Source organism: Watersipora subatra, chromosome 2, assembly GCF_963576615.1.
Source record: "Watersipora subatra chromosome 2, tzWatSuba1.1, whole genome shotgun sequence".
In the NCBI taxonomy this organism is placed as follows: domain Eukaryota; kingdom Metazoa; phylum Bryozoa; class Gymnolaemata; order Cheilostomatida; family Watersiporidae; genus Watersipora; species Watersipora subatra.
In genome coordinates, this window is record NC_088709.1 from 7,030,750 (window position 1) to 7,102,838 (window position 72,089).

The 72,089-nt window shown below is 34.4% G+C and overlaps 3 protein-coding genes across 3 annotated transcripts in view; all 3 read left to right on the plus strand.

Moving 5' to 3' along the window:
• Nucleotides 1-3,051, plus strand: part of LOC137387822 (uncharacterized) — an 8,179-nt gene extending 5,128 nt beyond the window's left edge. The window contains exons 4-9 of the mRNA XM_068074332.1: nt 221-289; nt 546-621; nt 819-946; nt 1,695-1,761; nt 1,933-2,141; nt 2,529-3,051. Coding sequence (XP_067930433.1) covers nt 221-289; nt 546-621; nt 819-946; nt 1,695-1,761; nt 1,933-2,125 — 533 coding nt within the window. The 3' untranslated portion in view covers nt 2,126-2,141; nt 2,529-3,051. The remainder of the gene's footprint in view (nt 1-220; nt 290-545; nt 622-818; nt 947-1,694; nt 1,762-1,932; nt 2,142-2,528) is intronic.
• Nucleotides 3,052-29,585: 26,534 nt separating this feature from the next.
• Nucleotides 29,586-43,048, plus strand: LOC137387776 (uncharacterized). Its single transcript, XM_068074290.1, has 7 exons — nt 29,586-29,642; nt 34,881-34,925; nt 35,691-35,741; nt 38,106-38,172; nt 38,948-39,084; nt 40,115-40,175; nt 42,352-43,048. Exons 1-7 carry the CDS (start codon nt 29,639-29,641, stop codon nt 42,536-42,538), a joined length of 552 nt encoding a protein of 183 aa, XP_067930391.1. The 5' UTR covers nt 29,586-29,638; the 3' UTR covers nt 42,539-43,048.
• A 4,704-nt stretch (nt 43,049-47,752) lies between these two features.
• LOC137387392 (polyprenol reductase-like) lies at nt 47,753-57,583 on the plus strand. Its single transcript, XM_068073805.1, has 2 exons — nt 47,753-47,799; nt 56,454-57,583. Exon 2 carries the CDS (start codon nt 56,463-56,465, stop codon nt 57,396-57,398), a length of 936 nt encoding a protein of 311 aa, XP_067929906.1. The 5' UTR covers nt 47,753-47,799; nt 56,454-56,462; the 3' UTR covers nt 57,399-57,583.
• Nucleotides 57,584-72,089: the final 14,506 nt, after the last annotated feature.

Here is a 72,089-nt window from a genome sequence, read left to right on the forward strand (position 1 = left end):
AGAACAGTGGTTGGGAAGCCATGGATTATTGTGTTGAGTAAGTTGTGACTCTAAAGTCATTGAGGATACTAGTTTGGAAACCTATGGAAGATTCTAGAAAAAGTTGATTAAAAAGTAGTACTACCTATAGTACTAGCCCAACACACTATTGATAATAGTACACCAGAAAGCTGTTATACAGTGTTTCATGCATGATTTACTAGTGCTCCAATCATTTCAGAAAGCTGCAACGCTGGATTCAACATGGCCGTACTCAATAACACAGTGGCACAAGCACAAGCACAAGCAAGTAAGAGTTTACACTAGTCACTAGTCAGGTGTTTTAGTCATCTTTGCACAGAGCAGGCATCACCAAGGCTTTTCTATTCACTAAAACTACAGTTCAGAATACATGTTTTGAGTGAAATGCTGTACGAGATGACGGAGTCATCTTGCCTATCTTATAAGTTGTTTGTTATTATGAGTTTTCAGTCAAACTCTGTCAGGTGTTGCCTGTGGCAAAGTCTGTACCTTCATACTGTATAACTCAAATCATGTATTTTCAGGTTGTGAAATAGCTCTTTATGATTTCTACTGCGACTTCCGGAATCTTCTGAGAGGAAGAAATAAGAACTGTGCTGGGTAAGCAAGCTATAGGCCTACATGAAATACTAAACTTGAGTATGCAGCTATTTCTAACTGAACAATGTTTAGGGTTTCTGGACTCTACAGAAGCATCTCTGTAATCACAGACAGTGAAGTACTGCTAGACTATCATATGCTGTCTGTATGTCACTAACAGTGTAACCTTCCTTAAAGTAGTTTGTGTATTCCTTTAGAGCAAGGCAGCAGTTTAATGACTTGAAGCACAGCTGTGAGAGTACAGATGTTGTACGGAGAACCTTTCAAGTAGTGAAATACACGCAGCTGTTTACCAAGGCCTGCAACATTCCATTTCCTGATAATGGTAAGCACCCACTTCTCTTTCGCTGCTTTTGCACTTCGTGTAAAATAATTTGTTTTTTTTTTCTGGAAAATCTTTGTTGAATCTTTTTAGTATGGCTTTTTCTAGTTGTATTGTATTATGAATAATTACCTCTTTTAAACTAATAATTTTCATTGATGATAAAAGTGTCTTTTTACCATTGTCCTATATATTTACTAAGTAAAAATATTTTTGGTTTACACCCTGGTACATGCTGGTGGATTAATCATTTTTAACTTTACTATAGTTCAAAATTCAGTTTACTTTAGTATTGTGGTTAAAATTTTGTTTTTCATTACCTAAATTTAGACACTGCTTTTTTCTAAGCGGGCCTAAATTAGCTGTTTGCTTGCAAACATTATCGCTTTTTTGTGGTCTGTGAGCAGGTCAGTGATTGAAATTTTAAACATTCTACTCTCTGAATATCATGCTATTTGGATAAGAGTCGATTTTTTATCAGAAAATTGTTCAGCGCACATCTGTACATAATACTTAGTAAAACTTGTTACTGCAAGATGCTAGATTATATAACACACGGGTAATTAATAGCCGGATAAATATATATGAACGTAAAATATGGCACAAAACAGCATCGCTAAATGAAGTAACCAGCTTTTAATAAAACTCGAATGCATGAATAATCTTCCATCCTCCTTCTTCACTCTATGTCCTGGAACAATTACAATGCGCTAAATACTTTGTCTAAAACATCAATTGATTTATTTTGCAGGTTGCAATAAATTCGAGACTTCTTTGAAAAAACTCTTCAGTGGAAAGCGATCACTTAAGCTCAAATGGTAAGGTTCACATAGTGATTACTTTAATTCTTATCGATGAGTTGCTATTTTCTGTTACATGGATGTTGAGTTGATGACAGTAATTGTCGGCCTTTGTGTAACCTTTGAGCACAAAACATAATGAAACCACAAGTCAAGGCGATCTTATAAACATGTTCGCATAATCTACAGCAATCAGGATGCACACTGGAATGGTATGAAGGACCTTCAGGACGCACAGAAAGATGGCTGCAAGTTTGCTATGAGTTTTGAACAAGAGGTCCTCTATCAAGTTGCGCCTCAGATTTGCTTAAATAACCGACGAAATGCCAGCCCTCCGAGGTCAGCAGGAGCGATTGTTCCAAGGAGATGTGGCAGAGTTTAATTCTTCAATATACAAGGTGCGTTGAGAGATCTTTTGACTTTTTGTTACCCTTGGCTTTGGCATTAGAAATTGTCATGTCAAGGTCAGAAGTCTAGGTCATAGAAGTCAAGGTCATAGAAGTTAAGGTCTAAAAAAAACTTTTAAACTTTAAAGAGTTTCGACTTATTTGTGATTTTGTTATCATTTTGGTTAAAAAATAAGAACTCATTAGGCATAAAAATTGCATTGTTTGGTAGTGAAAAGGAGAAATGTCAACTTTACTTATTATCAATTGTTATTTGACAACAGGATGATCTTTTCTTTAACAAATCATTTTAGTGCCAGCATGTATCGAGTACACAACAGACCACCCAGGTGTCATAGTATAATCAACTGTCTAAATATCGTTATTTATTACTTTTAGGTTGTCCACCTATCAGATTGAGCAACTCCTGTTTTAGTATCTCACAATTACCTCACAGTAAACGATGAACGCGAGAGAAGAAATGGTGGGCACCTTCATCACACCTTCTCTTTACTTTGACTATACATACCAGCATCACTATATTTCTTGTAACTTTTTATATTTGAAGGCAGTTCCTTTGTCTCACAACTAGTTATATTACCTCGAGCTTTGTTAGCGCTTTAGCATATGATGGCATATACTTGTACTTCTATATACAAGTATATTTTCTATGATATTTCATTCTCTGGAACCTCGTTAATGTTCATGTTGAAACAAAAACAAAAGCATACTATTAGCATTTTTGATTTCATTCATCCTCATGTAAAACAATCACTATTTATTTTTTCTACTGTATAAATTGATTTTTGTAAACTGTACAGTTTTATCTTCAAGTTTAAAAAACTCAAATATGATTTTACTAATTGGTAAATGTCTAAGGATCTATACCAGTCAAGCAATAAAGTCATCTATTTGTTACCAACATTAGTGTCAGTTGAGCTGAATAAGTGTGTGTTATCTCAGTCTCAGTACAACTAGTACCTGTAGATATTCCATCAAATATAGTGTGTAGGCGTCAATAAATGGTAAAAATAAAATCAATCATTAAAATACAAATAGCCAATGCATGCCACATGCATATGTATGCAATAATGTGGTATGTATGCATATTTATGCAGTGTTGCAGTATTTATACAGTATTGTAGTATGTATGCAGCCTTGCAGTATGTATGCAGTATTGCAGTATGTATGCATGGGTTTACGTAATCACACACATTTTAGCTGTGAGTTGTTGATAAAAAGAATAGCAATCTATTAAAAGATTATGTCTCTCTTTAACATTTTTATACTGATTTATGTATATTTAATATAACGATATTTCCTTTGCTATTATTAGCTATTTAGCAAAACTAACAATAAGCAGAATTTTACTGAATCTTAAAAAACTTTGCAAAAACCTGATTTAGCAAGATTATCTGTGTCTCTACAATGTCCAAAGTATGCATAAGTGCAAAAATGTATGGTCATAACATTTAATTTATTTTGACAGTAACATTTTCTACTATAAATATAATGCTGAATAATTCCAGTTACACTGTTTAGCTAAATATTTTTAACTTAGCTGATTAAAATGTAATTTTAGCTTGATTGAGTTTGAACCACCAATTTAATAGTCGGGTGGCAATTAAATAAACTAACAAATGTGAAATTAGCACAAAATTGGTGGTGACATGCTGATAGGTTTTAAGTATATATGAGCTATATTAGGCTATCTTCATTAGCAGAAATCTCTGACATTAATGATTAGTTGCATGCTGAGTTTAGTATGCTGGTTCAAAAAGTTATAAACCTCAATAATTTAGTGAACTTTTAAATTAGTCACTTACAAGAGATGGTAACCTTGTTATCGAGCAAGATAATCATCCAGGAATGGCCACTAGAGTAGATGAATCGATTTCTTAAAAGACAGTTGATTAGAGTCTAGTGAGAAGTTTAAATCACTAATGTCAGAGATTTCTGCTAAGGAAGATAGGTTTTACGTATATATGAGCTATATTAGGCTATCTTCCTTAGCAGAAATCTCTGACATCAGTGATTTAAATTTCTCACTAGACTCTAATCAACATGTCACCACCAATTTTGTGCTAACTTCAGACTTGTTAGTTTATTTAATTGTCACACGGCTACTAAATTGGTGGTTGAAACTCAATCAAGCTAAAATTACATTTTAATCAGCTAAGTTAAAAATATTTAGTTGAACAGTGTAACTGGAATTATTCAGCATTATATTTATAGTTGATTACACAAATGTAACTATCATCTGGCAACAGCCATTTTTCCGCAGATAATAAAAATTTTCACATTCAGCATTAATAAGAAATTTCAAACATGGCAACAGTTCACAGCATCAAATTCGAACATTTCTCATGATAATCCTTACTACAAATTTTAAAATAATATAGCTGTGTCTGTCTGTTCGTTTGTCTATCCGTTTGGCCAAAGCCACTCTAATAGTGTTAGGAAAAAGTTTGCACTACACAGGAATCAGAGGAGAGTATTCAGATTTCTAGCGAGGCATGCTAGCTAACACACTGCTTATGCAGATTTTTAAGTACCGTGTAAATCAAAGATTCCCGAGTATGGGTGTTCGCATTCCTTAGGGGTGTGAGCTGCTGTTCGCGAGGGTACCAGAATCAATGGTAAGTACTGGTTATTCAACTTTCTCAAAAAGAGCATTGAAAATTCTTGTTCCGTTTTCAACAATTTAGCTACGCGAGCCTAGATCTTCATAGTTTATATACATCAAAAATAAATACCATAATGTCATCAATCATGGAAATCATCTGCAAATTTCACTCACCCACGAGGAATCACGTTTTGATCAGATAAAAGCAGAGAACAGACAAGAAATAAGTTAAAGACCATAAAGTGAGTTGTCTTTTTATATGTTACAAGTGTGTAAAACATTAGACTCTCTATAGAATGATCTTTCAATAACATGTTGTTTTCATATATTTCAAATATGTCTGTTTTTTTGATTATGTTTTGGGCCATCTTGTTTAATTCAAAACAAAGGGTTGCGAGATTGCCCTTGCTGGTCTTAATAAGTTTAGCAATAAACGCAAATAGGGAAGCGATGAGGGCAATCAAGTCTACCAAATATTGGGTGGAATATTTATACCGTATTGACATAAGACTATTAGCAAAAAATGCATCTGCTCAGAGAAGTAAAGAGAGATAGCCAAACGAATATCCTGAAAGAATGTCCTTACACATTATGATGCTGAAGATGTTTACCTTGCCAGATGCATAAACAGTGTCGGCCCACCGTATTAACCGTATTTAAAATAAGGGTATAATCCTCAGCTTCTAACCGCCGGGTTGCAAATGCTATGTGGTTTTGTTATGAATGAAGTGAAGGCCGTGTCAAGGGTTGTTAGTGCTGTAAAAACGTTTTATTTTATTGCAAAAACGTGTTTAAATTATGGAATTAAGACCAGCTGAAGGCCCGAAAGATTTTCATATTCTGAACTAATACTAGACCAGCCCATCTGGGTAAACACGCCCACGTAATGCTGTCTCATTTAATACTGTTCTAAGACAGATTAAAATGAGGTTGAGGACCATCCCTTCCGCTATCTTACATTAAAAACAATGTTTCCTAAAGTCATTTGAAAAATTGATTTTAAATATCAATTTTTCAAATGATGAAAAATTGATTTTAAAAATCAATTTTTTATCATTTGAGCAAACAAGTGTTTCCGACAGACAAACTGCACTTGTCTCTTTTTTGCATTTCATAAAAACCTGGGGCAGTCTATTTTTACTATCTTTCTCTCTTTTCAGAAAAGAGCTCCATCAAGTCACTTTCAGAGCTGCTGCCATGTGATTTGTAGGGAGACACAAAATTTTGCTAAAAACTTTTTGTTTTTGTATAAGTGAAATTTTGTGTCTATGCATGTTAATAACTATCATAATTTATTACGCTGGGAAAATTTTTGTGATCAAAAACAATGCTTTAGTTGTTAGCATGCAATGTTTAACTCGCAACTGTGTGGTAAGTTTCTAAATTTGGTATAATTTTCTATGCTGCTCATAACTCTGTCTAAGGAGGACTCATGCCTTCCGGCCTCGGTCCGCTGACATGAAACCACTGATAGTACTTTGTTCATCCGCCAGCTCGTTAACCTATTCAGTTGATAATCTCTGAGCCTTTTAGGTGAGGGCAGGTAAACTGGGTGCATTAGGGTATTAGGAGGTCTATAAAGCAAGAATCATGAAAGAGACAGAAAGATATGACGTAGACAGCTTAAGAGGTTAGCATTGCTGTGTGCAATTTTTTATGGCTAGCTAGCAGAGAGCGTCCACCTCGGGTATATTCTGTCCAAAAAGGCTAGCCATCTTTTATTTCTGAATTCTTAAGCAATTGTGGATTTTGAATGATAGAATGAAATTTTCAACTTGATAAAATTTTATAAATACCTTCTAAAACACAAATAGTATACCCTATTAGAATTTTTCAAACTTTTAATGGGTTTTAATGTTTTTCAAAGATCTTGGCAAAAAAAGATATTTTTTTTAATTTTTGGTTATAATTTTTATTTGCTATAAATTTCATTTCTCAGATTACATAGAAAAGCATGAACAATTAAAAATAACTCGAATTCACGTTTGACGCATCTTTATGGTAAACCATATTAAACAACAAAACCTCGGTATGTACAATATGAGTATTGGACAGATGTGCAATGCTACTAAAAATCTATTAATAATCTAAAATATGAATTTGAAACTTTTTGCTTGTTTACAAGCTTAAATTACAAAAATTTGATAAGTAGGGTAAATAGCGTCACATGACAAGCACTAAGCTGTGTGTGTCGTCATCTCCTCAAGTTGGAAGCGCATAAATTCTTTATGCCTTGTCTGTTAAATGCTTTGTAGTCGTAGTTAAGTAATCATGGAATCCTCCACAAACTTGAACCGTTAAAGTCTGAAAGAGTGGAGCTAAGTAAGCATTGTCGTGGCAGCACTTGTGGCAGCACTTAGACAACTGTGACGATTTCATCAGTACCATTCTTGCTTCAACTCTGTTTTTCCTTCAGCCTAAAAAAATTGGAATTGTCCCGAATTTTTAGTACTTCTTCTGCAACATCTTCTCAATATAATTTGAGGGCTTTTTTTTGACACATTTTAACAAGTTACACAAAAGCATATTCATAAAATAAAAGAAAATGTAATAATAGTTGCTTTAAAACAAACAAAGAATATTAAATCGATTTAAATGCTTGGAAGCAATGAATTTAGCTATTATTTGCATGAATTTTAGAAATTATCAACTTGAAAAGTTGTTGATGAATTTACCATGAACATTAGCTCATCACGTGAAGAATCCAATTCTAGTGCCTGCGGCAGCGTTTTGGGACAATTGACGTTGATCTTGGAAGACTGGCAAACCGTTGATTATCTAAGCAAATCTGAGGCGCAACCTGATAGAGGACTTCTTGTTCAAAACTCATGGCAAACTTGCAGCCATCTTTCTGTGCATCTTGAAGCTCCTTCATACCATTCCAGTGTGCATCCCGACTGCTGTAACATTCCACAGTGCTTCCTCGTTAAAAATCAAGTGAAGGTGAAGGTAATTAACTCCCCAAACGTACAAAAATACTTATTTTTTAAGCAAGTGTAAACTTTCAGCGAGGCTTCAAAGCACATGAAATTGTGGGTTTTTTCATTTTGTTCAAAAACTTCTATAGGCATTTAGAGCTGACCTCATAACTCTGAATATTCTGAAATTACATATTACAAGGTACTTAGACATGCGTAGTTCATTTCAAACTATTTTTAATATATTTACATTATTTTTAGTATTGCTATTTTGTAAACAATATATTATTATATTATAAACAGTATTTTGTATACAACGTTTCAAACAAAAAAGTTAAGCAACTTTTGATCTAATGTTTAGATAAAAATTTATTTTGAATATAACAAAATGAAAAACATAGTATATATAAATTCATAATTTAGTGCAATAAACTTTGCGCTGAGTAATATTAAGAAATGAATTAAAATAAAGCATAATTTCAGTCCAAAAGGAAAAATGAGTACAACAGTTTTTGATAAATTCTGCTAGTTACTACCTACAACTGGTGCTGCCAATCCGCTGTCAAGACTCTGTGTACCCAACCAGCTCCTTGGACACTAATGCATACCACAACTTACCATTTCACTTTTAACAAATTCCTTCCAGAAAATAACATCTTTGCTGCATCTGAAAACCTGTCACAACCTGTAGAATAGATAGATCCATGTCAGGGAAACGGCGTGTCAGCTGATAACCATGTGTCAACTGCCTTATTCTACTAACTAAAGCTACACAGCAATGCATTTTAAAGCATAGCTGTAAAATTTGAAATTATCTTTCTAAAATACACCGCCTAAAACAAATTTACTAAACTTTCCAAATATGACTGCACAAAATGATTTAGAATTAATGTTTGAATTTATTGTTTGCAACTATAGTGTTTTCGTTATAACGCAGAATAAATATTTTTGAGACAATAACAGTGTAATACATTTATGTAACAGCAAAAGAACTTGCTAAAAAGCGAGTGAGGAAAAATGAGCAGAATCTTACCATCATCAGGAAATGGAATGTTGCAAGCCTTGGTAAACAGCTGCGTGTATTTCACTACTTGGAAGGTTCTCCGTACAACATCTGTACTCTCACAGCTGTGCTTCAAGTCATTAAACTGCTGCCTTGCTCTAAAGGAATACACAAACTACTTTAAGGAAGGTTACACTGTTAGTGACATATAACAGACAGCATATGATAGTCTAGCAGTACTTCACTGTCTGAGATCACAGAGATGCTTCTGTAGTGTCCAGAAACCCCGAACATTGTTCAGTTAGAAATAGCTGCATACTCAAGTTTAGTATTTCATGTATAGCTTACTTACCCAGCGCAGTTCTTATTTCTTTTTCTCAGAAGATTCCGGAAGTCGCAGTAGAAATCATGTAATGCGTCTTCACAATCTGAAATGAGTTAATAAATTAAGATAATAAATAATATGAAATAAATCACAGAAATAAATTAATATGCAATTATTTAGCATGTTTAATGATTTAAACCTTCTCGGTGTTTGTAATATGCAGGTAACCGAGTCTAGCAGTGTTTGTAATATGCAGGTAACCAAGTCTAGATAAGTACCAATCAGTTGTTTGGCAAACTATCAGCATCGCCTGTAAGTACAACCTCTAGTTCTTTGCTTTTCTTTAAGCATTTTGCCAAACTCTGAACATTGTTGTAAATAAGTTACTCCTTAAGCTTAGTTATTATATATATTAATTTATTGACAATAATTTTATTTTAAATAAGATTGTTTTTCAAATTATGCCATACAACAATAATATAACAAAAACGGACAAGGGTTAGCCACTGAAATCAAATAAAATGTTTGACATATAGTGCTTGAAATACCTTCTCTACTAAGAGAACTAATATTAGGTAGAAGAATATTTAAGCGGCTAGCAGACTTTGAACTTAGTTGAACCCTCTACATGATTGTATGAAAACTAGAATAATAGGCAGACTGGTATTAATAAAAAGACATACTTGATGATTGCTGAACTTCTGGAGGAGAGTCTGAGAGTACTGCCATGTTGAATCCAGCACTGCAAAACCCTACAATAATTGATGGATATTACTAAAGGGCTGACAAAATTACTAGGTCTGAATCATAATCACCAGAGGCTGGATTTAGGAATTAAAGCGCAGATGATTGTTGTAACACAAGTTAAAATTTTAATACTTTAAATTAGGCGTAATTAAACGCAGTCCTAATTAAAATCTTAATTCCCATTTTTTGGTTGTAGAAAAACTCATAAATAAAAAGGAAAAATTACTTGAATGGAAAAAGCAAGTCTAAATAGCGTTAATTCATTATAAAGATGTCTATCAGTTGTTAGTTACTACTAGTTAATGTTTTAAGGCAAGACATTTTCTAAACTACAATAGCCAGTGTTGGGTGAAATCTATGGATACCCAAATCTATAGCAGTAAGTTGCTACAGCATTGTACGTGTTTGAGGTTACACGACTAATTGCAGTGGATGATATACATTATTCTATATAGCTACAGTAGATATGAATATTTTTCTTAACTTATAAATAATAACACTTGTTTTTCTGAGTATAAAATACAACCTACTAGTTTCAAATGCTCTGTTTAGGTTTAAAAGTCTATGTGAGCTTATTTTCATGTTTTTTTTGTTTTACACAAACGACCATATTTACCGACTATATCTCATGCCATTAACCATCATACTTCTTGCATTGCAAAGCAAGCACTATTTTACCATCTATTCGGGCTGTGATGTCTCTTTCTGAATGGTTCCCTAAGCACCCATACAAATGACTTAAGGTTACACTAATCAAGAAAAGTACCTAGGACTAGCGTGAAATGTTTTTTTTTTACTCATGAACTCATGAGCTGGATTAGGATTAAATTATATGAACTCATTACCCTCTAGGTCATGGACAGGTTTTAACACTTAAAGCCTATATTCTGTTGCTATTTCATCAAGCAGTCAAGCAGCAGTAGACAAATCAAAAGTTAATAAATAATACAAACACATTTTTCTTCACTGCTTTCTCACCTCTACATAGATGCATTTGTACCTGAGGGGCCCTCAGAAATTATGAGCCCGCCACAAACTTTAAAAGACATTTGCGATAGCAATTATTTAATTTAATTTTTGCTAAATGCCACCGCAAACCCTACACCATTAGATGCACTAATTTCTAACCATCAATATGCAGCAAGGTTCTAATAAGCAGCAATTGTAAATTAATTTTCTAACGAAAATGCATATCTGATCTTTATCAACACCAAAAGATAGTCTTGTCATTTGTTTATAGTAGTTTCAACTAATTAATCTTGTGATCCAATTACAACATAATTTGAGCAACTCCTGTAATAATTGATGACAATTAAAAAGCCATTGCGGGTGTGTGAAGTGGCTCGGTTACCGATAGTGCTTGGTGAGCCAACCTTTGTTATTGTTGTTGCCTTATCTTGGCATGCTGCTAACCAACTCTGCTAACCAACTCTGCTAACCAACTTTTCTAACTCTCCTATTGCCACAACGTGGTGCCATGCTCTGATTATCTGCTCTGTTAGTGTTCTTTTATTAGTTGGCTCATCATTTGCTTTTACACAGCTCATTTCCTGCTACAGATTTTCTTCAGGGTTTAGGTCTGAGGATTTAGCTGACCATGTTATGGTTGTCATGGACATGTCATGTTATTGTCATCCATCTTTTCACCAATCTTGCACATTGATGATGTGTGTTGTCATGAAGAAACATTCAGTCATTTCCTTGAAACTGAGTTCTGGCATTTAGCAACATCTTTGTCAGCAGTATATCTATATATCGGTTAGTAATCATGATTCCATCAACAACTTAGAGGTGACCAATACCATAACCTGTCGTGCATCCCCTAACCATAACACTAGCTTGATCATTGATAATACAGGGTGATTTGATGGTTGACAATATAGGGTGATTTGATAGTTAAAAATATAGGGTGATTTGATAGTTGACAATATAGGGTGATTTGATAGTTGATAATACAGGGTGATTTGATGGTTGACAATATAGGGTGATTTGATATTTAAAAATATAGGGTGATTTGATAGTTGACAATATAGGATGATTTGATAGTTGACAATACAGGGTGATTTGATAGTTGACAATATAGGGTGATTTGATGGTTGACAATATAGGGTGATTTGATGGTTGACAATATAGGATGATTTGATAGTTGATAATATAGGATGATTTGATAGTTGATAATATAGGGTGATTTGATAGTTGATAATATAGGGTGATTTGATAGTTGATAATACAAGGTGATTTGATAGTTGATAATATAGGGTGAATTGATAGTTGACAATATAGGATGATTTGATAGTTGATAATATAGGGTGATTTGATAGTTGATAATATAGGGTGATTTGATAGTTGATAATACAAGGTGATTTGATAGTTGATAATATAGGGTGAATTGATAGTTGACAATATAGGATGATTTGATAGTTGATAATATAGGGTGATTTGATAGTTGATAATATAGGGTGATTTGATAGTTGATAATACAAGGTGATTTGATAGTTGATAATATAGGGTGAATTGATAGTTGACAATATAGGAGGATTTGATAGTTGACATTATGGGATGATTTGATAGTTGATAATATATGGTGATTTGATAGTTGACAAAATGCACCTAGAGCTAAATTCTTCTGCTGGTAATCTTCGCATATAATTGTTATTTGCATCGTCTGAATGGTCCAAGCGCTTCCATCACAGAGCAAGACTTATGCCTCCTGCTACTGCCTCCACATTACACGCTCTTTCGCGCAGTTTTATTATGCCTTCCTCTTCTTTGCATTGACTTTTGGTTTTCTTCTTGCTTTACATTCTCTCAGCCAATTCTCCAACAACTTGGTTCTTACTGTGGAAGCAGCAACATTAACATCAGCTGACTCTTTCCACTCTCTGCGAGGTCAGTGCTTGTCAAATGTCAGTTTCTGAGAGACAGTCATACCAAAGTTGAATCCTGGCATTTAGTATTAGTTTGCTTTCTTCTGTTTTCAGATCTCTCTTTTCGTTCATCAGTTTCTAACCATTGTTTAGTACAAATGTTGACACTTGTTTTAAAGCATCTAACCTTTGAGGCAATCTTTTGAGGCAGTCTAAGAATGTCTAGCCTTATAAATACGGGTAACCAAATATTGCTTCCCTGATGTGAGGTGTTGCAACATTTTGATACACAAAACATTGCAAGCAGTTTTATGAGTTTAAATACAAACTTTCGCAACCAAAATGACAAATACATGTAAAAAGAATAAAGCCATTTATAATTAGCAAACTTCATACTGCTGTGTGATGGCAGAATACACAACATAAAGTGATGACCTAATGTTTCACCACTAACAATAATTGTGATCACGCACTAAAGATACATGTATAAGATTGCTTTAACACCAGCCAGTGCCGGTTCGTGCCGGTTGTCTAGAAGACATCCGACTCACGGATAATCCCATCGTGTAAGAAGAGCAAACAAGCCACTGCCAAAACTGTAGTCAGCCAAAAACAGCCAAGCCACAAGCAAACTGTAGTCCCAGACCCAAACGGTGAATGATTTTAGGGTGGTTTTTAATTTGAGTACGCAATGAAATCAGCCTTTACTGCAAACCAGGCATTGTCATTTAAAGTTAGCGCCAGATTTGTTTTAACATTTGTGCACATTTTTTGTCATAAGTTTAAACATAAGTAATAATTCTGTTGATAACTCCTCAGAAAGGTGCTTTCAATAGAATTGTTACTCACGTTCAACTATTATATCAACGGCATAACGATTAAAGAATCTGCTTCAATTATTATTTCGCTGCTATAGTAATTGAAGAAGATTATGTTAGCAAAAGATCATCCTTCCAATAGTTACCCATTACTAGTGATGAACTAGGCAGTGCACAATAATTGGTCAACTTGTTGAAAATGTCAACGAGAAACTTTGTAGAAAACAGTTAACAAGATGTAAATGTTAACTCACTAAAAACATATCAGCTATAGAGTTATCTGACCCTGAAAATAAAAATGTCAAAATGGCCACTTTTGGTCCAAACTCATCCTGGTGTGAATGAAAAAAATTGGGCTGATGGCTTGTATAGAATCATTCAAAGATCAGTCAAAAAACTTGCTTAGCGAATTAGCTGATGTGAATGTAGCTCAACATAATGACATCTTAACATTACTTTTACTATAAAAATGAGATTGAAAGGCTTTTTTATTTTGATAAAAGAGAAAGTTCTACATTTGATAATGCACAATATGTAGTAATTACATGTAAATGGATTGACGTGACTTCAGCAAGGGTGCCGATATGAACACAGGCATGACTTATTGGGTAGTCTCATAATTTCTGATAACGCTGTAGATCAGGTTTTGTTGCCACGAAAATTTCAGTCTAGAGTAAAAATATGTAAAAAGGTCTCTTACCAATAAGTGCTAGAAGTGCAAGCAACCTCAATGAATATCTTGAGCAATCTGAAATAAAAAGCCTTTGTTATTGGTGGCAGAACACAACTGCTAATATGGTACCAAAAGTTTTGGTCTGGTGACTTCAGCTGCTTGTATTGTTAGCACTCACTCATTTACTAATGCTAGCCATATAATAATAATACCGTCAGCCTTATATTTTAGCTGTTACAGAAAAAACTCAGCAATAGTATGAATTGTCCGATAGCTACTATCTGAATTTATGAAAGATGGTTCAAAAATATTTCAAGCTGTATAAATAATTTAAAGTTTCATACTTTAGCAGTAAAATAGAAGGTTATGCTGCTAATTCTTTTCAGTTAGTATTAGTCACATCATTCTGTTAACAGTCTCTAGCGTAAACTAGTAAACATCTGTATACTGTTTATGCGCTTGGCCCATTGTTGCAAGCTTGCTTCTACTTAATGATAAATCTGACACTTTGTACAGCCACGAATGTGCCAAAACATTAAGCAAATAAATATAAAAACAGTGGATATTTTTCTGTATCTCAAGTCATGATGACCGCTGTGTAGAATTGACACTTGAACGTTATTTAAATTCTAACTAATATTCCTGAAACTAAAGGAAAATTAAATCTTACTAATGCAGTTTAGTAGCTTTTACAGACATGGAACGACTTTTTAGTCCATTTCATTAATCGATGACAACCACTTAGTCGATGACAACCACTATAGTTGGTACACTTGATTAGAAGGCTGTAGAAGAATGTTACGGGAAGTTATGACTATTTCAACTTACTCATATTTGCTGAGTCTGAGTAGAAGGTCTGTAGGTGATAACTTGAATAGATATCCGGTGGAATAATCAGCAGAAAGATGTGCCTTGGGACTATCCAATTGTATTACTGACAGTTCGACATAATCATACTTCCTCTTATACATGAGGTGGATACTCTCTGAGGCAACTAATCCCCTTCACGCATCTATCAATAGTTAATCAGTCAAAAAGGATTACTTGTGGCTTGTAACTTCTCCGCTCCATCCTACCAAAAACTCCGTTACCTCTTGACCTCTAGATCAGTGCAACACAAAGGCTAGAACAGATTCTTGAAAATTTTGAGTTCACTAAAGTATTTAATATGCAAAATCGCCACAAGTTTGGTAAACCAATTTGGAAGAGGAGGTGTGTGACAGGAGCGTGATGATGTGGTTCCTCCAAGAGACAGAGGGACCCGAATACATACCCCATGAGTCAGCTTGCATAATATTCACGAAAGACACTTTAAGTACAGCTAGTTCGCTGGCAGTCCAGTGCACTGTGAGACATCAGTATGAGTAATAACTATGCGTACACTTATTCTGTGATGCAGCAATGTGATCGAGTGACGCTATTGGTAGCATATTTCGGCTGGGAATCTTAATGTCTGGAGTTGATTCTGTTTTGGTGCAATATTTTTCTAACTGCTCTTAGGGTGGTGACCGACAGACCTTGGCTCCTACTATAGTAAGGAATAATCATTTTTCATCTGCCATTCGATAAGAGCTGGAGCCGGATACAGACAGACAAGCTGGCAATAATTCTATTTTTTAGCATTTAAATACAACGAGTGAAACCTCTAACTTATTGCTCGACCTAATAATTATATATCTTTTTAATGCAGAATTACATCCTTAGAAGTAATCCTTGACAAAATTTTTTGGTAGCTGGCATTTATTTTTTAGTCTACTCGTGTTCACATTAAACTAACACAGAATTAGACCTGTAAACACTGAGTGTAATATGTGCTTTAGAACTTTGTTGACGCTGCTTTCTGATTGCTAAAATATGAATACTTTGATTGCTTGAACTGATAAGACTATGAAACTGCTTGAAAAATGCAATAAAGCAGATATCTTGTCAAGAATTCCATTTAGATCATCTCTAACTTGGTAGATAATAGCAAAGATTGAACCTTTAAACAATGTGTTTAAACAGAATCACCCTTGAACATACAAATGTACGTGCTATTTTAAATTGAGGTTTACTCCGCGTTGATACTGGAGACTGCATAAACATTACTTTTTATATTGAGCATGAAGTATTGTTTATGGTCTGTGAGCAAGTCCCAGGAATAAGGAAAAGTAGATCAGTGTTTCTACTGCAATTTTCCTTCGTCTTTTTTGAAGTCCTATTAAACGTTGTCTGGCAAACTGTTATCACTGAATGTTTGAAGCGTATCAAGTAATATATTACTTTAGCATCAGCCTAACAGTTTTGTTCCTAACACACATATTTTTTTTAAAAACAAAATAGTTTTTCCAAATAAAAGCTTTGTAGATATAAAAAAAGTAGCGTCTATAAAAACCAAATCTTTCAAAAAATAAAATGTATTAAATACAATATTCAACATTCATGTAATTTTTTTTACGTAAACTATGCTGAAACACTTATTATATTCTTGTGAGTTTGCTAATTTCTGGCTATCTTTATGTAGTGTCTCACGCCGTAATGACAGACTAGTTTAACTTTGCAGTCTTGTGTCAAAATTTTATTCATCTCCCATAAAACAAGTTTATAGCACCGACAAAAACATATTCTGTTATATGACCTCTGATGTGCCAATCAAGTTTTCATTTACACTGTAAAGAGTTTTAGGGATTATTTAGTTATACCCTTCGTTATTGATGCTCCGTTAATTCTCATGCTGCCGCCGCGTATATCTCTATGACTGTTTTGTGCTGTTAATCCTTCAGCTATCAGCTTTCTTTTGCTATTAGCAAAAGTGAGGGCAAAGTTCAAACTGTTATATTGATGTAAATATGATCTAATGAAGTATTTAGCTGGTGCATTAATCAGTTATGTGCACCATGAGAATCAGCAAACCAACCCTTTCATAGTAAACAATTATAAGTCCCTGAAATTATGCATGGTCTGCAGGTGATAACTTGAATAGATTTTTTTTATGAAACCCTTTTTTATGTATTTGTCTAAAACTATATCTCATTTCAAACAGCTGAGAGAAAATTTTTAAAGTAAAATTCATTCAATATGACAATGCTTTATGCTACCGTTGACAATTTAACCATTGATTTAACTGTACAAATTATATGATGTTAAATGTTCTCTTACATATTTAAGATGAGCAGGCAGAAGCTAATCTGTTAGGAGAAGCTAATCTCCATTGTTTGATGTGGAAGTGATCTAGCAATACCGGTAATAGGTAAATTTTGAAGTCTCTTCATGATATTAATCCATATCATACATATCATATCAGACATGTTTAAATCTTGAAAGAAATGTCATTTTACTCGTGTTTGCTGCATCACTTAATACTTAATAAGTTAATGTGATATTTTATTGCATAATTTGCAGTGAAAGGAATGTGAGAAATCGCAGTGCTTTTTATTGTTGTAGGCAACGCTATAGTATGCAGTTTATAGACTCACAAAGTTTGAATGTATTATATTTACATTTTTAACTGATTCTTCATAATATTTAACATCATTTATGACACACTTTGAGTTTTACTTTGGCAAACAAATACTTTCAGCACTGAAAAGTATCGTTTATGCACAAAATTAACTTACATCAAGATGTCAGTACCAAAATACTTTTTATTTTATTGATAGAAAATTCAGAGACAAATCAAATAAATTTGAGACAAGGTGCATCTGTGCATTTATAAATCTATACACTCAGATTTTGTCAATAGCTTGCTTAAAAATCTGAGGTTGGAATTTTTAAAGTCTGAGCAGCTAGCAACAGTAAATACTTAAGGAGTAAGGAGAAGTGCCAGCCAATTTTCACCACAGCTACTTCATCCGTCAGCTATAACACAAGTATGTCATAAAACTGGACTGCATGACAGGTAATCCACTTTGATAAATTTGCTATAGTTGGCACCAAATCTGTTCATTCATGGTAAATTGAGGCAAAGTGGCGCCGTTTACCGCTACCAAGAAGTTAGTACATGTGTGAACTTGTCTCATTGGTTCACCGCAGTCTTTAATTACTAATTGCGTGTTAGGGCTTTACAGAAGCAATCCTGCGATGAATGTTTGATCTTGGACTCTTACTCAAATATGTTCTACTCAGTTTTGGCATAGACCAATTTAGTTAAAAAATATTTGGTAAAACTATTTAATTACAGAGACAGAAAAAAGTTTGACTGTTAGAGCTATGTACAGTAAATGTCTGAAATAAAACAACATATTTTAGGTTTTTTATAAGCGATAATTTTGCTAAATACATGTATATTACGTATCAGTTAACAATTGTTAAATAGAAGGTTGTATAATGAATGACAAATCAACCAATCAGTGCCAGCGAAACAGACATGTGATCAAGTATTAACCTATTAGTGCCAAATAAATAAACACACGATCGAGTATCAACCAATCAGCCGTAGATGAATAGACTTGTGATCAAGTAGCAGCCAAGCAATACCAATCAGAGCTGCGCGATCGAATATCGGTAAACTTGTGACAGAAAAACGTAGTAAATCAAGTATGAGCCAATCCTTTTCAAGTAATTTGAATACAATCAATATCAACTAATCAGTGCTAATACACAATCGACTATCAGTGTTCACAATAGAGTAAAAAACAGCAGTTTTATTAATATTTAAATAGCAAGCTCGCTGAATCTAAAAAGCTTGCAGAATTAAGCCACGTCTTGTTCTTTTTAACCTTGCTATACAATATTTTTCCATAATGCTTCTAAATACAGTTATGCCAAGTTTAATTATTTAAAATTTGCACTCTTTATTTCCTTGATAACTCGATGCCAAAGCTATTTTATTAAGGAGAAGTTTTCAAAAATTCTTATGTGCTTATACAAATAAATATATATAAAAATATACATATATAAAATATAGATCTTGACATACACAAATTTTTCAACTTGCATAATAAAAACTTTTATTTGGCTTTATAGATCATGTTGCACATGTGTATTATTAAATTTTTCTAAATATAAAAAACCTTTAATGCTGACTCAAATTTCAAGGTTGAATAAAAGTCATACATCAGATTTAACTCACCATAAGTGGTTTTAATATAGGGCAAAGATGGTAATAACAGCTTTTAATTATTTGTAAAAGCTGTTGGCAATGAGTAATTTGGATAATCTTGCTTGATGCTGATCTTGTTTGTGGTCAGTCCCAAGTTTATCAGCTGCACTTCTTTGCAGTTTGGAATATTTCACCTCATCTATTAGATGTAATCGGATTATAGCTTATCCTATGTAATGTGTTTATACTCATGTAAGTTTTATTACTTTCGGGTACATAAAAGTTACACAGTATTTTAGACAGTAGCAACATTCTACTTATCACAGGAAGTCAGCAAACTAAATGAATTCTACAAAAGCTGCTTTCGGATATGCCTTGCTGAGCATTCAGATCACCTCACTGCTGAGAACGCTATAGTAAAATTCTTCACTATTTAATGCATGTACTAAATTTATAAAATGTGAACTGGTTATACAATAATGTGTAGTAATGTACAATGCAAGTAAAGAATTATTTGTGGACAAACAGTTAGAGATGCCTTATAAGACAAGTGGGAGATGCGCACCATGAAAAGATGCTTCATTTCAAATGGTGAACCAACTACCTTATCCATTTTATTGCACATTTACAGAAAATAGTGATGTTTGGTCCTTGTTATTAACCATCGACAGATAATTAAATGTATTTTATAGAGCATAAGCTGGTAGCTGAATGGTTTTTATAGAATATTGACTAGTGATTGTCTCTTCTCAATAAATATTAATGGATGATTTTCTCTTCCCATAGAATATTGACTGATTGTCCCTTTTCAGTGAAGGTTTATTATTATAAGCGCAACTACAACATTATTCCATGAGCTTGACTTTGCCCAAAGTCCTATGGAACTCAACATAATAGCCTTATTTCATCATACAATTTACCTAAATAGTTCTTCTGAAATAGTAAGTTGCCAGTGAGCCATATAACTTTTGTTGGTTCATTTAAACTGATATATATCATCCATACACTTACTCAAGTATTACTTTGTAGGAAAACTTGATGTTTACTAATATGAATCTTTTTACTTTGGTGAAAATGTCAAAAAACTCTTTTGACCACATTGTTTTTATTTAAAAAATAAAATTAAAAAATTTGCTTTTACCTTAAAGGTTTACTTTCAACAAAGTTCAAATTACAGTTATACAGTATCAAAAAGTTAGCCATGTCTTATTTTGCTGTGTTGTGAGTGCTAAATATGTAGAAATGTGATTACAAGCTCTTAGAAGATCAAAAACGAACAGTAAATCGCAGCCATTACAAAAATGCGGTAGTTTGGAATCTCTTTATTTTGATGACGTACTCAAACATTGTGGTTATTGTTTGGACATATGATGTTATCACGTGAAATTATAGGCAAAAAAAAGATCAATATAAAATGCCTCGCAACACTAGTTTATGACAAACACTTTGGGTTCTACCGGAAAGCGCATATCAAATATAGATGCTCGCTACTTTACAGTTTCGCTTCAGCCTGGTCTAATCATCTAGTCATAATATGATTATGTGACCCATACTTCCTGCCAAATGGCGCAAACAGTTTCTGCAGCATTTTTTGACTATCACAGGTGACCAACAGGCTCCTCACGTTTATCAGAGGATGATATGCACTCCTTCGAGCTAAGGATAAAAAATTGAGCAAACTTTTGCAGTAGGTTTGAGATACCAATGCTCAAAGTGACAGCATTACATTGATGATAAAATAGACGTATAAGGACAATAGACATGGTTTTAATAAATGCATGAAGGATATTTGTGAAAATATTTTGATGACTAAAGTTGCATGAAAGTGTAAGCAGAAGCCATCGTGTTCAACTATGTCCCAATTGAGCCATTTTGGAAAGGGGTTCCAATCTACGGCAATTTCGTGATGGCTGCAATAAGCTGTTTGCTGTTAAGCTTTTAAAGGCTTGTAATAACATTTCCACATATTTTGTTCTTACAACACAGCAGACCGAGACACGATGAATTTTTTGATACCAAATAACTGTAATGTGAATTTTGCTGCAAGTCAACCTTTCAGCCTACTAAGAATCTTAAGGTTTTGAGCATTTTACAGTTTAATAATTATTGAAGGACACGCAAAACTACTCTAAGCTTTCTTACTAATATCCATAGTGTTGCTTTTTTAATTTATTGTCTGACAAGGATGATGTCAAACCTGTTAATTATGATATCCAAAACTGCCAAATAGTCATCTAATGAAGTTTTTGGTGCTTAGATGCACAAACATCTACAGTTTTGGGAATGAGATCAAGAGGGTCAAGGGGTTAAGCGAGATAAAGCAGCAGCTGTAACTCTGATTCATTTATTTTTAAAACCAATGAGTCGCCGCTGAACAGCAATAAAGTCATAAATACGTACGTTTGCTGACAACTACCTCATAGGCACATGTGTCTGCTGAAAACTACCTCATAGGCATATATGTCTGCTTACTACCTCATAGGCACATATGTCTGCTGACAACAACCTCATAGGCACATGTGTCTGCTGACAACTCCCTCATAAACACATGTATCTGCTGACAACTACTTCATAGACACATACATCTGCTGACAACTACTTTATAGGCACATGTGTCTGCTGACAACTACCTCATAGGTACACATGTCTGCTAATAACTATCTCATAGGTACATATATCTACTGACAACTAGCTCATAGGCACATATGTCTGCTGAAAACTAGCTCATAGGCACGTGTGTCTGCTGACAACTACCTCATACGCACATATATCTACTGACAACTACCTCATAGGCACATGTGTCTGCTGACAACTACTTCATAGGCACATATGTCTGCTGAAAACTACCTCATAGTTACATTTGTCTGCTGATAACTATCTCATAAACACATGGGTCTGCTGACAACTACTTGATTAGCACATATGTCTGCTGAAAATAACTACATCATAGGTAAATGCCTCCGCTGTTAACAACTACCTTTTAGACACACCCCTTTGCTTTCGACGACTCATAGACACATATACCCACTGCCATTAAATGATACCTGCCCTAAAGTACATTCAGAGGGCTAAAAGGTCATAAGCTGGTTTAGCCAGCAGAATCACGTAGGATGCAATCAGCAACCAACTAGAACCATGTATGTAAAGTTAAAACTGTTTCGAAGGCATGAAAGATTAAATTTTAAGAGAACATGTAAACTTTGCAGCCTCCAACTGACTAACTAATTGTTGTAGCAACTCTCTTTTAATTTACTTGTTCCTTTGTGCTTTTTATTCTTTCTAGAGAAATATGGCAACTTTCATTAAAATTATATTTGTGGTTGTCTGCTACCTTGACAAATCCGATCTCAGTCTAAGATTCGTGACACATGTATAATTTGATACGATGCAATTCTTCTACTGCTGCTCGTGGGTATGAACTTAAAAAAGACATACAACGTGCCACAAGCATACTTGATAGCCAATATGTTGATTATATTAGTGATTTACTACTTTAAAATGCAAGCTGAGTCCGTGATTTGCTTGCCAAATGTTTGGAGATATGCGTGTCTACATATTAACGGATACAGTAGATCTTGCCATGGGATAGTCAGAGACACCTGGTACACCCACAGCTCTGAGTAAATTTCGTCGTAACACTCTATATTTAAATTTTCAGGTAAGTATGCCAAGGGATACTTGGATATACACTACAAGCAGTAGACTCTGTCAATAGACCCTTTTCAGTCTGGTCTGAGATGAGCTTACAAGGCTGCATCACTGATATCAAGTATCGTTCTCCCTCCTGCATATATTCTATACCAATTAGTTTTAAAATTACATAATTTGTGTTTTTAACTTTTATCATAAGATTTTATTAAAATTAGTCTGTTATAAAAAATTATAATCAATATTAAGTATGGTTGTTTACATTTTATGTTAATTAACCGTTAAGACAAAATTTCTAATCAACTTCATATAGGGTTATTTGAATGTCGGAAAAAAAGTCGATTGCATACAACAGGCTATTTACTTTTAGAGCATTTTTCAAAAGTGACATTTGTTGTACCATTTAATAGGATGGTAACTTGTGTGATTGTCAGAGACAAAAGTGTAAAACTTCAGTTTACAACAAGTAAAATGGAGCTTAGATAAAGTAGACAACTCCATTTTTGAACAGAGCATGGCAAAAGTTTTATCAAAATACATGCTATTGCTGAACATTAAAAAATTATGAGTTGCTCAAATAAAAGTAATCAGAAAATGTTTTTTTATTACAATGAATGAACTATTTTAATGTATTTTGTAGTAAAGTATTATTTGAATTTGTGTTTCTTAAGTATGTAAATAAACCACAGATGTTTAGCAGAGTTGGTGATTTCAAGATAACACGCAATAGCGATCTAATGAGAGCTTTAGCTGTCAACCATCAAATTAGTGGGAGATATATTATATGGTCAGCGTTGTACGCCTTGGAAAGGGCCAGACTAGTTTCTGCTATATTTGCATAAGCCGAGCTGAAGCCCGTCAACACACGCTCGCTCGTCAATCAGACTAATCGGCAAATGATGAGTAGATCATGTCGAGAGTTACTTATCTCAAGTATGCAGTTTCGGCATAACTTTGATCTGAAAATGGTGAAATTATTTTAAGGTATTTTGTTTACCAACTCGCTCATACTCCTGAAATTTTTATCAAACATTTATCTTTAGGCGAGAGGTTGACCGAGGGCAGGCGATTCATATAACCACCTGTAGTTTTTTATAAGCAGGCAAACATGACATTGTCAGAAGGACAAGAGTATAAATTTACATACAAGTATCTAATCATTTAGCTGTTTGAGTTTACCTAATATCAGCCTTGTTTTGTTTGAGCCTAGAGAATGAGGAGTGTATGGCAATATTCATACCATGACATCAGTGAATCCCATTAAGGTTGCGACATAGGTCAAAACTTATGTAACCAAAAATATTTATGCTATAAAATAGTAACACTAGTGTAGGTTCAATTCCATGGTTATCTAACTTTAGATATTACAGTTGAGTGGTTTATACAACTGAGTGTTAACTTTTTATCCTTTGATAAAACAAATAATGACGAAGAGAAACTGCATGCTGCGACAAAAAGGCAAGGCAAGGATTCCTGATTCCTGATAGAATAACCCATAATTTTTGACTAAAATCAGAGTGAATGTTTTAAAATCAAATTGATAGCAGCTTGTTACTAGATTGAAGAAACAAATTTTGAAAAGAACTTGCGTCCACTGCCTATTACGTAAGCTTAGACCAATATGAAAGTCTTCAAGTGGCAATACTTGACCAGCCTTCAGCTCTCTTTACTATAACCTTAAAATGGCAGAACGAATGCCTTTGAGCTAAAAGTAGTCAAAACCTCTGAATTTTGTCAAAATATCAAATTAAAATTTTTGAGTTAAATTCAAGGATGTTCGCACTTAACAGGAAATATATCGCTTGCTACTTTAAACTAATATATAGACTGTTGAGGTAATCGACAGTCATACTTAGTTATGACTTGTTTCAGCTTTTTTGCCAGCAGCTAAACGGTGATGTCTTCCTTTGCAAATAACAAATGCATTTGGTACATGTTTACAATAGTATCTATATTAAGTATCTTGATGGCTGTTTTAATTGCTATTTTATTTCTTTCAGTACAACAACAAAATTCGTTAACCGTGAGTGTGGGTTTTGCAGCATTGAAAGTTATTGGAAACAATAAACTCGCCATTGAGATAGATTACTAAAGCAAACATCTTCAGCACTGACTTCTCAGTGTAGCCGCTTGACACAAAGTTTTTAGTGCGAATTACAAGTAATTTCTCAGTGAACCGTTGATCTCCGTAATCTCCCTTTCCTCCTAAGAAAGTTTTGAATATAAAAAAATTCAATAAATAATCTAATTGAAATGGCTAGTAAAACTTAAAACTTTGCAAATGTTGCACCATATGCTGCCTCTCTTTATCAAAAACTAATATACTCAGCTTATAAAAGTTCTTTGATTTTTATTGTGACTCGCTACCAATGTAATGCTCAATCGGCTTTTGTTTGAATTAAAAATGAAATCACCATCATGTATAAAACTAAAGGATAAGCGTTTATGCCAAAAATTAGTTGAAGCTGAATGACAACTAGGTCTACTACAATAAGATCGGATCAATGCACTTCTTTCCAGGTAACTGTAACTAGTTATCTGGAAAGAAATATAAGGTCTGTATTGAGCACCTGCTGACTGGTGTCAGTGCAAGCTCTAGCAAATAGCTAAACAGTTTGGCAGCGATTAAACAGCTTATACAGTAGAATTAAAGTAATTTAAGAATAACTAAATAATATTTAAAGTTATTTGACTGTCTTTAATTAACCTCTTCTTGAAATGACAACGGCGCTGCCATATTGCTTATCAAAATGACACAACATAAGAGAGAGAAAGAGAGAAAGAGCGGATGAGCTCTAAGACAAAAACTACAAGAATAAGCTATTACAATAGTCTCCCTAGATGCGAGGCTCTGATAACAAACATTAGAAAATTATCAAGGTATCCACACTCGTAATCTGATGTAATAAAAACATCGAATCATTCAGCGCTTCATAAAATTAATGTTTTGAGAAATTCTCGCAGATGTTATTAAAATGGCTTAGTAGTTGTGTCATTTAGTATTTGAACTATAAAAATGAACAGGCAAAAGCATTTCAAATATTTCCAGCTATTGGCAAGCACTCCACAAGTAGTTGGCAGTAATACATGATTGCGATATAGACATTACCAGACCATCCTCCTAGGGCCCGCTTATAGCCAATCTAATCTGGCTTAAGGAATAACAAACACACAAGTTATAATATCAAATAATAACAAATAGGTCAGTTGAAACAGCAAAAATGAGTTCAAATGAATGTAGTAATTGATACAATAAGAAGTGATGACAGTTTGATAAAGAGCAGAGCAGCATTTGTAAAAGCACCTGCAGGCAGTGTCTCATGTGTGTACGCAGGCCATTTCGACACATTTCTGTCTGTAGGCAAATTCCAGAAAGCCTCCACAATTATTTCAAACATCTTTCTGGGATTTGTTATACAAATATAAGAAGTCGCAGGAATACCTACCAGGGCTGCAGCAGGATAATTAACGTCATTTTTTGTCCGTGGAAAGAGCCTATTGACGAATTAGTATAATGCCGTGGCGCGTAATCTCTTATACATCCCATATTATCCTCTGGACCACCCAAATAATCACAGTTCTATTGTCAAATTAATCAGATTAAACCCGCCTGAGGTTAGCAGACGTCCGACGTAGTCAGACGTTTCACAGGGTGTCAAATATATAAAATGTGGGGTGATCTTGCTGGTGTTTAGGCATGCCTGGTGGGTGCTTTACTTCTGGTATCCACTTTTGCATTGCTAATCATATGCCTAGGCAACTAGGCCGTGTTATCAACTAACAATATATTTCAAGGTTACTCAAGTGTGTGACAGTCATCTATAGATCTTTCCAAATTGCTGGGCAGAGGCTGAAAGCTACCATAGCTAGAGCCATCTAGCTATGGTAGCTATACAGTAGCTATACATTAGCTAGGAAATAGCTACTGTATATAGATTCTAGCTGATTGACTACATCTATACATTCTAACAGATAATTAACTGTTATAGGTTCCAACAACTAGGTAAGGATTTTAGGCTTGAACAGGCTTTTTGAGCTTAAAAAAAGTTGCTGAAAGTTACAGACTTTAGCAACCTGTTGTGGCTTATAGTTTTTACCAGTTAAACAGTGTTTATAAGTAGTATTAATTAGTTATGTAACTTTAAAGAGTTAAACGTAATATACTTCAGTTGTGTCAATCTAGAAATTATAATGATGATGAACGACATTCTGCGATGTAAGTTTACAGCAGAAAAAATGACTTAGTATAAAAAAGTAAATGGTTGAGCTGATTTGATATGCGTTCTTGTATAACATTGACCTGAGGAGTTGTGTCCTCTCAGTAACCAGTTATAAATTATCTTAATATACACTATACGGATAGTTTACTGTTCTGCCTCAGGTTGCCATGTTTCTGCATAACAGATCTTTTAGAAATTTTTATTGCCTATTTTAAAAATAGATTTGGATGTTTTTGTATTTACATAATGAAATATTAGAGAAAGTTTTAGTTATCAGAAATGACTGACACAGATACAGACTCATGTGACACCTTAATAAATTTTGCTTAATTTAAAAGTGAGTCATGAATAAAATACAATAATTTTTATAACATGAGATCACTACATTTAGCTTATGCTATAAAAATTATTAGGGCTCTGAACCTTAGAGCTCTACCTGTCTGAACAGAAAAATGTGGCATTAATTTAGCTAAAATTGAAGTGCTAGAATAGACACAACTATTTTTTTAAAATTTTATAGCAATTGGTTAAGAAAAGTTTTCAATGAACAACTGAAGAACGTTTATAGAATAATATATACAGCATCTATGATGATGATGATTATTATTACTATTATTATTGTTGTTCTCATTATTACTATTATTAATATTATTATTAATATTATTATTTATGTTAATGTTATTATTATCTTACCAAGTAATAATGTTACTACTACTGTGTGAGACACCTACACTGATGACTGCTGATATAGTGAGATTTCATTGCATGCTAAAAGAAGTCCAGCGAATTGCTCTGCCAAGAATTCATTTTTTTAGGTTTTTAAGTAAGTCATTACTTTAGTAGTTTTTTTTAATCTAAATTTGTAACTAAAGTAGGAAGAATATTAAATAAAACCAGACTTTGTTTTATTCAGGATATTGCTTCTACATGTACAAGTCAGTGTTTTAATACCAAAGAGTTATGAATACATGAATGCTTCTTCTATCAAAATAACAGCAATGATTCGTAAATAGCATTTCAAAATTAGCACAAACAAACAGCAGCACTGAGAAGAAGTAGGATAGAAAGGAAGTAGCATAAAAAGGAAGTATTATAGACAGGGAGTAGTGTGGGCAGGAAGTAAAATAAACAGGAAATAGCGTAAACAGGAAGTAGTGTAGAAAGGAAGCAGTGTAGACTGGAAGCAGCATAGACAGGAAGTAGTGTAGATGGAACTTGGCATACACAGAAACAGGAATTAGTGTAGAAAGAATGCAGTATAGACAGGAAGTAGTGTAGAAAGAACGCAGTATAGACAGGAAGTAGTGTAGATAGGAAGGAGCATAGACCGGAAGTAGTGTAGACGGAACTTGGCATACACAGGAACAGGAAGTAGTGTAGAAAGAATGCAGTATAGACAGGAAGTAGTGTAGAAAGAACACAGTATAGACAGGAAGTAGTGTAGATAGGAAGGAGCATAGACCGGAAGTAGTGTAGACAGAACTTGGCATACACAGGAAGTATTTTAGGCAGAAAGTAGCACGGAGAAGAACTTTTTCGAAGAGCCGTTAAATGTGGAGCAAAATCTCTCTGGTAGCATCTGTGTGCAGCTTAGACTCGAGCCTGTACACATTACTCTAATCTAACCCAGAACACTTTACACGGTGTACTGAGTGAGACTAGAGGCTGCACTGTCTGGCGTGCTTAGGATTGGTTATGGGGATCCCAATCGTGAATTTTGAGTTTATAGCTTTATCTTATTATCTAGCTGGAAAGAGATGCAGAAAACAGGATGCCATCAGCTTTTTTACATTCCAACCGCTTTGCATAAAACTGTCTACTTATACCAGGTTAAAAATATTTTCTCACTAAAATAAAGCTAAATTTCTTCACATTTTTACAAGCTACCCACAAGTGGTGTCGACACCCACACACCAGGATCTATGTGTCAATCATGTTCATGTTAATTGAAGTCCTGTTCATACGTCACTCGCTTGCCACTTCTTGGACCCAAAATCATAGGAACGCAGTTACACAACAGAAACGGATGTACACGATATTACTAGTAAATTCTAAATTTACTAGTTACTGGAAGATTATAATACAATTATTATTATAAGTAAAGTAATAAGAACAGTATAATGATGGTGATAGTGATTTGCTTAAATCTCTCGCAACTGGAGGGCACAGTCTAAACACATAGCTATCCTAGTCTACCTGTAGCCTCAAGTAATGTGAACCACTAGCATATGAATACATGTATTCGATTCCCACACGCTTTCCCATTTACAAATAGATAGATAAAAGCTTTTCAACAATGCATGATCAGACAAAAAAAAGCAGGTATCAGGTTTGGCTACCTGTCAAACACTCGGGCCTACGACCTTTGGGTCACAATTTTTTGCTCAAATGTGATGGTGATGACGCTATCAGTGAGTGCCACCAGGATCTACATTATGACACATTTACTGGTCTAGAACCTTCCGTGACAAAGCAAAGTTTAGGCAGGATGTTGCTGAGGTTTAGCTCTGTTGGCACTGAGTAAGTCTCTATATATAGCTGAACACGAGATATAAAACTGCTTGCCAGCAATCAGTCAAAATTAATTGATCCTGAAGCCTCCTTGCTTACACAACTATCGCATCCAGCAAACACGCCAGTCAACATGCGTAAGTTATCGATATATTTATCTATCAAAACATAAACATAAACGTTCTATTATAATATGTCTAATGCAACATCGCTGTCAGGAAATGTAAACATTATATGCTGCTATAATGTATATAGACAGCCAAGCTTTTAATATCTTTGAGAAAATCTATCTACAATCTAATATTTGATCGAGAATTTGTGCTTTAACAGCTGCTGTCAGCAAGACTGAACACAATAATTATAAACATTATTTGTATGCATGCCTATTGCCATACATAAAAAATACTGTTGTCAATGCTATTGGTTACTTGTCATCACACGTATCATCTGTATTAAAGTACAATGATGCAGGCTTGAGACAGTACAGATACTCCAAATAGATATGGGCCTCTTAGAAGAAACTTCAGTTACTAGTAAATTTTCTGTACCTAGCATACACTTCGATAGTAGATACACACAACCAGTAAAGACAGTCGGATCAGAAAAGGGTGACAGCAAACAGATTTTAATGGCAAAAGGCATCAGTTTTAATAATTCCAAACTTAATTCTCAAATTTATTTTTTTATATTCTTATGTGCGAAAAATATTCTAACTAGTTAATGAACTATGATAATGTTCTAAGTACACTCAAACCGCCGCATGTCTTATATTTATATGCTAAAGTACAGGCTGCTGTTTTAGAAACATTCAATTTACAACTCATAGAGGTTAGCAGTTTCCTGAGCAAAACTTTTACTGGCTTGTTAGTAAGAAATTTGTTCAATTTATTAAGCGATGTTCAAGTTTGATCAGAAAAAGGTCTACTAGAAGTCGAACAGATTGCTGATAGTGTATATACTGACTTTTATAACTCTGCATGTCATAAGTCAGCGTGTAACTTACATGTGGTCCTGCAGGTTTCATACTTACAGATAAATACAGCTAGTAGATGTTGTATCGGCTAACTTAGAACTCATCATAACATGCAGGATAATAGCTAAAAACAGTAATAAAATTATTGAAGCTCCGTGTCAAGAGTGAATTACAGTAGTTACATTGTTGGTTGCTTCACTAACTCGAAGCCAAATTGATTATTTATGAAATCTTCCTATAAGCCTTAGCTCAAAAGCATACTACTTATACTCCAATTCATATAAAATTGTATTTTACAACTGGGCATAAAAATGACCAATCACAAAAAAATAAAAGGCCACTTGTGTTTTCCATTTTTAAAACAATGCATATTTTTCTGCATTTATCAAACTTTCCTTACTGAAGATGTGAGGAAGCCTTGACAGTTGACACTTCTGTCTAGAAATGACATTACTCACATGAACCTATCAATGTAAGCTGTTTTTTGTGTCTGTAACTAGATTTTTTATCAGTATTTGCTGTAATGTATTTGTTGTCTAACATATTACACGTGCTTAACGTCATGATAGAATGTAAATCTGCCGAGTAGTCCAGATTGACCTTTAATATATGCAGCAAAAAGCGGCATTTGCTTCTTAGAAAAACTATGCAGTAATCATGTATAATATACATACGGTATTAGCAAAAAAATCAAATTATTTGTGGCGTAAATAACAAATTATCATGATCACACACTCATATTGAGATAAAAAAGGTGATATATTGTAATTGGCACTGAAAAAGACAAGTGCGGCTATAAGGGGAATGCTCTCCAAAATGAGACGCGGATGACATGTGGAAGGCAGAAAATATTGCAATATCTCTTCTTTGCGCTAAAACTGGTTTAATGACAAAGTCATAGATAGTGAAATTGAGTAGAAATTTATGGTAATCAATAGAAACTGAAATGTTCTCATAGCAACGAGTAATTCTCACGTGTACTTATTATGCATTATGTTTCATGAATACAGTAAATAGATTTTACTATAAATTTTTACAAGCAGTTTTAACTTTTATATAAACAGTTCTTTTGTCATCATAAGTCAATAATGTAGATTTTTTTCTAAATAACAAGCTGAGCGCAATTTAGACAAAATACCAGAACATAGGTTTTGTTCTTTAAAAGTTTTTGTAAACAGTAAAATAGATTTGTCAACAGTTGATAATAAATTCAACTGTTGATTATATATTTCTGTACTCATAGGAAAAAGTAGGTAAATATAGACATGTTTTTTTTGGATAAAAATAGTAAGACCTGAATGGGTGATAGGCTCAAGCAAGCAATGTACACATCGCTGTAACATTTAAAGAACTTGTCACCAAAGCTATTATTTTTTCATGCTGAAAATTATCTGTGATTTGAAAAGTTGATTCACCTTTTCTATTTATTTGACACAGGGGCATATATGAACAGCAAAAATAACATTATTTTCTTTTTAAAAACTGTGTTGTCTGAGATGAATATCACTGTTATGAATTTTTTATATATTTCTAAACAAAGCCAACAAGACTTGCGCCAAGTTAATTCAAGCTTGGCTGATATCCACTATGGTGCTTGCAACTTAGCAGATACAAGCAAGCATAATTTGCTGATATTCCAATTACTTATCTCATGTCATCCGCTTATCTCTCTTATCTCAAACTTATCCAAGTTATCTACCAGTGTTCAAGTTTTGACAGACAGAGGAAGTGTCATGGCTCCTGGCACATATTTGCAGCCCCTTATCTTTAGTTTGCTAGATTTTCCATTCAACATTTTATAAAATTCGATCTTCATCTCATCACAGCTGATGCCAAAACACTTGCCAATGTAAATAATCCAAGCTGTTTTTGAAAAAATTTAATAAACAAGTGTGTTACAGCCACACCATCATTAAATTCTTCGTTTGACTCCAATAGACTATAAAAGTCTGGCGTGACCTCCACGCCGTCGTCATTACTCCTTTTAAGTTCTAATCTTTTACAATTTTTTGTCTGTCAAATCCTGACGTAGAGAGCTGATTAGCTTTTAGCTCTCTCCTCTTACCTTTACCCTGAATGTCTGGCTTATTAGGTTTCTGCGGAGTCGCTTTCAGTATAGTTGATCGCTGTTTTTTTTTTAGTGTTGCTATCTTGTGGTAATGGTGGTGTTAGGGAAAGATTTGTGATTGGCTCAGTAGAATTGCTAGATCAATTTATGACAGCGCATGACAAGAAGTTATCTCACTGTTGAAACCTACTTGTTCATACCTACTCAGCAATAAACGTAAATTCTATTTTTTAATGAATCGTTTCGGGCAGGAATGAGAAAGGTTCACTCTGTGCCAGTGCTTGTACTGGTAGGTAACAGTTGTACAGTGCATGGCTCGGATAACTGCTTATCAGCAGAAAGTTACTAATAAAATGATAAACTCAATATCTATAAGTTTATTAGAAGCAAATGTACTCTAGATAATCTTTAATTCTGATCTTGAACAGTTTATAATGTGAATCATCTCGAGTGTACCAACTAGATGGAAATAGCAGCTGTGGAAATGTTCTTAAAGTGGATATGGAACTAATCTTTAATCCAATTAATAAAATCTTGCTTGTCATGAGCATTGGGGGCTGAGGGTGGTCTTAGTCTCAATGTGGGACAGAATTATCGGCCCGTAGTCATTATTTTTTGTGAGACATACCACTTTTCTACGAAAGCGTAGTTAATTTTAGATTACCGGTATCCAATGGTTTTAAAATCTCACATATCTATAAACAGCGAATACAGCTGTATGAAATTCAACAAAAGATAATAGTTACTTTAAAATTTGCAAAACAAAGTACTGAAATGCAATTAAAGTCTTCATATACATGTAACTAATTCAAATACCGATAATTATAAAAAACAACAGTTTTTATTGCTAACGACATACAGATTCAGCAAAAAGTGTATCAGTCGTAAACCGTATGAGTCATAAAATAGTGGAAGGAAAGAGAAATGCAATTAGTTAAAGTTTCTCTCATCTAAATCATTAAAATATATATTTTCTTACAAAAATAAAATTAAACCAATAAAGCCAACTGTAAAAAGAAATAAACAGTTTCAGTGTTAACATATACATGTCGTATACCATATTTTATACCATACTGTAGCCATCTATTGGCAAGCGCGTCATGTTAAGCAGCAGCCTCATCTCACAGCTACGAGATGCTGCTGCTTCTCTCATCTCACCTGTGAAGCCACCTCACAGCTATGTGTGAAACAAAGTTTTTAGTCCAAGTTACATAATGCCATTATTTTTAGCGTTTGTAGTAAGTCTTACAACAGGAGTGACTATGTAAGTGCAGGGATGATTGCCATTGTCCTTGACCGTTTGTGCAAAAAAGGTTTCAATGATCAGTTTTACGAGAATTGTTTGATGCAAATTATGAACTATCTGACACGTATTCTAAACCTCTAGTTTAGAGTGAGCTCACAAGCAAATATATGCTCTGCAAATAGAATATCTATACTAGTATAGAAATTATTGTCTCCCCTCAGCGTATACTCTTGCTTTCTCTGCATTTTTTTTAAATATTTCAGCAGATGTATTAGTTTGTGCAAAACAGCTTATTATTTTTGCTGTTATAAATATGTCAAAGTGTGTTTCACAGTTGTTAGAGCATCACCATTCTTCCTCTTGAATATTTTACCACAATAAATCCTGACCATTTTTGAATTGTATTTAAACTGCATTTGAACTATAATGTATATTATTTTTGACTATATTTGGACTATATAGGATTTATTAGGTGGAGTTATGGGCTCATTTCTCTATATTCTTATAGACCTTTAGTTAATTAAACCTTTTCTGTTATTTCTAAAAATCTGCGTAACCGTTGCAAAGTTCCTTAGATAAAGAAACAATAACTTCCTTACAAAGTTCTTTTAATGTGTATTAATTAAGTAAAAACCAAAAAGCCTAGAGAAATCTTTCACAGCTTATAAGCTATAGTTTGAATCTACAGAATACGTAATGAATGGAGTAATGAATGACGTAAAGCAAACATCTGTTTTTGGTGTTGAAAGCTGTTGTCACGTTAAACATGACAACAGCTTTAATTTTCAAAAAAATTCATTACCTTTCTGTAAGAGATAACATAAGCTACTAGACGAAGCGAGTCTATCCAGTCTTATGAGTGTAATAACCATTATGATGTTTTTCTTTACTGAAACTTTCTATGCCTAAGCTTTTGTAAAGTAACTATAGAATGCGGGACGTGTTGCGTTACCAACCAACTAATACCTCGCAGCTCTTAGGTATTAGCACTATGTTGATTAGCTTAAGGAGAAATTGTTTTAAGGACAAACTAGTTAAATGGGGCTTTAGGCCAAAATATGTAAATATATCCTCATTTATGTTTTCAGGCCGAAGAGAAGTTATTGGCTCATTTGCTCTTTTACTGATAGTAGGTAAGTTCTAGCCAGGTTCACACCATTAAAGGACAATCCATTAAGTGTTGATGCTTGATAGCCGGTTATAGTTTATCCATCAAATAAGATTTAGAATGCCTGAGGCACACAGGTGACATCTAACTTGCCTCGGTGAATATTCATCCGACTGCGGCGGTGCTCTTCGCCAATTTGAAGTAGAAAACATTCAAGTTTATACGTATTTACATAAATAATGTCCTCTGGTTGCCAGTTGATGCATTTGATGAGGCTATTTACAGTTTAATGAAGTCAATTTGAAGTCAGTGTTTTGGCTGAGGATTTATGAAATGTGTCATGTTATTAAGTGACAGGCCAGAATCAGCCACTGATTTGCTGGTTTGGCACTGAAGTACATCTGATTGATGCATCCGGTAATGAAAAAGCGTGATGGGGAAATTACCGATGATTTTTTAAATTCTAAAATATAAGATGACTGTAATGAGATCTCTTTCTTTATTTCTTGCTCCTGGTACTTAACTGTTTTATGTTTAGATCGAAAAATGTAATACTTAGTTTCAATTAAATACTAAAACATTAATTTTATCCTGTAAACAGATAGACGCCATTTGATTTGCGTTTTGACAGACTTATCAAGTCTTCAAAAAATCATATCTAGCTCTTGCTTCAGAGCTCATACTTAGTGCAGATGTTTCTGTTCCCTTATTTAAAACAAGGTGACTTGAACCTGTGCATTTAGAGAGTTGCTGGTGTAAATATTGACTGACTATAACTCTTATATTTTAGAAAACTGCAGGGCAGGATTCAACATGGTACAGACAGCACAGCTGGTTGTCAGTAAGTTTTGTGCCTTTGCTGGTTGTCTCTATTAGAATTGTCCAATTACAAACACTGTCTTACTCTCTTAATCTGGTAAAAAAACGCTAAAAACTTTAATCCATGAAAAATATGTTTCGATAAAAAAACATTAGCAGACTATTAAGCCAGTTTAATTCATACAAAAATTAGTCCAAATCTTTATTTTGTGCCTAAAATCCTTGCTTGACTTTAAAATTAAAAATAGGTATTTGGATTGATAATGGCATGGAAGAGTGGAACGTACTAATACCCTTGCTCGACACTAAAATGAAAAATATTTGGGTTGATGATGGCACGGGAGATCGAGAGATTGGGACACAGTTGTCTATCTAATAACATGAATATGCAAGTGCCTTTTAATGCTAAAATTTAAATAAAAAGTCAAGTTTTATGGGACAGATTTGAGAATCCTCAGGTTTGCAATCAGGGAAACAAGAATAATTTAGATCAATAATGAGTAAGCTAAGAGGAAAGCAGGTGTTGGGCGAGTGGGGAGAAATAGAGAGAGTTGTCATAAAAGAGACAAATGAAGGTTGCAAAGACTTAGGAGACAAGGAAGACCCGAAAGAGGGCTTATGGATGTGGTGAAGAGATACATGGGGGCTCTGGGAGTGGCAGATTTAAATGCAATGAACCGGAAAAGATAGAGAATGAAAATCCTCAGAGACGACTCATAATAGGAAAAATGATGAGAAATGAAAAATAAGACGGTGTCTCAATATAAGCGTGGCTTGCGCTCTCTGGCTATTATCTTTTTTGCCATGGATGTTCCAGTCAGGACCATAATTTTTATGATCTAACTCTCTATGTATAGCAATGACCGGAAATGCTGAGTGTAGGTAGAAATAATATAAGTTGTTCCCAAAGATCTAGTCGCTATGGGGTGTCCATAATAGTCAATCCGAAAGAGTTGTCTTCACATGATTTCATTTGCGAATTTAATCATGTTTATTAAATTCGAAAAATATCTGCAGTTATAGATTTTATAGCCAGCAATTAACTAAGCAGGTTTTGAACTAATTTAAAAAACTGGAAAATAGCTTATCAATTTGGAAGTTTTTCATGCTGCATACCATAGTCAACCTCATTAGAGATCTTTACTGTTTTAAGCAGACATGTCACTCGCTTGTTTGTTCTCTAGAAAACGTCAGCAACTTTTTGATAGTAGCTAAAAACTACTCACACTTGTATTTTCAATGCTGGATAATAAGACTAGATAAGGCTGGCAACTGGACTTGGCTGTTCTCTTTAAAATTCAACAAATACTGAATTGTTTATGCAAACACTTGTGTATCACTTCTACAAAAAACTTTAAATTCTGTTCACAGTGTTTTACTTTATTATGAATTGCAAACGATACCAATCGAGCTTGCTTTTTTTACAGAAGGGTAACAAAACAGTAACAATAAATTGGAAAAATAAGTTTCTATTCTGAAATTTGTTTAAATCAAATATGATAGTTAAAAACAATTGAATTTTTGACCAACTACAAACCTTTTGACATGGAGCTTTTGATAAACTAATTTTAGCTTATAATAAGTTATGCAACGAGTATATAGTAGTATCTAATATGCTAGTAACCATACTCAACAAGATCTTTTGAAATTCACTTTACGCAAAGACAAAATATTTTAAAATAAGTCAAATAAAAACTGAGTAATCAAGGTTTTTAAAGTTTTTTTTAATTTTACAAATCAGTTCTACTAGTGAACTCATGTTTTAAATCTATCAAAGGTGGAAACATTTGCAATATTTGAATCTTATTTAGCTTAGAAGCAGTTTGAACGAGAAGAACAGTTTGATTGAATTAATTCTGACCACAGGCTATGCAATTACTATAATAAATGGTATTATTATTACTATTAATATTAATACTAATTATGGTATTAGTATTACTATACCTAAATACCCTTGTGGTAATACTTAGCCAAGCGAAATTCTTTAATCTACAATGGTAATCTATAAAAAGTGTAGACTTATGTTCTCTTTGCTGTAACAATTCTAAGAGTGCACAATTACCCCTAACGTCTCAACTTTATTAGATGTTAGGTACCCATTCTGACATTTGTTGAGCTTTCAGAATGACTTCAGTAAAACTGCTCACTAACAGAGATAAAAGCAAGCAGCCTACCAAAGCCTATTGCGTTATTGGCAGGTGGCTGTCTCCATAATCATAGCCAGTTTTTCTGGATGAGCAAAGAGGGAATACAACCTCAACTCAGCAGTTTACTCTTATTAACATGTGGATAGAATAGTTATGGATGTATGTATGCCAGTGAAAGAGAGTGCTACCATGCCTAGCATTCTCAATGCTCTGAATTACTACAATTAGCTATATTGCAGGTTGTGAAGATGCTCTCTATGATAACTATTGTGATTTCAAAAGACTAGCTAAAAGAGACTGTTTAGGGTAAGTATAAGAAATACTTGAACTCTAAGTATGAGGCCCTTGATAGATGCCCGCAATGCTATAAGTGTTTATCTTTTGCTACTTTACTCTTACTATGTGTTGGTACTGCTAGGTATAGTTTTATGCTTGCTATATACTTGATATTCTAGCCATAGTTATATTCTTGCTATATAATTGCAACTCTAGCCATAGTTCTATTCTCGCTATATACTTGCAACTCTAGCCATAGTTATATTCTTGCTATATACTTACAATTCTAGCCATAGTTCTATTCTTGCTATGTACTTATGATTCTAGCCATAGTTCTATTCTTGCTATATACTTGCGATTCTAGCCACAGTTCTATTCTTGCTATATACTTTCGATTCTAGCCATAGCTCTATTCTTGCTATATACTTTATACTATTCTAGCTATAGTTCTTATTTTGCTATATACTTGATATTCTAGCCACAGTTATATTCTTGCTATATAATTGCAACTCTAGCCATAGTTCTATTCTTGCTATATACTTGCAACTCTAGCCATAGTTATATTCTTGCTATATACTTACAATTCTAGCCATAGTTCTATTCTTGCTATGTACTTGTGATTCTAGCCATAGTTCTATTCTTGCTATATACTTGCGATTCTAGCCATGGTTCTTTTCTTGCTATATACTTGCGATTCTAGCCACAGTTCTATTCTTGGTATATACTTACGATTCTAGCCATAGCTCTATTCTTGCTATATACTTACGATTCTAGCCATAGTTCTTATTTTGCTATATGTTTACAGGGCTAGAGATTTCTTTGTAAATCTAAGAAGTACAAGTTGCACAGAAAGTGAACCGACTGCCCAAAGAATCTTTCAGGGAATCAGATACGCAAGATTTTTTCGAAAACGTTGCAGCGATATTGGATTTCCAGCAGATGGTGAGTGAAGTCTTACACAGTTTCATATTTTAAAAAGCGCATCATATCTTGAACACGGATCTAGAATAACTAAAATATTTATTATTAGGCTGCTGACTCCAATTAAAACCTTTTGTGTGGGCATGTGTATAAATCTAAAGATAAACATAGATGATGGTATCTTTATGGACATAGTCATTCACATGAATATGATCTTCCACATGAACTTGGGCATGAGGTTGGACATAGGCAAGAGTATGAGCATTGACATGAGCATAGACATAGACACAAGCACAGATATGACCTGCCCTCCTGTTATGATAGATGTTAATACTGGGAGAAAATGCTGTAGCATAAAAGAGCAAGGCCACAGAGAAATGTCATTTGGTATTCCCTCTGCAATCCAGAAGAACGCCGAAAACCTTAAACTAAAAAAATTGACTAAAATACCCTTCATAAAGCTTCATGTCCGTGTACCACACTGACAACGTGGGCACGTTAAAGATCCACCTCTGTCCTTCGCACATTGGACAAGTGAAATGGCTACCTGGCTCTGTCAGACTGGACGTGTTGCAAAATGTATCCCTTCAGGTTAATCTGACAGTTCCAGAAGAAGCCCTTGATAAGTGTTCGGACCACCCAAGGTAGCTTATAAAAACCTAGTCCTGGCGGTGTGTTTCTTTACTAGAGAACACTACCAAGCATTGTCACCACATGACAGAAGCATGCCATTATTATTATATTAAAGCTTCCTGAAAATATATCCTACTCTATAAGATCGTAATTCAAAATTTCTAGGCCTTCGTGAAAAAACAGTGTAGGCGCAACAGACGATAACTCCCAAACCACACAAAATAGCCAAAATTAGAATGATATTTCTAACCTATGCAACTTTATTTTTGCTACTATTTTAAAGACTTAGCAGAACACACTTCTTGTCTGCGCAAAAAGAAAGTCCTTAATTTTCTCATGCTGTGCGCGTTCCTGTTCTTGAGCTCTCAGCAGAATAGCTTGCAAAATGCTATCCAGTTTTGTATTCTTTCTCCTTCAGGTTGCAGCACTTCAAGATGCTCAGATATCGTGTTCATCAGAAGCTCCCGCCGACTGAGATGGTGAGTTACTACAGACGCTTGTTCCGAACTTGAGGCTGGTTCTCAGACTATTGTTTATATTGCACATATCATATATATATTATATACAGTGTGCATATTATGCATATACAGTGCCGTTCCTGATAAACTGACAAGTTGCTACTAATCTAAGGTAGAGCAGAATTCATAAAATGGCCTCCATACTTCGGTACCATGATGAGGCTAAGAAAGAATTAAGACCAGATGCCTTTGCTGTTGTCCCGTAGCAGGGCTCAAACCACTAACCGTCTGCTTTGCAGTCCATAGTGCAAACTATTACACCATGTTAATACGTAGACAAAAGTCATTGAGAGAAATTTGTGCTCTTTGTCATTTTGAGAAAGCCTGTGAGTGAATAGTAGGGTAGATGGGTACGCTAATGCTCTGTCCTATCCTCTAAACAGACGCAACATAGCGACCAGTGTTATAAGAAATATCTGTTGATTAGCAGGTGCTGATATTTGCTTTGTTTCTATGTTCAGCCAACAGTTTTTATCCCACCATATTTTGGGTTTTATGCGTGTGTTTCAACCTAAAAACCATACGCAAAGATTCAGTGTGTATATAGAACTAATTGAAACTTGCTAACGCTGAAAGCTTCCACCTGATTGTCACAAACCAGTTTGCTACGGATATGACTAACCAATTATCTGATATAACCCGCAATGAGGTGAAATACTAACGTAAAAAACACAAATTAAGATAATTAGTTTCTAGATTGGCTCACTAGTCGTCTGCTTATTTATCGTTAATCGTTTGTTGTTTTTTTGTAAGTTGAAACATGAAGAAATGCATGTCATGTAACTAGTCAAACTCACTTACGAACAAAAGATTCTGTACTCTGTCTGCTGGGCTGTACAACCTCGCTTGTACTGATTCGAAGACACAAATTGACCATCACACATGTGATGTTGCATATTTTTGAGTTGCCCTTCTGATTGGTTAATAGGACAACTAAGCATATCTAAAACAGCTGGATCATTAACAATAAATTGATCGTCTCATTATAATATGTATTTTAAAAGGCAAAAGTACCCTTTATTCTATGTGATAAACAAGAGGATATGATTCTAAAAATACGCTAAATTTTGCTAATTCCATAGGTTTTCAAACGTCTGCTGATAGATGAGTGAATCTGAACTTTTTTGCTTTTAATATCATTAGTTAATTTTTTTTATTTCTCCACTTTTTCTTTTCCATAATTTTTCTCCATTATTAGATACCAAAATTACATATTGGTCTTCCTTTGACCAGCATCATCTCTAAAAACTAAAAAACATACAAACTTTCCCATAGCTATTTTCTCTTCCGTTCATGTTATACCATGATTGAGCGAGCATAATAGGCCTACTTTTGTATCAGCATCACTGTTAACCTCTACCACCACTGTGGACTTTACTCAATTGTCATAAACAATGTACTTGCTTTACAAATACCTTTTAGGCAATTACTAGGCAATTACTAGGCAACTCTCAGACAGTTACTAAAGCCTGGTTCCCATATCGATTGCGAGACCCCGGCGGTAACCTTGCTCAGCAAACACTTACGCTAGGCTCGGGCGGTTTCTGTTTGTTGGAAATATATTCTCAGGTGTATGCTGACTACCTGATTTATTTGCAATTCTACCAGAATATATATACACATCGGATGTAAAAACAATAGTTTGACAATAAAGTCAATAACAGATTAACCTTGGTTGAAGTAAGGTCAAGAAACCACATTGATGACTTGTGGCTCATGTAAACATTGTCCTCATCTATGAGTCAGTTAATGTCCATTGAATTACTTCCTGTCCAATACTGTTCACATAAAGCTGCAGCGCTAATAATCGCATAAAATGTTCGCTTGCCATGCTTTTTTCACAAATGCTGACCTTCATCTGCACAGTGCGTTTCGGGAAAGTTTTGCCTTTGTCTCTTCGCGAAAGTTGAACAGCGCTGAACTCTTGTGTTGACCGGCGATACTTGGCGGCACTCGGCATGTAGGTTCACATTTGCCAGGTGCTTGCGGCGTACATGGTTACAAGGCTTAAAAATCACTTGGCTTTGCTTGAACAATCCTTCCTTTCTATTTAAGTGTGTATTTCAATTTCAATTTTAATACTATATCTGTTTCCACATCTAACAAAAGTTATAAATTTGTGAATTTTCATTTTTAGCACGGAAGCGGCAAGAAGCGCAGCTGAAGAATGCTATGCTGAGGAGGTTGCAAATGGATGTTCATTTGCTGCCACTCTTTCTACATCAGTGCTAGAGATTGCAAGAAATGAAGTGTGCTCTGGGGGTGGTAGTGGCACTCTTCCACCAGGCACAAAAACAGTGCCGCTAAGTTGTAGACAGGCCTAGTGTGTAGAGATAAGGAAGAATGACCTTGAGGCAGTTTATTAGTATTAACAGCTGTCTCTGATATTTAAAGACTGACCTTTCCTGCTTTAGACATCTTTATCATAGACCTCAGCTCTTTACAACGCAGTACCATAGATTTATTTGACATAGATTTCAGAAACATAGAGTTTACTGAGATTAACCTCATTATCATAGACCTTACTGCTATAGCAGTAAAAGCAATAAACGATTTAAGAATTTGCAGCTCATAACCTATTACAAGCATCTGTATTATATGGCTTTTTCCAAATACAATATTATACATTACACAGGCATAGAAATATGATATGAGCACTAATAGGACTGCAAAACATCTCTTTCGAGTCTTGCATTGAATTCATGAGTATTTCTAAATTTTTAATGTAATACCTTTTCCTTGTTTTACCCACAATGCTTTGGAATTTGAACTAATAACAGTTTATTTGTGATACAGAAGAAATTACGTATTTTTATATACCATAAAACTCAATAAAAAAGTAAACTGTGATTCAAAAAAATAACAGCCCATCATTGAGTATATTGTCTGCTTCTAATAAAGATCAAAATCTTCTCTTCTGCTTATCAATCAGCAGTCAATGAGTGTAAACAGATACCCTTAGCCAGCATTGTAAGCCTAACCCCTTTTTGTGCAAACCTTAGGAAAACAAAACATGAGCAAGCAACTCCAGCTGCTAAGTGAAGAGTACTCAGTTACTCTGACATAGAAATATACTAATATCGTTATGGCTACAACGATATCAGATTATGATAATCCAAAGTTTGTCTCTGGTTGAGAGAATGTTAGTGCAAGTGTTCGTTTAGGGCTTTTCTATAGCACACGATATTACAGCTAGCTATTACAGGAAAACTATTAAGTGAACTACTTGTAAGACTCAGCTCTACATACTGAGGCGACAACTTCCTTTCATGAATCAATGATTTATTCAGCCACACTAGCAATGCCAAATAAGATAGCAAAATGCTCGCGAGAAAATTACAGATGAATGGTTTAATGCTTTTTAGACAAACAATATATTTTTGCTATGTACAGAAATGTTATGACAGATGGTAAATTTATCGGTATATAAATTTTGTTCTCACTAGTAGTATTACTTGTAAAAAGTGAAAACTGAAAACCTAAAAAATCAGCGACCCCTGTTAGAGGGGATGTAATTATAAAGAGTTAATGACATGACCCGAGCTACCTTATCAGCCACACTTATGCTTTTCTGTACATCAGTACTGACAAGAGAGGTTTGCAGCTGAGTAAATAAGATAAATATGCAGCACTTTCAGCCTCGGAGTGATAATGACAGTTGATATTTTTTCAATACAATCATTTTGGTAATCGAATTCACTTTGTGCATCAAGACAATCTTTTGTGAGCACAACAGCAAAAAGATTTGCCTATATTTGGTGTGCTAATTATGTAAAATAGAAACAGGAACACTAGACCAAAGCATTTACATGTAAATCAATAAAAGCTGATTTGACTTGCAACTTTTTATAACATGCTTGAAAAACTGAAAACATGTGTGAGCTACACAAGCTATGACAAATCTATTTATTATAAAATTTTTTGAAATAAAATACAAGGAAAATGATACAATATGCGCTAATAATAGATCACCGTATGTAATCTATATATCTCAAAGTTTGTTGTCGTTTTATATGTCCAGCTATAGTTATTAAAGAACTATTAAAGCAGATTAAAGAACCCATGTCGCAGAACATTTGATGTCGGAATCTCCTGCTCGCCAGTTCGGTACCCTACCAAGTTACCTACATGAGATTGATAAATGCGCTAGGCGATGCATGTCGTTATATGTGAGCAAATACTTTACCGCTTCAAAACGCAACACAGGGTTACTGCTTAATGCCACAAAATACTGGTAGCTCTCATTAGTGAGCTTACTCAAATTATCCATTAGCAATGTGCCAGGCTAATAACAAGTGGTGGGCAAATTTCATTACATCTCATTGTTTATGAGCCAATTTTTAATACCCAGGCAACGCCGGGTAGCACAGCTAGTATATATATATAAAACCTAATGTTTTTGTGTTTTCTGTGATTCAGTCGGTCCAGCTATAGTGATAGGTATCTGGCGATGACAAATCTGTATCACAGAAGATTTAATCTCAGAACCAGTCGATTACCTGACCACTTGAGCTACGTGTGATTGATAGATTTATCAGGCGATATGAGTCGTTATCAAGGTTGAGATACACATGGCCTTCTGTGTTACGGAACATGACTAAAGCTTGCTCCCACAGCTCTTATTAATAAGTTTACTCAAATCCTAGCTTACTCAAATTAGCCATTGGCAGTATTTTAGGCTAATGGCAAGTGGCAGGCAACTACATCACATGCCACTGCTTATAAGCTGTTTTTAATACCCATGCAACGCTGAGCATTCAGCTAGTTTATTACTATAATAAGAGCTGTGTCTATTTATCTGTGCACACCCCGTATATAGCGCTAGGAACAAAGATTGCTTCCCATTGAAAACAAACTCAAATATTCGGCTTACCAATCAAGCACACTACCTTCTGTACCATCTTTCTTCTATGTGGAATATTTGTGCGGTGACTTATTACACATGATGATCTCTCATGGCGCATGGGGCTATCAGTGCACTAGTAATATTATAACAGTAATGTGTTGTGGTGATCCCGTACGTACAAAGCGCTATTGGATCTTGTTGTGAGGTTAAGCCCATAAAATCTTTCAATGCCTGTGTTCATTGATTTGGAATGCGATACAATGGAAACGCGCCATACAATTTTAATTTGTTTCAGTGTTGACACAGTAAGGCAAAAATGTTATACAGATGGGTATAGAAACCCATAGTTATTATCTAATGCAAACACTCGCTGCTAAAATTCATCAAATTGCTATATACATATCATATTCATATACTTATACATATATCATATACCATATATATCCTATACATAAAGAACATATCAAAAATTGGTAGCCAAGTAATATGTTAACCTTAGTAAATATAGTGACCCACATCAGCTTTAGTGTATTTGGTGGTTATAATCTGCAAAAAATTGTGATGCTACAATGTACTATGTGCAGTGCATACTGGTAGAGAGTTCTTACTTTTAAGGCAGACGTATAACATAAATGCTGAATTTAACGTAAATGAATTTAGCCTACTAAACATATAAAGCTAAGTTTTAGTATTTATTTTACTAAACTTCAACTTTGTCATTAATTAATGTTTTATCTCCTGTTTCCGGTTTCGCTTTCACAATAACTAACAACAAATAGTGCTAAGCTGGGAGAGGGAGAGGAGGAGAGAGAGAACGAGAAAGCGAGCATTGTATCTCTTCCACGTGTTGTTAGAGAGATTTCGGCAATCAGCATATCAACATCTTTGTTATTTTAATGTAATCAGCACATCTTTGTGATGATTTTGTTACTGCCAAATTCGTACTTTAAGAAATCTTTTTATGATATTGCAAGGCAAAAAAATGGTATAACAAGGTCATTGTAACTCAAGGGTGCTTTGTACATCCCTCCACTAGATGATAACTTTAACCACTAATTGTGAGTAAAGCTATATATACATTATTTGTATATATCTATATAAATGTCTAATATATAAGTATAAATGTGCTTATAGACGCATATAAATGTACATGGTATAAAAATATATAAATAATTATATATATATATATTTATATATGCATATATATAGTATAATACGTAAATATATATAAATATGCAATGTATATATTTATATATGCATACACATAGTATAATAAATATATAAATCAATATACTGATGGAGAACTACTGATGGAGAAAAAGAAGGTTGCAGTTTACTAGCAGTAGAGTGCTCAATATTAAAATATAGCATTTATATAAAATGTATATTAAGAGCTGTAAACTTTTAAAACTATTTAGTCTTTCTTAGGTAAGAAAGTTTATAGTTCTTAATACATTTTATATAAATAAATATATACATATATATATCTGTAGTGATATTTAAATAGATGGTGATGATACTTGTTGGAATGATGTCTTTGTTGCGTAAACCTTGATAATGGTAGTGCATTCTGCTGCCATATTCAGTGTGTAATAATTCATGAGATAAAACAATCCATGAAAAAACAAGACCTTGAAAACTGATTACTGCAGATTAGTTTTCTCTATTATTAGTTAGTGCAGATTAGTGCTACCTCTATAAACTTCAAATTATTTTGCATACTCGCTGAATTGAATCACTGATGAGTGTAATTTACACTGCTAGACAAGTTCATATTTATTAATCCCTTTTTATAGCAATCATTTACCATTATATAAAAAATATTGATATTCTGCTTGCATTGCATATAAAATGCTTGTTGTCAGAGCTTTTCACTTGTTACAGGCGGGTCGCTTGTTACCCATTCTTGAGGTATTTTTCTTCGGTAATTATATGTAAAAGTACAGTAGTACCCATAATTCTCAACAACCAAATTGTAACGTTTACTGCTGATGATTTTGTATTGCTTGTCTCATTGTGTTTACACTAACATACCTGTTAGAGGAAGGTGGTGTCCCTGTTTTTTTCTTGTAAAACTTCAGTTAAAGTTATAGCGTTGAAATTTATTTGAGTCAAGTGAATCGTGCAAATGTAAGAAAGAGCTGCTGTTGTATAAATTATAAAATAAATAAGTAGTTTTTTGCAAATGATTGGATGTGGTACTTTTGGTAGTCCGCTATCAGATCATTCTTGTTCAGATTTTGCACAAAATTTAGAAAGGTAGTCAGCATTTCTTCATTGCTACCCATTGCTTCAACTCGGGCAAAACTTGAGCTTGTTTCTAAACCTAGATAAACTAGGTACACCCAGATGTATTTTATCGAGCAAAATAGCAATAGCAGCAAATCTTCAGAACCCGAGAAAGTCTAGTCACAAATCCTGCTAATAATTACCATGTGTCTGAACATTCTTCATTGCAGCACCATTTTCATACCTATATGCAAATAGCAATTATCTGCTCTTAACAATCCTGGAATTGAGATTTTTGTTTAGTCTCAAACCTAGGATATTTTCGGAGCTATGCTATTTCGTTCATTAAACGTATTTTCTTGCGGAGAAAATTGCTATATCAAAGTTCGACCACAGGATAAACAAAGAGTTCACATTTCGGTTCCACTATAACCATTTTCGAAAACTAGTGGTGACCGTTGAACACAAAACGCAAAAGCGAACGAAAGAATTATCAAACCGTTTTTTATCGTAAGCTGTTATTGATGGTTATTTATTTTGAAACGACATTTAATATACATTTTTTAAGCGATAAAGTATGCTAATCGCTTTGTCACTCGCTGTTTCTTCTACGCAAATTGATGGTAATAAACTGAAACGTGTGTCCTCAAATTAGCACAAGTCAGTAACCTTATCATCCATGACATCACGAAGCAGAATTTTTATTTGACCAACTGCGTAGGAATAGAGTTATCATACAAATTACTTACGCTGAACAAGAAAAATCCTTGTGAATAGTTGTGATTGCTAGAAATAGATTTGCTGGTTACTTATTTATTAGGCAAGCCTACTATATACCAAAAAGCAAAGCAAATGATGAGCAATATAGGCAAACACAGCTATAATAATGAAAACGACATTCTACGAAAATGAGTATCCAATTAGTTATACCAGTACACGTGGAAGAGTGTGTGCAATCTGTGTGTTGTGCAAATGTCTTTGCCCTCTATAGCCTTAAACTATTCATTGCCAATGAAGAGAAGAAAGCTCAAAGCAACGACCTCAGAGTTTGTTCACTTTTGATAAAAAACAGGCCTGGTTAAAAATGAATAAGCAGAATTTAACTGTGGCTCTATGCCAAGACCAAAACACCTGTCAACATTTGTCTGAATGACAAGCATATAAATACTTATGTGGGATGCCATTCCTCACAAAAATTTAAACTGTCAAGAAAAGCATAAGAGCACATTTAAAACATGTCATCACATGAGGGACTTCTGTAAACACATGTATTAATTAAAAAAAATAGATTTGCGTATCCAGTTGGTGATACGCTTGTAGTAGGGAGTAGTGTGCGCTAATTATTCTTAGTCCTTTTTTCTCTCCAAGCTTTCTTTGTTTATTTTGCAGATTTTTTACAAGCTGATTTTAGTATTGTTTCATTAAAGCTTAAAGGTTAAACTGGGTGAGTTCAATACATTTTCTACCCTATGATCTAAAGTGTTATTTTAATATTGCTTCAGCGGCATTGGTCAGTGTATTATAGATTGATCTGGTTATTGAGTACACCCTGTTTTAATATTAAAATTATAACATTTAGTTGCCATAACTATGTAGTTTTATTGCACAGTTGCTTTAATACAGGAGAGTTTCATAAGGTTTTTGACCACCCTTTGCTGATAGCCTATTGCAGATTGTATTGTGGCCGCTTCACTGCTTGACATGTATTAACTACTATCAGCTAATAAAAAAACAGTTACAATATTCCCAAGATGTCCTGATTCGTTGTCTGCCCGGAGACTTCTGGTCGTTTTTGAGCCGCATGGCTGAAGTTTTTGAAACAGTTCACCTCTCAACATCTAAATGTTCAGTAGCCTCGACCTGTCTATTTAATGGGAGTATGGCTGCTGAGATAGTCACTTAGACATGGACATGTTACTAAAATGCTTTCAAGTTTGTATACTGCCATGATTAACTTGCTAAATCCAGAAATTGTCAATTGTTGGCGACAATGTATTTATTGGCAATATCTTCCAGAAAGCTATTATGGCATATGGCACAATTCATTGAAATTTAACTGGCCTATTTAGCAATCTATCAGCATTTTCATATTTGCTTCCTATGTTTTTTGATAAATATGAATTAACTTAGATTTGTAACCAACTTGCTGTTGGGCAGACATTAAAGCTGCATTAAAGCTCTGCAGTTTTTTTTTGAACAGTGCACAAAGAGCAGCTATAATAGAAAATTGCTTATTTCATGCCTTGAAATTTTTATAGTAATGCATCAATCCTGTGCCAATACCAATCCCACGCCAATCATCATCTGTGTCTAATACTTACACAAGGCCGGATCACTGGTAACTGATGGTGTCAGTATTGACTGCTTGGGTGTATGAAAAACTCCGTGTCAACCCTTTTTCTTTATCTAACCTTATAAATACTGGCAATATCAATTAACAGTTGTAAGGAAAGATTGTAGCAGCCTTGCTTTTTCGATGTGACCAATTGGCAACAGTGAATTGTTTCTTTAAATTGAGTGAGACTCCATTACTGATAACGATACGGCTTTTTTATATCATACTCTATAGAGAAGATGGCAGTTGAGTGTGTCTAACTGATGGGAGCTGAGAAAAGGCTTCCGCAAGGTTTAGGATTTTCTTTTCAATTGGTTGCACATGACAGGAACATTGTTCCAATACAATATTAAGGTCTTCCATTAGATGATTACAACCTTTATTATTGATTCCACCATTTTTTAACACACTACAATGGCTGTTGTAATATCAAGCAGTAAAACTTTTTGCCTCCTCTGCAAGTCATTCTCTTTTTGCATCTTTTCTCGCTTCTCTCTCTGCTGAAACATTGCTTTTTTAATCTAGCCCAAAAAACCATTTTTCGTGCAAGACAGTTGGTGAGCATCTTAGTCTGTAGTAACATTCGGTCTGCATTAGTCACTACAAAACACGTATTTCCTTTTCCACAAGGAGAATAGGAATGCTCTATGCTCCTTGAGTAGGCTCAAGAAAACCTTGCTGTACTACTTCGGAGACTCGTTTGCTGACCCCAGTTTTTATCTCTACCTCTAAATGTTTTGGTGCTTATTTAATTGACATTAAATCTGCCTCCACTGGAATGGAATCCTACATTGATGGAATTGATTCATAATCATCCCTTTTTGATATGACATCGATGAAGCTATATAACAACTCGGCAATGTATTTGCATCGTTGAAGCTGAGATTAAGTTTCTCCTGCCTCTTCATGCAGGCTGGTCATGCGCATTTAATAAATGAAAGCCTGGCCATTCAGAACAAGCAGTCTAATTTCTTCACATAGTGCAAAGACTGATAAAACCAGAATCTTTCCTAAATGCGAACCTGTACATCGCCCCACAATAGTGCTAGCCTTGCTTACGCAGGATTGATTTATTTAACAAGGAATTTTCTCAGACTAGCTTTACTACCTAGCTTTACTAGATTATTGTAAGCGTGGCTACTACCTATACCATGCTTTACAGCGATCTGTGTGTCTTTTGCTATGCCAACAGATGTACGAATGTTTTTCAACCAGTTACACTATACCCCTCTCCTAAATTAGGCACAAATATATCTGTTAGCAGTTATTTATGCTCTGCCTACAAAGTTTTTAACATACTGATTTGTGCACCTTAGGCCTAAGTGGTTGCAGTTCATCACTTTAGTGAGTTCTGAGCAGTTAAGTAAGTGGCTGTGACTTGGTAAAAATACATTCTAATGGTATTATCTGACTCAATATCAGCAATAACAAAGTCTTATTCTATTGGTTCTGAATATAGTGTACCAGAGTCGCCCATGCAAGTTGAGCTCAGACCCATCTGTTAAAGTACCTTTAACATGTATGTAACCTTGCAGGCTATTACTTTTCAATATTCTCTTCGAGTGTTAGATATTTTTCTAATTTCTTTTTCTGGCTCTGTTGTCATTAGGTACAGCTACATTATTATAGTAGCACTCTTGCTCTGCTTGTCCACGAACACAATATCTCAGCGGTTTGCTAAGCTGTGGTTGTCTACCTGGATGTCAAAGTTCCAGAGAACCTTAGCACACTTGTTCTCATTGCACTTGTAAGGAGCTTCCAACCAGTATTATGTTTTATTGAGGCCATATTCATTGCATACAGTGCACATGTGACATGACAACTCAACTCAGTATATACGCATTGCCTGCTAGCATGTTTGCATCCACTGATGGTGTGTTAGATGGTCTTTGGTGCATTTTTGTACAGTCTGCATTTAGGATCATTTCTTTTGTAATAGAACTGTAATTGGAGTTGCCCAATTGGAAGAAGTTGCTTCTGTGCTGCCTCGACTAGCGACTCTGTTTTGGCCATTTGGTCACTTTGGTTCAGCCACATATATGTCTGGTTGAGATCACTACTCTTAAATACTCAATGATAATAGGCACCATGTGAAGGCCTGGAGTGCCCGTCAGATTCCTCATCATCAAGGCGCAGTTTCATTGTCACTGCAATCGAATATATCATTAAGCTTGACCGATGTAAGCCTCTCATGACTGTTGTCTTACAGCAATATTCTAACACTTCTATAATATCCAAGGTTTTTAGAGGAGCCACTATAAGCTGTAACAGTAATAAACTCAAGGTTGTAGATAAATCTTATGAATCTAGGTTGATTGATACGTTGACATACCTGTTTTTAATTTGTTTCGAGTATAAAATGACCTATGCCGCATTAAGCAGACAAAAGTTTTTAAATAAAGCATTAAAACATCAGCCTCTCAAACAAACTCTAATCTCAGCAAATTCAGCTCGTATAATATGACTCACCATTAACAACTCAACTCGGCAACTCAGTTTATTATGAGTAGACTCTGAATTGTGATTTGAAAAGATCTGAGCTTGTACTAAAGTAGCTTGCTGGCTGGTAGGAGTTACGCACAGGACAAAATGTTATCAGCATGAACTATGAGCAAATAAGATTGATTTTACTACAGAAATCAATTCAAGCACAACTATTACAAAATTTAGTCTAATAAAAATTTAACCACTGAGTTCGAATAGCAATGTTGCAATAGCATTTTGTGAAATTCTATGGAGAACTCAGTGTACTCCTTGAAACACCTGAAAGACTCTTTTATTTAATCTTATTTTCTAAAAGTTATGACTAATTTTATTTTGGTATTAAAAAGTTATTTTTAATTGTAATAATTTGGCTATAAGTCATTGAAAAAGTGTATAAACTCAAGTACGTTTCATTTATTGTTTAGTAAGTTTTTGTATTTAAAATAGATGTTGTCATAGACCAAGAATCAATTGTTATATCTTTATGTAGGATGTTGCAAGATATTTGCAATGAACTGCTCCTTCACAAATTGACCACTGTTTTTGCGCAAATTAAATTTTTACTGTTTTGATTTGTCTTGGCTCGCCTACAGTTACATTGCCTTACATTGGTTTTGTCTAAATTATTTCTATAGTATTTATAATACTTTTGTGTAACTGCTTCATTGTAGCCGCTATTCTTGAGATAGCCTTCTTTGTTTTTAAAGGTTTACTTGCAGCAAGATTCACATTACAGTTATTTGGTATCAAAAGATTCACCATGTCTTACTCTGCTGTGTTGTAGGTGCAAAATATGTGGAAATGTGATCACAAGCTCTTAAAAGCTCAAAAATGAACAGTTAATCGCAGCTATCATGAAACCACCGTAGATTGGAATCAGTTTATTTCTCTGATGTAGTCATTCCACTTGGTTATTGTTTTAACGCATGATGTTATCACATGAATTGAAAGGCCAATAAAAGGCTCAATATAAAACTTCTTGTAGCACTAGTTTATGACAAATACTTCGGGTTTTACCGAAGAGCCCTTACCAAATATAGATGCTCGCTACTTTACAGTTTTGTTTTGGCTTGGTCTAATCGTCTAGTCGTGATCTGATCATGTGGCCCATACTTCCTGCCAAACAGCGCCAATAATTTCTGCAGCATTTTTCGACTATCACAGGTGACCAACAGGCTCGTCATGTTTATCAGAGGATGATATGCACTTCTTCGAGTTAAGGTTAAAAAATTAAACAAATTTTTACGGTAGGTTTTGAGATATCAGTGCTCATAATGACAGCGTTACAAGGATGATAAAATAGACGCGTAAGAACAATAGATTGGTTTTATTGAATGCGTGAAGTATATTTGTGAAAATATTTCGACGAATGAGGTTGCATGAAAGTGTAAACAGAAGCCATCTTGTTCAAGTACGGCCCATTTGAGCTGTTTTGAAAAGAGATTCTAATCTACGGCTGTTTCATGATGGCAGCGATTAGCTGTTCGTTTTTGAGCTTTCAAATGTTTGTAATCACATTTCCACATATTTTGCTCCTACCACACAACAGTGTAAGACATGGTGAATCTTTTGATACCAAATAACTGTAATGTGAATTTTGTTGCAAGTAAACCTTTAAACTAGATTTCTAGTTTCCTATTTGTTTTCACTTGTTAGCAATTTGTGTTTAAATGTGCTAAGGTGTAACAGTATATGACAGCTGGAAGCAACAGCTATTTATTTGGATGGTCTCAATACGTCGTGACAAAGTGCACACAGCTGTTAAACAATAAATGCATCACATGGTCGCTCTAGCTACAAAGTTAACAAGCTCTCCTGAATGTCCAGATGTACGAGTGAGTAATTCTGGATGGCGATAGTTTGTGCTGCGAACAACTGATCATGTGATAATTCATTATACCGAGGTATAATGAATTACGGCTTGTTGCATTTCATCCATGATGGTGGAGTACAACTGAAAATTTGAACTTCTCTCCTGCAATGACATAGAAATAGAGCGATTGTTGCATGCTGGGAAATTGAAGCACAAGACTACTCGTTTAATTCATTTATTGAAAATATATGTCACATTACAAACAGGAAAGAGCTCAGTATATTGACCTCATACGACCTTCACCTGGCCATGCTGCGAAAATGTTTGTAGTTATGAATTGCATAGTGTTTGTCTTATTTCATGCTTCTGTCTCCGCGCCTTCACTTCTGAACTGCATAAAGGTCAACATCCAGTTCAAAGCACACTCTGGCATAAGTCAACTACTAATAGCTACAACAACAGATTTCTTCTCAAACGCAAACAAGCTTGTTAACTCTGTCAGTTTATACTTAGTGTAAGACAATCACTGGTGTTACATGCTGCGAATTCGTTGTCATATTTTTCATCTTCATAGCATGTAGAGTAGACTTGTCTATAACGTAAATAATCCAGGAGCGTTTACATTATAGGGAATTTATGTTATAAGAACAGTAAAATACATGTAAATTGCCTAATCTGTTTCAATATTTTTCCAAGTTCACCCCTTTAGCCATGCAAAAAGGAAAAAACTTTACTTAACTCTTTTAATTTATGGGCTGTACCGTAACTGCAAAATTATTGGTTTGCATCAACAATGTTTCTGCTTTTTATGATCAATCTCACTGGTTTTATAGACCATGATTGCAGTAAATTTACAACAACTTGATAGAGACTGCACATTTTCCGGCGTTCATTTACACCGATTTGCTTATTTTTTTAAACAGCAAAATCTATTCTGCAAAGTAATACTAACAACAAATGTTTTGTGAGTTCACATTAAGGCAAAACAACAAAATCTTTTTACTATAAACGACATTTCTACCTGTTCTCACTATTCAGGGGCCGAAATTTGGATAAAGATAATTTTTGACGATACACTAACTCGTGACATTGACACTGGTAGATCGACGTTGTAACACCTGCACCAATAGATTGTCTTTGTAGTTACGAACAATTGCGCAGCTATCCTATTCGCCTTTTGTCGACACATTTAACGATCTTTACGATGAACTAGAATGTCACAAAAATTATATATAGGCCTACTAGATATAACCCTAAACTGATGGAGTTGTTTTTTCCGCAAGTGCGACGAAATCAAATAACATTCAAATCGATCTTGAACTCTCGCCTGACTTGACACTTTATGTTATGTAGATTTTTTACATAGTAAGAAGCAAAAACTTCACATAATTTTTTTTACGTTTTCTGGAATTTACATTCTAGAAGGTTATAGGAGGTTATAGGAGCGTCTACTGTAAAAGTTTTCAAACGTCGCATATTTGATTCTTCGAAGCGATTCAAACCTTCATTTCAAGGGGGTATCAAGGTATTCAAACCTTCGACTCAATGGGAGGTATTTTTGAAAACATCATATCAACAACGAAGTACTGCGTATCATGTAAACATCAATATTCATATTATTGCACAAATCTTTGTGATCGGAGGTTGGATTTTCATCATCTTTATTGCAGCACCCCTACGCAGCTCTGTTTTCAACGCACATGTTTTACAAATATTTTAAAACTCGTTTACTTTAATATGTCAAAAGACATAAATATTTTATAAATTTTAATTCACAATATTTCAAAATGTCAAAATATGTGGAAAATTTTTCTTTCAAATTGGGAGTTAATTTCTAAAATGGTGAACGTTCTGTTCTCCGACGAGTTAGTTATTACAATGCTCGACCTAGCGGTTATGTTAAATATTTTTTTACAGATACATGTAGATGTCCGAAGAGAAAAGAATACGGCTGTGTAAAATTAGCTGGCAAATGTCATAAATAGTCATTGTAAATTGGAAGGGGACGCCAAACATCTCAGGAAAGCGTGTGGGAAAAATTTCTCACACGTTTTGACATCGACATTTGATCTTAGACACATTTTAATAGTGTCAGCCGCGGTATAAAATATGTGTCACACTGTGGCTAAAAGCGCAACAGACTAATATAAAAACCGTGAAGTTTTGCAACAATTTCTTTGTAGCATGTAAACTCGTCAGCTACAAAAATTGGGAGTTGTGCCACCACTCGTGCATATCATGTAAATAATGTCCTTTCTTCATTCCTACGATCATAACCACAACTTTGAAGCTCAAAGATTCGTAGTATGTAACACTAGTGAATGTATTTAGCTACATTTTATGCAATGTAGGTGCCTGACTGCATCACCACCAAGCTAACTTGTGATGAGTTAATTGCATCCGCATTTTCTCCTATCACAGTGTGAAGTGCTAGCTACTGTCAGTCTATAGAGCTTGTAATTGGCACATATTAAAATTATTTTATTATATTGCTAACTAGCTGATGCTCAACCAAATGTTTTATGCTTACAGATTGCTATAATGGATGCCATAACGGTTTTGCTTTACCTCTACTGGACCAGTGATGTCCTGCTTGCCCTATATGGCTGGCCTACTACCTTTGACTGGATTTCACCACCAAAACTTTTAATCGACTTGTTTCAGTACGGAAAATGTCGTGATGGTCAAATAGAGAGCTCTTGGGTCAAGTTTATAGAAATACCAAAGTCTTGGTTCAAACATTTCTATTTCTATGGCTTTTTGGTCTCATCCTTCATGGTAGCGTTGACGGTTGGTTGCTTCTTGTTCAATTATGATGTTATTGGACGTCGGGAGTTGGCTGAGCTGTTTGCCGGCCGAAAGGAGGTGATTGATGAATATGCAGTTATGATAATATGTGCTATGATGCTTCTACAGCACACGAGACGAATCTACGAATGCCTGTTCATCAGCGTCTACTCTAAAGGAACTATGAATATTCTGCATTATATTCTAGGATTTCTCCTTTACACAACCGTCCAGCTTTGCGCCATTTCTGACGGACCTAAACTCACCTTGGAAAATAGGAGCTTGTCTACTCGACTGCAAAACTTTGACCTTCTGGAAATCATATGTCATCATTGGAACAAATGTCTCGGTTGCATTATTTTTGTATACGCTTCGTACTACCATCACAAATCGCATGTGATTCTCGCTAATCTTCGCAAAGATCGGTCTGGAAAGCAAGTTTTGCACAGGCAGCATGTGATACCACGTGGCGGGCCTTTCGAGTATCTCTCCGCTCCTCATTTTGTTTGCGAAATATTGATCTATTTAGCTATGGGCCTCCTCGCCTTTCAAAGCTTTACTTTTTTGATGGGTCCCGTGCTGTTCACCGTCACCAATCAAACTCTGATGACTTATGAGACGCACAAGTGGTACAAGAAATGTTTTAAAGACTATCCCAAACGGAGTTGGCTTATTCCATACATTTTATAGTTGTAGGCAACAACGATATTTTGTATCAATTAATTATTGTTATCTCTCCTCTTATGTAGTATCATAACCAACTTTGGGCCAAGTTTTACTGTTATTTAATAATTGAAATAAATAATAGTGTCATTATTATCAAACATTTTACAACTCCATTCATAAATTCATTAATAAACCGATCTTAGTTCTTCATTCACGTTACAAATATTGTTTTCAAGTTTGGCCTAACCTAGTTCAAGTTTGCTGTGACAAGCATATACAGTGAAACATGGATAACTCGCCCTCGGATATAACGAACACATGGTTAACTCGACTGGATTTGCTTGGTCCGTTCCCACGCAATGATAAATGGCTCTATATAACTCGAACTCAACACTGTTATAACGAACTGTTTTTTGCCCAACGGCTACCGAAACGGTTGCTATCGCTTTAGAAAATCACTTTATTCCAAGCCATAGAGGTAAACCTCAACTTTTCGTAATTCATAAGTGTCGTTATTACCTCCATCGGCAAAATATTTTTGTCAACGACTGTTCTAAAGGTTTGGTGAAATTTGATTTAAACTGCTATACGATGAATACGATGAATAGGACTAGCCGGGTCACGGGCGCAAGGATTTTCGCCACGCACATACAAAACAAAAACAGCATGTTGTTTTTGTTTTGTATTTGCGTGGCGAAAATCCTTGAGTGCGTGACCCGGCTAGCCCGTGATGAATAGTTTTCCGACGTTGATTCCGTGTTGAATCAACGTCGGAATGTTGAATGTTTAAAACGTCTTAAAATTGTTGTAATTAAACGTATACGTTGTCTTAGCTAAAAAAAACTATTCATCGTTTGACCTAAACACAGAATACGTGTGTACATTCAATAAGTATCCATTCAAAAAGCGTGAGTGATATACAATGTACCGTAAAACCTCGTAAAACTTTTAATTGAACTGCCTCGGAGTGTTGCTCTTAACGAATCCCAGGTAAAGTAAGATAATCTTTGCATAAACTTCAAGAAAGATCGGCAAAATTGATCGTGGGTAAAACGCTCAAAAGAAAAAGATGTCTTTTCTTTGAGCATTTCAGCAACGATCAAGTTTTGCCAATGTCAATCTAAAAAACGTCCTGGCAATAACATCACCTCAAACAACAAACCAATCTCAAGTGATAGAAAAATCTCTATACGTTTTGATAAAACGTTTTAAACTTTACATTGGAAGCATTTAATTTGAAACAAGCCAGTTGTGCTTTTGATTTATATTATAGTTTGTATATGTTCATGTATCTACTAATAAATAAGTAAATACATGGACTTGTGACAGTGCTCTGATAACTTGAACACTGATAATTCGAACACTTTTGCTCGGTCCCTTGAAGTTTGAGTTATCCGAGTTTCACTGTATATGCAAGGCTATATATATATATATATATATATATATATATATATATATATATATATATATATATATATATATATACACATTTATGTAAAACTGTCTAAGAGTTGAATTTCATTTATTGTAATAGCTAGCTTATCGATTGATCTGGCAGCCATTTCCCTGTAAAGGTACTGTTGGGCCATATCCTGGTGAAAAAATCTGTTAACATGTTGCTAAGCAGAGTCATTGATGCAGAATCACCACATCTCAGGTCATTTGAAACAAACAGTTTTCTTCTAATTGGCTGTAATGTACATGCACATGCACAATTTGGCCATGCATTAGAAAACAACTACAATTTCAATCAGCCATTTTCTGGCACATTAAAGAATTGTGCGTTATTGTTTAAGTCAGTTGACCAATGAGTTAGCGTCAATAAAAAGTTATAAAATGTTCGTACAAAATGTGATAGTCGCATTTCTCAGTTATCTTATAAAACAATTAAGTGTTGAGACATAAAGAAATGCTTTTGCTTGCATTTGCGTAGAAGAATATCATTCTTCAATGTATTTACTGACTTCTAAAAATAAACTACCATAAATTCTGGCATGTAAGTGGAAAATTGGACACCAAATTTGAAGTTTAAAAATCCATCGTTGACTTATTTTGCTGTGACAGTTTTCTAACATGAATTCTCATAAAATTCAACTTTGAAAAACCATCGCAAATCAAAATTACATGATATGACATGGATTTATTTATAAAATAGTAAAGTACTAGTAATCCTACTCAACATGAGATGAATCAAACACAAAGTTCCATTCTTAAACTTGTTATTGTAAGGATTTTCTTCTAAAATAATGTTTTTTTAGTTTAATGATTTTTTTTAGTTGCTGCTTATAAGCCAGCACTTCAGTAATCTATTTGACACATCCACTATTGTCTATTCATCTTTTTTGGTACATGAATCACGATTCCTGACAGAAGTCTGCATTATGGCATTGTTTTTCTGATAAATATGTATTATCAGAAGTAGCAAGTTCGCTCCATTGGCGATCGGGCAATATAATAGTGAAGCTTTGTTTTTCGTGCCTGGTGATCTTCACTAGAACTGTATTCTCTCGTTCTTTTGTTAATTGCTGTACTACCGATGGTCACAAAAGACATGGGCAATTTTGCTGATGACATTTTTGAAAGCCAATTCCTCAGCCTCTGATGCCGAACTGAACTATTCCACTCAAGTGGTTTGAGCCATATAAAGGGGCCAACGTATATGGTGGGAATATGCCTAATCCATGATTTTCTGTTCAAACTTATAGGCCTTGACATATATACAGATATGCCGGATTTGACATTCAAAAGTCATAACTTGTTAGTGGCCTCTTGAATGTACTACTAAAAACTTCTTCACCTACGACAAGCAGAAGGTCTTTACTCTGGAAATATAACTTAACTGATTGAAGCACTTAGGAATCTGATACACGGCTTAAACAATAGTGTGCATTTCTTTTTATATTCTTTATCACTGATTGCTCAAACTTGAACTTGCTTTTTGATCTAAATATATTTTAACCAGTTAGTTGAAAAATGATACCTCGAATGACTTGAACTTTGGTGATACCTATAATTGACTTTACTTAACAACTTATTGTTAACGGGTTGTTTTACCTATGTATAGCCCAACAGAACCTTCAGTCTCTCTTGTTGACGTCAGAACATGCTCAGGATGCTCCCGATGCATAGCATGTTATATGAACAAGAGACGAGCACATAGTGGCGCCTTAAAGAAAAGAGGATATGCACAAATTACGATGCACGATATGCATGAATTTGTACTAGGAGCAAACAAATAACTATAAAATGAGATGAATATGGTAAAACACTATAAATAAGATATGATGCGCACAAAATGCATCTTTAAATAAGAGAAGATAACTACAAAGTAGTACAATGAAAATGAAAGACAAGCACAAAATATACAATTATAAAATGAAGAAGTAAGCGAAAAATGTGTGTGTGTGTGAGTGTGAGTGTGTGTGTGAATGCGAGTGTGTGTGTATGCGAGTGTGTGTGTATGGGAGTGTGTGTATGCGTGTGCGTGCGTGTGCGTGTGTGTGTGCGTGCGTGTGTGTGTATGCGAGTGTGGATGTGTGTGTATGCAAGTGTGGATGTGTGTGTATGCGGGTGTGTGTGTATGCGAGTGTGTGTGTGTGTGTATGCGAGTGTGTGTGTATGCGAGTGTGTGTGTATGGGAGTGTGTGTATGCGTGTGCGTGCGTGCGTGTGTATGCGAGTGTGGATGTGTGTGTATGCAAGTGTGGATGTGTGTGAATGCGAGTGTGTGTGTATGTGAGTGTGTGTGTGTATGCGAGTGTGTGTGTATGCGAGTGTGTGTGTATGCGAGTGTGTGTGTATGCGAGTGTGTGTATGTGGGTGTGTCTGTGCGTCTGTATGTGCGTGTATGTCTGTGTGTGTCTGTGATGCCAGGCATTCCACTAGTATATCTCATCTATATATATATATATATATACTAGCTGTACCACCCGGCGTTGCCTGGGTAATAAAAAAATCTTTGGACAGAAAATTGACTTGTCCTTAACATATAATAACATTTACCATTCTAACTTTCAAACTACATACCATGAGAGAAGTGTTTTATGTAGTTGAAATAATTTAGGAGAAAAAATAAAAACAACTGTAAAAGTTTTCAAACGTTGTCAAACAACTGCAACTTTCAAACTTTATATAATAAGGGAATGATTTTGTGCAGAACAGGTTATTTTCTTGTTGTTTGCATAAAATAAGGGTAATAAAAAAGTAAAAACTATATATATATGAGTATTTATAGTATTTGATTTAACTCTCTGTTGCATTGTTGACTGTTTCATTATCCATTTTTGCAATTTTTAGTATTGTATTTTACCTTTTAATGCTTTGGATGTTTCAAAAGCCAAACGTACGAAATGTTTAATTTTGCTTTCTTTTTCCATCATCACAAATATAAAACATTTTATTAAAATTAAACATGATCTATATATACCCATTTCTATTTATAGTATGCAGTATACAGTACAGCTTATGGTGTAAATTGTTGAAAAAAATACTTTACCGAAGTATATCTCCGAATTTACCCAAGTTTTTCTCATCTTGAAACGGATCAAAATCTACATAAGTTTTTTTAATGGAAAAAATTGTTTCAGATCTCGATAAACTCGGTTAGCAGCGCTAGAACAGTTTCGCTAGAATAGGTTGAACTAGACGTTATTAAAAGCTATACGTCGCTGAAAGTTACGAACTTTTAAATTTACAGTGGTTTGATAACCTTTTCCTCATGATATGAAGTTTGAAAGTTACAAATGTTTGAAAAAGTTGGAAAACCTTTACAGTTGTTTTTATTTTGTTAAATTTTATTCATTTTGTTAATTATCGTTTATTTTAATAGCGATATAGTATAGTACAGTAGCGCTTTAATAGCGCTATATAATCTAATAAGCGCTATATAAACTTTGTATAACCTTTGAAGTTTATAGTATAAGTTTTTAAAGTTTGTTACGTTATCGTTTTTATAGCAACTTGCATTTTTCAATTTTAATTTGAGCTTAATATCTGTTTGAAGTTTAACCATTGTTTATTGTCCTATCAATGTTACCTATTATTACTTAATTAGTTTCCAACTTTTATTATTAATTCAACCATTATTATTCAACCATTTTTGGCAGACATCGTTCTAATAAAATTTCAACCACAAAATACTACCATATTCTGTCATATTTTTTTTATTAATCTGGTAAATACATGTGAAGACCACAATGAAAAAACCAGTGATTTCACATTTTGTTTTTTTAGAGTTATTGCTACCTACCTGTAGTTTTGGCACTATAGAATTGTATGGTGAATTAAAAATTAGGAAAAAACCAGTGTTATCCTATGAAAAACTATGCATGTTTATTTTTGACCGCTGAATTAAAAAAAAACAATATTCTGAGTTTAAAATGTTATTTTATAAGCACCAAACTATGTATCTGTCAAAAAACCTACATATGTTTGTCATAAGCTGTATTTTTATTGTGTGATCCAGTCTCAAATCTTAAAAATTGATTTTCTCTAAACTGCAAGTGTGACATCACTGGTTTTTCCATTGTGTTCTTCATGTATTCTCAGGAGTTACACATTGTCTAATACCTCCAAAGAAAAGAACCTGTTCTGTCAAAATCATTCCTTCATGATATAAAGTTTGTAAGTCGCAGATACTTTGACAAAGTTTGATAACTTTTGCAGTTGTTTTTATTTTCTCTCCTAATTTTTTTTAACTACAGACAACACTTCTCTCATGGTATGTAGTTTGAAAGTTAGAATGGTAAATGTTATTATATTTTAAGGACAAATCAATTTTCTGTCCAAAGAATTTTTTATTACCCAAGCAATGTTGGTGGTACAGCTAGTATATACATATAGTATATATGTATATGTGTACATATGTATATGCCTATATGTCTATATGTATAGTTAACAGGTCTATGGCGCAGGCTAATAGCGAGCAACTCTCACTACTTCTCATTGTTTATAAGACAAAACATTTTTCTCACGATATTTAGTTTGAAAGTTAGAATGGCAAATGTTGTTATATAGTTAAATACAAATCAATTTTTCTCACCAATTTTCTATTACCCGGGCAACGCCGGGTAGCACAGCTAGTCTTTATATATAAATCTCAAAGTTGGTGTTGATGTATTTTTGTGTTTCGGTTTGTCCAGCTATAGCTATTAAAATTTTGGATTTGATGCTGGATTTGCACTCGTTAGAAAATTGCAACCAATGATATACAGCCCCCCAAAGATAGCCGACGGCTCTCATATGGGCGGGATTTAATGATGGAGCTCTGTTGGGATAAACCCGAACACGGCACCCGAACAAACAAATATGCTGAATAAAGCCCCTTGTAAACATACAAATATTATGAACTGTAGTCGTTATTTTACTTATCTGTTGAATTCATTTTGTTGTCATATATATATAGTATTCCAATATTGTCACCATTATGATCAGTCAGTTGCCATTCGCAAGCATTCGTGATATTAATAGTCACAATCGTAAAATAGCCCAAATTCGGTTTGTATTTAGATTTTGAGTATGAAAACAACACTGCACTGCTTTGCCGGCTGTTCCATCTTATTGGCCGGGTAAAACAATGTGAGAACGATGAAAGACTTTGTCATTTTCTATTAGGGGTGGCAACATATTAATCAAAAACTAGGAAAAAAAGGCTGTTGTTCGGGTAATTTTGGGTAAAATATATTCAACTTTAAGCATATACTACGACCTTTACCAATTTTAAAATTACTAAAAGTAGCTAATTTGAAATGTTTTATTTTGCATGGATCCATTATTTTGGTTAGGTATCACCCCTACATTGTAGAAATTCAAGGTTTGCTATTATGAACCGCGGGATTTACTGACTGAATGAGCTAATGAAACGATAACAGCGAGTCGTGTTTTCCGAAACCTAACAAGGCAACGCGACCGCCCCGCGAGAGTTGTGTTTGCTCCGAAACCCAGGTTAGCGCAGTCCTAACTGAGCTCCATCATTAAACCCCACCCATATGATAGCGTCGGCTATCCTTGGGGGGCTGTATATCATTGTTGCAACGGTATGTTTGTTAACCAATCATCTAACCACAACACCATAAAGTAGGGCTGGGCAAAGTGCGGCTCTTTGCAAATTTTGTTGCAGCTCTTTCAACTCTGTGAAAATTCAAATTCTTTTGACTTATATAAAATATTCTTATAATATACTGTACAAAACTACATGCATTGTAGTGCTGGGCGCTGGTACTAATACCCGTTGAACTCGCGGGTTTGTCTTCTCTCGAGTACCGGGTAATAGCAATTTCGAGTAATTCGGTCTTTCGGTTCGGGTTTTGACTTCCGAGTTCAGGTTTTAGTACACGGATCCGTCAAGTAGTGTAAACAAAACCCCTGTCTATTGCGCCTGCGCAATGAGCACTGTTTAGCCACGCGCCTGCTAAGATTAAGTGCTTGAGCAACGATCGATAGAAAGTAGTAAAAATAATCAATAAATTAAATAAAATTATTGTAAATTTTAAGATATATCCGATGTTTAGAAATTTTTCGCGAAAGATAGCATCACTATTGCTGATGGCATGGAGACAGTTAGATGTATTTTGTGCAATTCAACTATGAAGCATAGTTATGGCTCTACGAGTTCCATGAGAATGCATATGCAAAAATTTATCCTAAGCAATGGCTTAAGAGGCAAGATGCTGTTGGTACCTTTAAAGACCGCCAATTAAACCTCAAAGCAGCTAGAGAATCTGCTGCTTCCAAACTAAAAAAATTTATGCATCCATCTCAGTCAACAATTGATGACGATGAAAGCTTTAGCAGCCAGTCAACAACAACATCCTTAGTTGTTGGTACCACTTCACAAGGTTTGCCGTATACTATTTTGATATTTAAAGGTTGACTTGCAACAAAATTCACATTACAGTTATTTGGTATCAAAAGATTCACCATGTCTTACTCTGTTGTGTTGTAGGTGCCAAATGTGTGGAAAAGTGATGACAAGCTCCTAAAAGCTCAAAAACGAAAAACCGCCGTAGATTGGAATCTCTTTATTTCGATGACGTAGCCATGAAATTTGCTTATCGTCTTGTCACGTGATGTTCTCACGTGAATTGAGAGACCAATAAAAAGCTCAATATAAAATTTATCTTAACACTAGTTTATGACAAACACTTCGGGTTTTACCTAAGACCCTGTATCAAATATATGTAGATGCTCGCTACTTTACAGTTTTGTTTCAGCCTGGTCTAATCGGCAAGTCGTAATCTGATCATGTGACCCAATACTTCGCAAATAATTTTTGCAGCACTTTTCGATTATCACGGGTGACCAACAGGCTCATCATGATTATCAGACAATGATATGTACTCCTTCGAGGTAAGGCTAAAAAATTAAGTGAAATTTTACGGTAAGTTATAAGATATCACTGCTAAAAGTAACAGCATTACAATGACGATAAAATAGAAGCGTAAGAACAATAGACATGGTTTTATTGAATGCGTGAAACATATTTGTGAAAATATTTCGACAAATAAGGTTGCAAGAAAGTGTAAACAGAAACCATTTTTCACAATTACGTCACATTTGAGCCATTTTGGAAAGAAAATCCAAACTACGGGGGTTTCGTGATGGCTGCGATCAACTGTTCATTTTTGAGCTTTTAAGAGCTTTTAATCACATTTCCACATATTTGGCACTTACAACACAGCAGAGTAAGCCATGGTGAATCTTTTGATACCAAATAACTGTATTGTGAATTTTGTTGCAAGTCAACCTTTAAAACTCATTTAATAGCGAGTGTAGATAAATGGATAAAATTGTAAAATTTTCTCGCATTTTATTTGTACCATATTTTATTTATACCATATAATTTTAAAACGTGTTACTACTGACCAAATAAGTATAAATTTATTACCATTTAGAGCTAATTAAAGCGGATGTAAACTATGTTGTTATAGGTTCAGCTGTGTTGATTAACTGACCAAGCAATGTATAGTGTTAGTACATTACTAAGGATGAATATGGTTAATTAATAACATGATTGTAAAAATATCGCAAACTGCTTCATGTTATACATAGCAGAGTACAACATTCAACATTCTCACGATGCTATATCATCTAGGCACACTTTCAACAAATTCACAATAGTCAAGTCAAAATCCCTCAACGTTCCTAACACAATACGCGTTGCATGGACATTATTCAAAAAAGAAACTTTAAAACGTATCAAAACATACATGAACAATCTAAGCTCCTTAATAAAATTATTGATCACCGTTGAACAAGTAGCTATCTTGACAATTGAACAAATGGCTCTTCTGTGAACTACAGACACTAGCTCAACTTGGTTGAACTTGTGAGTAGGATAGGAAGGAGAATTCCTGTGTGAATGGTTTTGCTAACGATCTCAACAACACTTTCGTTAAACTCACAAAACCACCAGTACCACCACTCTTTTGGTAGCGATTGCAACGAAAAAACAGTTTTTCAACTGCGCCATGTTGAGTAAATAAATGAACTTGCGGCAACTAAAGCAAAATAGAGAAGACACTATCTTTTGTTCCTTATATACAACTAAATACTGCTTAATACTACTTTATTCACAACCTTTATTTGCTAGCTTTATTCACCAGCTTTATTTGCTAGCTTTATTCACCAGCTTTATTTGCTAGCTTTATTCACAACCTTTATTTGCTAGCTTTATTCACAAGCTTTATTTGCTAGCTTTATTCACAACCTTTATTTGCTAGCTTTATTCATAACCTTTATTTGCTAGCTTTATTCACAACCTTTATTTGCTAGCTTTATTCACAACCTTTATTTGCTAGATTTATTCACAACCTTTATTTGCTAGCTTTATTCACCAGCTTTATTTGCTAGCTTTATTCACAACCTTTATTTGCTAGATTTATTCACAACCTTTATTTGCTAGCTTTATTCACCAGCTTTATTTGCTAGATTTATTTACAACCTTTATTTGCTAGCTTTATTCACCAGCTTTATTTGCTAGCTTTATTCACAACCTTTATTTGCTAGCTTTATTTGCTAGCTTTATTCACCAGCTTTATTTGCTAGATTTATTCACAACCTTTATTTGCTAGCTTTATTCACCAGCTTTATTTGCTAGCTTTATTCACAACCTTTATTTGCTAGCTTTATTCACAACCTTTATTTGCTAGCTTTATTCACAACCTTTATTTGCTAGCTTTATTCACAACCTTTATTTGCTAGCTTTATTCATAACCTTTATTTGCTAGCTTTATTCACAACCTTTATTTGCTAGCTTTATTCACAACCTTTATTTGCTAGATTTATTCACAACCTTTATTTGCTAGCTTTATTCACCAGCTTTATTTGCTAGATTTACTCACAACCTTTATTTGCTAGCTTTATTTGCTAGCTTTATTCACAACCTTTATTTGCTAGCTTTATTCACAACCTTTATTTGCTAGCTTTATTCACAACCTTTATTTGCTAGCTTTATTCACAACCTTTATTTGCTAGCTTTATTCACCAGCTTTATTTGCTAGCTTTATTTACAACCTTTATTTGCTAGCTTTATTCACCAGCTTTATTTGCTAGATTTATTCACAACCTTTATTTGCTAGCTTTATTCACCAGCTTTATTTGCTAGATTTATTTACAACCTTTATTTGCTAGCTTTATTCACCAGCTTTATTTGCTAGATTTATTCACAACCTTTATTTGCTAGCTTTATTCACCAGCTTTATTTGCTAGCTTTATTCACAAGCTTTATTTGCTAGCTTTATTCACAACCTTTATTTGCTAGCTTTATTCACCAGCTTTATTTGCTAGATTTATTCACAACCTTTATTTGCTAGCTTTATTCACCAGCTTTATTTGCTAGCTTTATTCACAAGCTTTATTTGCTAGCTTTATTCACAACCTTTATTTGCTAGCTTTATTCACAACCTTTATTTGCTAGCTTTATTCACCAGCTTTATTTGCTAGATTTATTCACAACCTTTATTCACCAGCTTTATTCACAACCTTTATTTGCTAGCTTTATTCACAAGCTTTATTTGCTAGCTTTATTCACAAGCTTTATTTGCTAGCTTTATTCACAACCTTTATTTGCTAGCTTTATTCACAACCTTTATTTGCTAGCTTTATTCACAACCTTTATTTGCTAGCTTTATTCACCAGCTTTATTTGCTAGCTTTATTCACAACCTTTATTCACAACCTTTATTTGCTAGCTTTATTCACCAGCTTTGTCCTTTGGCTTTATCCAGTCACCGTAATTGCCACGACCACCTGCAACTGTTTTAAGCTCAGTCGCCAACATAGCCTGAGCCTAACAAATCCCATAATAAAACAGTGTACGCTCGACTTGAAACCAGAAAAGAAAGGGAGAAAAGATTTGTGTGATAATTTTATGCTTTCCCATGCCTTATCCGTAGAGTTAATAATAAAACTGGAGCAAACCAGTACAGTAAGTAAGGTACAGTGACTTATTAAGAAGTCGGCTACTAGACAAGCACAACTCAACAAATGAAAACGTGCGTGTGACATGTATTTTGTATTTTAACATTTTTACAGGGTGACCACTGTTCAAAAACAACTAAGAAAGTTCATTCTTTAAAGTTTGACTTGCAACAAAATTTACATTACAGTTATTTGGTATCAAATAGCTAAGAAAATATCCTCAGAAAATCTATTTTTTAAAAAGTATTCCAAACAAAAAGATAACTTCCAGTTAAAGCTATAAGTTTTTAAATTCGTAACCAAAAAATCTACTACATTACCACTGTACTGATTAATACATTCAGTGTACATAATTTAAAGATTTTAATGCATTCACTGGTGCTGTATAAATGTTCTCTCATTGCATACATGTATATGTTAAACACTTCCAATTTCAAGCTCTAAACACTACTTTCGAAACACTTAGCACAAAGAGGTTTTTTGTTACCAAAAGGCAATTTCATTGTAAAGTTAGTGATATCTCCAAAGTTTATAACTATTCACATCAGTGTTTTGAACACAATTAAACTTTCATACTGTTTGTGCTAAATTAGGGAAGTATGTAAAAGTAATGTAACTGACAACCAATAAGAAAACACTTACTAGTATAGTATGTAAATCTATTCACATGGTATTTGAAACCTTTCAACGCTTTCATGTTTAATTTTCACTTATGTAGTTAGTGAATTGGGCTTGTTTAGACCTATTATTGCAAGTGATTTATTAGTCAACTACTGTAGACTTGCTGAATGACTTTGTGTATGTCGTGCTGTTCTTACATTCAAGTTAAATAAACTGTTATGAGTGAGAGACTTTTTTAAAATTTATCAAAATTTGACTTATTTATTCTGCAATACCTATTTGTATGAGCAGCAAGATGCAACCTAAAATTTCCTCATTAGTTTTAACTAATCATTTTTTCATTTCTTCAAAAACTGTTACAATTCAATTGTTATGTATAACAGGTTTATACCTAGAGTATACACACAGTATCTAGTAGAGATTATGTGTATGCCTTCTAACTGTCATAGAATTAAAACAAAATTTCAAAGGATGCAATCTAAACAAAATCATCAATGAAAAAAAATGGTGAGATGAGATTAAAGGTTTCTGTCACTGTGTGTCTGTACAAGTAGACATAGATTAATGCAAACAAACGTAATATCAGCTAAAAGTATGATTAGAAAAATCACAAACCAGAACCTGAAAGTGGGAATTAAAAACTCACGTTGTAACTGAACTTTCTGATGATCAGGAGAATTTGACCACTCAGATTGCATCTTTGACAACACAAAGTAATACACTTTAGTCACTACTGATAACTATTGAGTGGAACTTAGGTATGCTTCATCACATAGCAAATAGTTGATGACTTTTGATCAAAAGTTTATATAACCTTTTCACACGGTGCTAAATACATTACGGCCAGAGTAATTTACTCTGTCAATAATTCTCACACATATACAAGGATGCTCAAAATATCCACAACAGAATAACAAATAACAATGATTACATAGAATAGTATCATTACCAATATAAACATACCTTCATATATGATGGAAAAACAGGAAATAATTATGGTACTGTATCAGACTTGAATCTTCCTGATACAGTGTACTGGTTGTAATGTTCAGGACATATTCTGTGTTCTGTTGGGGGCACAAACTCTTTTTTCGATGTGACTCATTCATAAGAAAGAAAGGTTAACAAAAATTCAGGTATTAAAAATAGATTATTTGCACATTAATCCTGAATTGAGAATGGTAAGAACACCTAACTGCAAGAAAATATCCCATGATAGTTATGAGGAATTTAATTGTATTATAGCATGTTCACACACATAGAATATTTATGATTTTTCTAAGCTTGTTGCTATAAAATCATATTCGATCATAAGCCCCTCTAATGCTTACAATTGTAAGCAATCGTAAGCGTCCTGCCTCTGCCAAAAACACAGCCACGTAGTTTTGCCATCTGTTGCACTTCTCTTGTCTTTTATGAGCCTGGCCTCACTTGGAAATACCCAATTTTCCTTTACCCATTACTATCAGGCGACTTCTTACAGTGCTCCCTTCTCCCAGGTTTTTTTTTATAAGAATATTGCACAGTCACCTTGTACATAATCAGACTGTGAGGAGCAGAGTCATATGCAATGTGCGAGTTCAACATAAATACAAACTCAAACTAGACAGTGTTTGTAATGGCAAAAAGGAGGTAGGAGTAAACTAATTCATTGCGAAGCAAAAAATGAATATAATATTTTAATTCCTGACTAAAGAATTTGTGAGTACCATGAAAATCCATAAATATATGCCGCAAAAAAACATAACATAGGATAAAAATGTGGCATATGTAGCAATTTTAATGTGCATGGGTGTGCATTGAGTAAAAGAGGCGTTTACGTTCCTCAACTTTGGTGCATATGTGGCACTTGCTCTCTTAGATATATTTAAATTCAATGGCATAGGTCCTTCTGCAATGCGTGTACTTTGCAAAGCTCCTGCATCTGTAGATTAAAGTACCACTGCAGCCTGACTACTTAAAGATGCATTTACATCTCCTGACTGGAACGCACTTGCAAGTACAGCAATGAGAGACGTATGTAAATCTTGTGACTTACTTAGAGGAAAAATAAACACCTACAAAACCCAATGCCTCGACACCCTTAGATCACGATAACTGCTTTTATTAAAGGAAGGCAGCAAAAATGGCTTGGACATGGAGGCCGCTTCAGATTTGAAAGTTGACTGAACTCACTGCAACATTGATCTGGTCCACCCTCAGCCTTGGCAGTCTCACTTTAGGAATCTAGCAGACTTATTTGACAATGGCTCCTTTAAAGTATATGACTTTCCATTTCAACCAGAAGTCTCTGCCCTGCAGTGCTGACTACTGATGCTACTTGTGGTTTCATCTTACTGCCTTCAACTATCTCTGCCTTTTTTAAACATGCAATTACTCTCACATCTCTCAGAAGTATCACATACTTACGATTGAAATCCGTTGTTTGTCTAAGTTCTAGCATGCAATCGTGAGACTTAACCAGTCTTGATTCACACTGCATTTGTTAAAAATACTCATGAAATTGAGCCCTTAGCTAAACATGAGCTGAGCTGGTAAATATTAATTTTCTAATGGTGTGTCACAGTAGCCACATAAATTAGTCTGCAAATAAATGTTCCTATAAAAGAGACGGTTAACAATTTGAATCGCTTGCTCTGACTCTCCGTTATCGTTATCGACTTCTCTAATGCACCAAT

Coding starts and splice junctions, on each gene's coding strand:
- LOC137387776 (XM_068074290.1), top strand. Junction 38,173..38,947: donor GCTAAAAGAGACTGTTTAGG/GTAAGTATAAGA, acceptor ATATGTTTACAG/GGCTAGAGATTTCTTTGTAA. Junction 40,176..42,351: donor AGCTCCCGCCGACTGAGATG/GTGAGTTACTAC, acceptor TTTCATTTTTAG/CACGGAAGCGGCAAGAAGCG.
- LOC137387392 (XM_068073805.1), top strand. CDS start 56,463: ATGGATGCCATAACGGTTTTGCTTTACCTCTACTGGACCAGTGATGTC.